This window comes from Lathyrus oleraceus, chromosome 2 (assembly GCF_024323335.1).
Source record: "Lathyrus oleraceus cultivar Zhongwan6 chromosome 2, CAAS_Psat_ZW6_1.0, whole genome shotgun sequence".
In the NCBI taxonomy this organism is placed as follows: domain Eukaryota; kingdom Viridiplantae; phylum Streptophyta; class Magnoliopsida; order Fabales; family Fabaceae; genus Lathyrus; species Lathyrus oleraceus.
Genome location: NC_066580.1, coordinates 447,497,398 through 447,569,486, shown reverse-complemented (window position 1 = coordinate 447,569,486; position 72,089 = coordinate 447,497,398). Strand labels below are relative to the sequence as shown.

At 34.3% G+C, this 72,089-nt stretch overlaps 1 protein-coding gene, 1 long non-coding RNA gene and 1 other non-coding gene across 3 annotated transcripts; all 3 read right to left on the bottom strand.

The window, feature by feature from the left end:
• Window positions 1-5,189: 5,189 nt before the first annotated feature.
• On the bottom strand, window positions 5,190-10,993 carry LOC127120235 (uncharacterized). Its single transcript, XM_051050647.1, has 8 exons — window positions 10,578-10,993; window positions 10,374-10,469; window positions 9,959-10,069; window positions 9,083-9,392; window positions 8,712-8,802; window positions 7,211-7,553; window positions 6,539-6,687; window positions 5,190-6,112 (listed from the first exon to the last, which is right to left on the bottom strand). The coding sequence occupies exons 1-8, from the start codon at window positions 10,854-10,856 to the stop codon at window positions 5,605-5,607; spliced, it is 1,887 nt and encodes a 628-aa protein (XP_050906604.1). The 5' UTR covers window positions 10,857-10,993; the 3' UTR covers window positions 5,190-5,604.
• A 15,638-nt stretch (window positions 10,994-26,631) lies between these two features.
• On the bottom strand, window positions 26,632-26,738 carry LOC127125020 (small nucleolar RNA R71). Its single transcript, XR_007804486.1, has one exon. It is a non-coding gene; the product is annotated as a small nucleolar RNA R71 (small nucleolar RNA).
• An 18,302-nt stretch (window positions 26,739-45,040) lies between these two features.
• On the bottom strand, window positions 45,041-45,574 carry LOC127121521 (uncharacterized). The gene is made up of 2 exons (XR_007803477.1): window positions 45,294-45,574; window positions 45,041-45,197 (listed from the first exon to the last, which is right to left on the bottom strand). It is a non-coding gene; the product is annotated as an uncharacterized LOC127121521 (long non-coding RNA).
• Window positions 45,575-72,089: the final 26,515 nt, after the last annotated feature.

The window sequence follows — 72,089 nt, the reverse complement described above, 5'->3', positions numbered from 1 at the left end:
AGTCTTTTTTAGAATTCAAAACATGATTAGTATTTCATCGATTTAATTTATGCTAATTGTTTAACTATTCAATCATAACGAGAATTAAAGTTTGTTTCGTAATTTCTATTTTCAAAGGATAAGATGTTTGCTGTGAAAGTAGAAATGCCGAGATACCGTTTACACGTCGAAAGGATGAAAATTGTATCCACGTGGGAATTCGAACGATAGGTTCTGACGGCCACGCGAAAGCAGATCAGAGTTGATTGAGAGAATGCATAAGTTTCTGTTTTTTGATATTTTTATTTTTAAAAAGAAAAGAAAAATCTTGCTACGAAAATAGAAGCCCCGAGATATCGTTTACGCGCCGAAAGGGTAGTAATGGAATTCGACCTTGATATTCAAACTTTTAACTTAAAAACAGCGAAAGCATCTGTAAATTAATCTAGAAACTATTTTCACCATGTTAAAGAATTTTTAAACTTAATATTTACAATGTGAAAGCCAATATTTTGTGAATTTAAGATTCAGTAATACGCTCACGAAAGTAGGTGTTATCACTAATTTAATATTTTCTACAAATAATAAAGTTTTATTGTAATAAAGCACGGTGGTTTATCTCAATCTCTTTTTATTCCTTCTTTTTTTTTAAATAAAAAGACAATTAAATTTGGATAAAGTTTTGTTGTTATATATTGTGGAGTCTAGTGGGATCTATTTTAAATTTGAGATTAATTACTATACACTATTATGGTAATTCATCACCATCATATATTTGTATTATTTTATAATAAATAATTAAAATAAAAGTCAAACTTTTTCCAATATTCAACGTCTATGATAGATTAATTAATTGTGTAAAATCATTTTACACTGTCTGTCTATTTCAATTAAACTCTTTAAAAAATTTAATAAATTATATGGATATTTGAAAAATATAGATTATTTATTTAAATCATTTAAAAGTATAATATAATGTAAATAAAATCCAGTGGGATTCATTTAAAAAATCTAAGTGAGTATGATGAATGTGAATGCTCTTAAATATTTGTCAAGATTATTTATAACTTCTATCAAAATAATGCTAATAGAATTTACAATGGCCTTGAGGTGTATTTTAAGAATAAAATCTTTAAATCTTATATTTATTTATTTTTTGAAAGTCACTCACTGTGTAATAAAATCTTTAAATCTTATATTTATTTTTTCAGAAAACCAAAATCATATCAAGTTATTTTTATTTCTATATTGTCAAACTTCAACACCCAAAAAGTGAAGAAAGACCCCTTTACGTGCTCTTCTCAATAAACTCTAAAAAATAATCATTCATTATATAGATTTTACATTTTTCTCAATTGAAATTTGAATATTAATTTATCACAATAATATTCAAGCTCATTCTAACTAGAGTTTGGTATAAAAACCTCATTATTTATAATGAGCCTAAGCTTACTTCTTGAGTTATAAAAGAACACTAGTTTTAAATATAACATCTCCTCTAACTCAAAATAAATGTTACATTTATAAAAAAATATTTGTTTTAAAATAAATATTGTTTTTATTTTCTGATATTTTTTTAATTTTAAAATAAAATTTATAAAGCGTCAAGCAAATTTGATTATCCCGTTTGTTAGTTAAAGCGATCAATTCCTGAACTAGACGTAGTAGTTTTAATTTAATTCCTCTTTGTATTTAGCAACAGTTTATAAATAAAATGTGTTAAGTTTGTTTGTGTCAAAAAAAAATTGATCTCTCAATTATATCCTTAATTAATATTCATAATTTACTTAATGATAATTAAAATATAAAAATAATTAATAAAAATGATTTAGTAAAATTATTATTTTCTCTTTTATTTATCACATTTTCTTAATCTTAATCTTAGAGGTAGTAATCCTTCCAGTTCTTTTTAATTATTTTTTTTACTTTTTACATAATAAATATTCATTATCTCAATTATCTCAATTAAATTTTTTTCTCTTTTATTAATATTATAGGTAATTTTAACAAAACTATAATCAATACTACTTTGAACTTTAAAAACGACAATTAAAAAAATATGATTAATAGTTATTTTCCTCTGTCATTTTTCGAAAAATTCTCATGTAAAAAAAGTTTGAATTCTCTCTCTATCATTTAAAGATTCTCCTATGGTGTCCCTTCATCGGACAAAGTTATCAAAAAAGTTGATGTGGCAGCGATATTTTTTCATTTTTCAATTAAAGTTTTTTCTACCATAAAAATTACAAACTCACCCTAAACTACCTAATTTATCCTAATTTTATTTCTTCACACAATTAAATTTAAAATATAACTCACCCTCTTCTTCTTGGTCGTGTCCACTACACATCCTTCCCTGCCATTTTCGTCTTCTTTTTCGTTCTTCTTCGTAGTGTTCTTGCACCGTTCTCTTTTGTCTTCTACATCCTCCTTATTTACGAATGCAAAATGCAAAAGATAGAAAGTTTCATGTCAAGCATGTCTTGAAATGGACGAATCAATTCCATTTGTGGACATAATCTTTCCATGAAAATGTTTGTTTCAAAGTCTAAGACGAATCCTCTGAGAAAATACTTGAAGTGTAAGTATTGGACTAAAATGAAGATTGTCAATTATTTTATCGGGATGGTAAATATTTTGGTCAATCTGAAAGAGAAACAACTCTAAATGAAAGAGAAATCATACACCAATTAACGAAATTTGGGAAGGATTTTGGAAAAAAGATTGGAACTCAACTTTGTTTAAAAAAATGAATGAGGTGAAGAAAAATGTTGAGAGCAAGAAGAAGAAGAATTTTGTAATAGTTGTAGTTATTTTTTGGATTTTTTTCCGGCTAGTTTTAGAAACATGTATAAGAAATTGATGTAACAAGTTTGATGTGGATTGGAAATGAATATTTATGTGTATCGTTATCGTAATCTGTTGTGAATGAATGGAAAGCTAGTGTTTTTGGTTTAAACTTTGGCATAAATATGTTTTGACATAATTTGGACATATAAATTTGGACAGAATTGTCAACGTAACTCTGTCATTTTAAAAATTAATTCCATTACATAACATTAAACATTAATTTCATTACATGTTAATCTAAAATGATCATAAATTGCACAATACATGTTCATCCAAAATGTGCATATATTATGCATTATAAAGATTTCCAAAAATAACACATATTATGAATAACATAAATGTTCTTAAATTACATTACAAATTATGACTGAAAATTAAACATTGGTGTTCTTAAATTACAATACATAGATGTTCCAAAAGTAGCATAAATTAAGCATTACTAAATCATTCCCCTAGAAATTTCATCCCATCACTTCATTTTTTTTATTAGAAACATGAGAATCATCAATTTCCAATGGTGCATCTGAAGTTAGGGCTGTGCATGGATACCATTTAATATGAATTTTTCTATTTTTATGGTTATGGTTTATGAACCAAACCACTTCTCACAAAAATCAATTTAAAATTTTGAATCGGTTCCGAACCGGTTTAAAATCGATTTTAAATGAGTTTTGATTTTAATTAAAATTACTTAATTTAACTTAAATTTTATTTTCTTTAAATTAATATTAATTTTTAAATTTAAAAACATAAACAAATTTTATGAGGTTTTAAAATATTTTTTTTTTAAATTTAAAAAACATAAAAAATAAATAATTTTTATAAAAAAAAATAACAAATATTCAGAAAAAAGAAAATATATATATATATATATAAAAAATTGAAAATAATAAAATTATATTCTGAAAATGAAAAAAAATTGAAAATAAAAAAATCTTAAAAAATAAATTATACTAAAAAATAAAAATAACTGAAAAAAATTTATTTAAAAAAATTCTGAAAATCGAAAATAAAAAAAATTCTAAAAATAAAAAATAATTTCTTTTCTGAAATTATAAAAAATTATTATTATTATTTTAAAATTTATTTTTTTTCTAAAACTAAAAGTTTTTTTATTCTGAAAATTTGAAAAAATAACCTTTTTGAAAATTAAAAAAATTATCAAAAAAATTATTTTAAAAAAATCTAAATTTTTTTACTGAAAAAAATACAAAATATTTTTGATAAAAAGTAATTTTTTTATTTAGAAGAAAATAATAATTTTAGTTTAAAAAAAAATATCTAATATAATTTTTTCAAAAAGAAAATTCCGAATATAATATTTTTCGTGAAAAAAAAAATCTGAATTTTATTTTTAAAATATTTTTTTTATAAAATTTAAAAAAAACTTAAAATATAAAATTAATTTATAATATGATAAAACATAAAAATAGATAAATATAAAAATTTAATATATAGTAAAATTTGGATAGTCAATAACAATAATTTTTTTTACTGAAAAAAATACAAAATATTTTTGATAAAAAGTAATTTTTTTATTTAGAAGAAAATAATAATTTTATTTTAAAAAAAAATATCTAATATAATTTTTTCAAAAAGAAAATTCCGAATATAATATTTTTCGTGAAAAGAAAAAAAATCTAAATTTTATTTTTAAAATATTTTTTTTATAAAATTTAAAAAAAACTTAAAATATAAAATTAATTTATAATATGATAAAACATATAAAATAGATAAATATAAAAATTTAATATATAGTAAAATTTGGATAGTCAATAACAATAATTTTTTTTATAATGGATAACGGTTTATATTTGGATAACAAAATAGATACCCAAATTTTTATTTTAATATTTGGTTTGATTTTTTTTTTTTTGCACACCTCTATCTGATCTTTGACCCACTTTAGTTAGACCTTGTTTATTTTTTTTCAAGATTTTTCTTCTTTTTTAAGTGGTTTGTTCTTCTTGACTTTTTCTTGTGTCTTTTCTTCTTTTTAAGTGGTTTGTTTTTCTCGACTTTTTCTTGTGTCTTCTCATTTCTTCTCAGCTTGTTTAGCAATAGGCGTTGGATTACACATTTGAGTGGATGTCAGGATGACCTAAATGTCACGGGAGAAAATAACTACTAACCCAAAAAAAAAAGATTAAAAAAAACTAGACTTTAAAAAGAATGGAGCAATTACTTAAAGGAAAATTTATTTACATATTGTTCCAATGATTTAGCATTAAAAATAATGTGTTCCAGAAAAACATACTAGTACTAATTGTTTAGATTAACGCTAACATTAATCAATGCAAGATAAAGTCAACTCAAAATTTTCGTAACCGAAGAAAAATGTGTTAAATTGGCAAACAAAATATTCTAACGAAAAGTAAACAATTTTATTCAACAGATCGATTCCTATAAGTTGTTATTGGAATTTAACAAAACTCAAATTCAAAACAAAAATGCAAATTTAAGTTACAACTGAGCATATTTTATAAATTTAATTTAATAGACACAGGGTAAATTGACTTCTACAAACTCAAGACCTGCCATCATGATCCATATAGCTCGAAGACAGGTTTTGCTGCAATGCTACTCCCACTCCTAGTAACTAAAATCTAAAACATAGCATAAATTTAGCTTAGCAAACGCATCTGGAAGATGTTTTAAAAAGAATATGCTTCATGGGCCTGAAATAATGGCACAGCACAGGTAACAAGACGGAGAATGTATCCAGAAGAAAACTCCCAGAGCTGGTATTAAGCAGGAACGAGTTGTTACATTTGATCATGCAGGGAGGCCGCCTTCAGCTGCTAGTTTTAATCGCTGATGATGTTCTACCACCTTGTAATCTACAAGTTCTTTAAACAGCTGAGAATCCAAGGCGCAGTCAGGGCGCCCATAGACAGCAGCTTGGACGCTGGCCATTAGTTTGGCTATCTCACGGCCAGAAAATCCTTCTGTTTTCTTTGCAGCCTCTTTCAGCACATCTTCAGATAAATCATTTATGGTTATCTTCTGGGGCTGCTTCTTCAAAAATAAGCCCCCCTTGGAGTCGTTACTTTCATCACATAGATACTTGTTCAAATAGAGCTGCAATAACTTGAAACGTTCCTCCTCTCCTGGAAGCGGGAATTCAATTACTTCATCAATACGATCAGTAATTGCACTATCAAGATCTCCTGGTCTGTTTGTGGCAAGGACAAGTACTATGTCTCTAGACTGATCACCAGTTCTGAAAAGCAATGCATTTAGGGCACTTCGTTGAGCTTCACTCATATATGAGCTGTTACGCCTGCATTGAATAGAATATGATCATTAAAACTTTTAATACAACAAGATAATATTATAATTATTATACAACTTACAATACCACTAGTTTATTGTTAAGGAGAAAATATTATTTAATCCCTTCAGGTTACATATATCAGGGGTATAAACATACACACACTAACAAAATCCACATATTCATTTTAATCTCTCAAATAAGTGAAGTTGAAAATACTTTGGGCTTTTGAATACCAAAATTTATCATAAATCCAACCTAAACAATTATAAGTTGTAAAAGCATTAAGATATTCCATGCAGATATTAATAATTTGATATTTAGATTTCTCATATTTGGATAAACTACACAGACCAAATAATTTTAAAGTTGTGCTTCTCCAGAGCAATTCTTAAAGGTAGTATTCAATATGCATTTTAATTCTGCAAAACTTACTCGCAAAGGAAAGCATCTGCCTCGTCAATAAAAAGCAATAGGCCTCTTTTAGATTTCTTGGCCCAATCAAATATCTCATGAATTTTGGTAACAGCCTGTGGGCCCAGAGGTGCAACATCTCCTCCAGTCATCATTGCATAATCCAAACCCTTCACATAAGAAAAATTGAAATAATCAAAGATAGTTAAAGACAAGTTTTACCTCAAATTTCTACAAATAAATGAACCGTGAAATAATGAATTTAGTGCCTCACTTTTAAGGGAAAAGTGAGTAGTTATAGTCATTGATTAGAAAATCAAATGGTACTTCATAGTTTATCTACAAGGATATGGCAACAATCTCCATCACTAATTATACTATTAATGTCTATAATTTATAGTTTTCTGCTCTAAAATGACTTCTTCACTAAAAAATAGTCAAGTTCTAAAACAATACACTAAAGTCTATGACTTATTAGTAGAAATGGATAAATCAAACCCATTTAAAGAAAGCAGTGTTAATATAAAACAGAAATTGATCATCAAAGTAATTAAGTTATAAATCTATTTGTTCAAATATCACATATTTTACAACCAGGATACTATGCCAACTTGTCAGTACAAACTCAACAGATCATACAAAAGTAATAACAAGTAAAACATGTAAATCAGCACAGAATAACTAATATCATACCGATTTTCTAGCTATTTCTCTTGCAACCATGGTTTTACCAGTCCCAGGAGGACCATAAAAAAGCATGTTACGAAATGGTGCCTGATGGGCCTTCGTATTTGATGTTGCCCGTGCTAGATGTACTATTCTTCTCTGCAATGATGGATGCAAGATTACATTTCCAAGACCATTTTGACTCCCAACAGGCTTCTCTGCCCTGGCCAAGGTACTATAATTTAAAACTTTATTTTTGGCTTGAGATATGATCCTTGATCCTGGAAACTTTGCCATGGATGACTCTCGGATCAATGATGGCTGCCCCAAAATCCGATTAATATAGCCCCATGTAACTTTTGCACCTTCTCTGTAGCAATAGAAAGTAGGAAAAAATATTTAGATATTATTTACTAGGAAAAGAAAGATGAAAGTTTACTTTAATGCAGCGGGTTTTTTTCATAATAAAAAAGTTTTAAAGTAGTCTATTGATTGAAAAGGGAGGAGGAAGGGTCATAGCATGCTCTCAGAATTTGAGTTGGCCTAACTCATCCCTACAAAACCGGCTTTCAGGGTGAGGATTGACCTCACTTATCAACACAACATGAACCATATCTCTAAGCAATGTGGGACTAAATTCACTCCTTCAAAGCCAACACAATGAAGGTGTTGGGGGCTGCAATGAGGCAAGCCAAAGTGTCGCAATTAAAGCGACTAGGGGCGGACCGCAATTAAGGCGGAAAGTCCAACACACACCCTCGCGCTTGGGCCTCAATGAGCCCGAAGCATGGATGATGCAGGAAGCCCAACAATGGATCTAGGATAGGCTCTAATACCATCTCAGAATTTGGGTTGGCCTAACTCATCTCTATAAAACACGACTTGTAGGGTGAGGATTGCCTTCACTTATAAACACAACACAGACCATATCTCTAAGCAATATGGGACTAAATCCACCCCTTCAAAGCCAACACAATGAAGGTGTTGGGGGCTGCAATGAGGCAAGCCAAAGTGTCGCAATTAAGGCGACTAGGGACGGACCGCAATTAAGGCAGAAAGTCCAACACATGCAAAACCAGATTTCATTTGTACTTTGATATTTTAAACTTAATACGGAGTCTGGGAATTGAATGGCTAAGTAGTAGCAAGCAACCACTGTAGTGACATAAGATAGAAACTACTATCTGTTTATTTTACTAATACTCCGTGATTCCCCATTTCTGGTGGCCATAGACATTGTAGATGTTACTGTTGTGTCCCAATATATTTGCTAGTATTTAACAGCGCCATAAAAACACTTATGCATCTAGATTATGTATTCTCGATACAACTATTTTGCATGCAGGCAGGCCAACTACTACCACAAAAGAAATTTAACTAATAAAATTCACGGACATGATCATGTAAATTAACATAACAGTAGTGTTTGGCAGAAGGTAAACACAACTTACAGCCAACACACTTTCAAATACAGTGATGATGTTACTAAGTTCAAAATGAAATGCACCAAGAAAAAAAACATGTGTACCTTGTTGTATATACTCCTGCAGCTAATGCAGTTGCTCCTCCAACAGTCATAATCAGTTTGTCCCTATCGGTCAATAAGACCCTTAGACCACCTGCATTAAGTAGAGAGATAACAGTTATATCGACAAATAGGTAATCTAATATGACTTCCAAATAAAAGGGCATGCAGCCGTCATCTACTCAGTGAAAATAGTTGATACAAAACAAGGTTAGAAGCACATAGTTGATTTATGAGAAGAAATCATGAAAGCCAACAACATTTTAACTTTGTAAGTATGTAACAGCTAACAACGCCTAGGCAACATATATATGATCCTCATGAAGAAGCCATAAATAGATTTTGCAGAGTTATGATTTCATCAGATGTCATACCTTCAATATGACTAAAAGTAGCATTAATTGCAGCAAGCCATTTATCTCTTTCCCCATGCATTCGATCTATAAGCATTCTCCTGTTATGATCCTCAGTCAATTTTGCTTCATGGGCTCGGGCTTCAGCCTCTGCCATTTTCTTAACTCTGATGGTTTCTCTTTCTATTTCAGCTCGCTCTCTCTCAGTCTGACGCTTCTGAGATTGAATCTGTTCTTCAGTAGCCTGTCTTGCTTGCTCCTTTCTTACAGAAGAATCCTCTTGCATCTTGACCAACTCAACATTATGTTGCCGTTGATTTTCATGATCTGTCTGCAAATGGAATATTATCGATAAGGATAGCTATTATATATTAAAGATTATAGTCTTACAAAATTTCAAAACTGGAGAAGCTTAATTTACACGGCACTGAACACTCAAAGATTTACCCAGTTAGATTACTTAATGAAATTTTCACCTTAAAATCTATTACTAGTGTTTTGAACACACAAAAGAAAGGGGAAAAAGTTTTAAGGAATTCTAAAGGAAAAGATTAACCTTAAATCCTATTACTAAGTTCATACGTTTCTAAAACAAAAAATTTAAGTTTGTTTGTTTCTATAACTCAAATTTCAAACAAAATAAAAACATACTAAGTGCCTAGAACCAAAAGAGCAAAAAGAGAAATGAAAAAAGAAGTTAGAAACCGTATGAAAAGATCAAGCTCGGCATGATTTTGTATATGTACTTCCTAACTACATCCAACACCACTAAAACTATTATGACTTTTTGCATGGAATAACAAATTCTAAATTTTAAGGTTAATTAAATGTTAGAACTCTTTAAAAATTCACATATACTTAATAAAAAGAGTAAATTGCTGTTCATTCAGTCTGCACCTGCATTCTTTTCCTTGCCAATTCATCTTCAAATCGCAACACCTGAGCCTGCCTCTGGTTCTGCTCTTGTATTAGATTGCGTTGTTCTTCAGCCATTTTACGCAGCCTGTCCTGCAAACCAAAGATTGCGTTGGCACAATAAAACAAGATTTAAGAGCTAACCAAAATTATATTCTCTATAAATTTCCGATACCATTGGATCAATGTCAATTTGTTATTGTCCTTGTGGACTAACATGAGAACGAACAGGGAAATCGAAATGGAAAATTTTTACAAACTTGTCGGTGAGAACTACACTCCTCCCCATTGAATCACTGGTTGATTTCAAACGAAGCTTTAAACATGACTATAACAGATCTTAATTGTAATTTTGAAATCAAAGTTTAGAAACAATATTTTACAAACGATCACTTACAATATCTCCTTGAGACTGAATAAGTTCATAATAAACTTTTTCAGCATCTAGCTCAGCTAGTCGAGTTGTTTCCTGTTCGCGCATTAAATCAAACACCTGAAAAACAAAAGCAAAACCTATCACAAAACTAAATAACAATCCTTCTCGAAGAAATAATTGAATTCTAAAGAAAAAAATGCAGATAAATTCCAGAAAACTAAAAACCTGTTTACGGTAGGGTGAATTATTAATTTTACGGAGAGCTTCGGCAGCTATTTCTAACGATTCAGGATTAAAACCCGAGTTGTTAGGTTCCTCAGGCGACGAAGATTCCGACTTAGTGTCAGATGATTGGTCCTTCGGTGAAGGTGAATTGGAAGGTGAAGAAGAGAAAAAAGGGAATCGGAAGAAAGATTCGGAGTAAGCAGGATCGGAGCGAGTGGTCATTGAAGCCACTGCAGCTGCTGTTACGGCGACGCATGAGGTTAATTTAGCGGCGGACATGGTTGGGGAGTTAGAATGCGGTTTGGAAATGGATTGTGAAGTAGTTATGTGGTTGCTCAGAGCATGGCGCGAGGTAAAACCCTCGGTTAGGGTTTAAACTGAGGTGGAAGAGAAAGAAGTAGTGTAGTTGCGTGGAGAGCAATTATTTGTTTTTCTTTTTGGGGGTGTAGAACGTGGAGAGCAGGCAACTGCGGTGGGCTCTTGGCCCATTGGATCCTTTTGTTGGAAAGATGTATGATAACTTCTCACCCCCTCAATTATGATAATTCACATAGTGTGCTATTATCTTTATGTACTTATAAAATAAAATTGGGATCAAAAATTTGGAATGAATTATGAGAAATTTCGTTCCTAATTTTTACTTTAAATTGTCCATAAACAATTTGGGAATTATAAAAATACGCGGATGCGTCGGATACAACGGTGAGGGTAACAAGTTCAAACCTATGAATTTTACTTTTCACACTAATGAAAGATACTTTTTGAAATGGTTAAAATATGATTCAAATTTTGAATTTTGAGTGTGTTTTTAAGGCATTTAGATTCTACAACATAAACTTGATGGATTCATGAACAAACATAACAATCATATACATCCAATTAAATTATATAAAATTCATTGTATTGTATGTCAAACACCAACAATAGATTATAAATAATTAAAAATATCAATTAAATACACCAAGATCATGTATCACATAAGTTAGTTATTTTTCCATTGCTCTCAATCATATACCGCACAATATTATCAAAAGTTCTAGGACGAATAATGTTTTAACAAATAATATAAACAAATTTGATTAAGGTAATATCTAACTCAATCCGATTAAAGAATTATTTTGACTAAATATTATGAACATGGTTATCTGATGATCGTCATTTTGGTGAAATAAATATGTCCATCATCGTCGATTAATTGGCGGTGATACTTAACATCGACCCCATTATTGTGTCATTGTGGTGGAGTGCTAAAGGTCTAAGGATTTGTGATCAATCAACATTAGGGTCAAACTTCAAGGGCAATGCACTTTACCTTTTCTCTTATCTTTTTGTTATCAACTATTGTAACATGAGTAGCTAATTACATTAGGTCGAACATTTTTAGATGAATTGTCTATAAACTTATTTGATGAATGTAATTTAGTGAGTATTGTTTTTTATGATTCTAAGTCTTTTTATCATTTAATAAAGAATTTGTTTAATGTATTTATTAATGGATACATGAATAAATTGATTCCAAATTATGCATGAGTATCATTTATTTGTCAATTGTGAATTCACTTAAGAAATTAGGGGTTACATTTAAATAAGAGAGTTACACACCAAAAAAATTGAGCATAATTATTTTATTAAATTAATCCTAATAATTAGGAAAGCAATCCAATAGGCAAACAAAGTTACCAAACAAGGTTAGTAAAAGGATTCTAAAAAGGCCTAATCGTCTTTATCAATATATTTTCTCAAATATGTAGTTCTCTAGTTAAGTCATATGATATGCGTACCTCTTAATTGTTACAATTTACTTTTAATCAAACCAAAAAAATCTAACATTGTCTTTAGGAAATAACAGAATCCACGTGGAGATGAATTATATATATATTATCACTTGACAACCTTTTGGTTCATTTGGCAAAATATTAATCAAGTTTTTGTCGTCGTTGTCGGAGATTGTTGAACTATTGCAACAAGACAATTCGTTAATTTTACTTGTTTTTAAATTTTTAGTTTATTTTATGTGTATTTTAAATGTTCGGAGCTAATGAAATATTTTTTGTATTTTTATGCGAAAATATCGGATTCATAAAACGAGTCTGAGTACTCGCCACAATATTTTTGTGCATTTAGAAAGACACTAAAGACTCCAAAGCCACTTAAATGTACTCTATGAGATTTTGATAGAAGAATGACTCAGAGTAAGGTCGCACATATGTTCCAACTGTAGGATCCAATGTCGTTTTACATTACAAATTATGTGTTTGCAGATTTGAGTGATACACAATATAATGCATAATCAATGTTAGATACATGGGAACAATTGAGTAGACTTTACAAAACTTGTTCGTTTTATTATCTAGTGGGAGTGAAAGAAGACTAGAAAAAGTTATTATTGTTTGCGTACATACTAGCACGAAGAGAGAAAGAATGTTCAGATGTTTTTCCAAGTGATACTGTATGTACTTTGGAAGAGTTAGAAGAACATTTTCTAAAGTGGTTATATCCGGTGAGTAAGTTTGTAGACAAAATGACATAAATAAATAAAAAACTTTGGGCAATGCGATATTGAATCTCTCCACAATGCTTGAAAGAGGTTCTAATAAATGTTAAAAATATGCTCATCACGTGATCTTGACATAATGACATATGTATAATATTTCACACAATGACTGAAAGGTAACATTCAAATGCTCATTTATGCTTTTATAATATTTCATCACGTGATCTTGACATAATGACATATGTATAATATTTCTCTAAAGCATTTTCATGATTCTTCAAAAGGTATCTTGTGTCATATAAATAATAGTAAGTTTCATATTCAAAATTATCTTTTTTAGTATCAATTTTTTGACATGACTTTCAAAACACTTACAAACTCTTATGCATAAACTTTTACATTAAAGTGTAAAGTTCTTGAGCACTTAGAGTGTATTATATTGAAAGGGAAGAAGTTTGTTGGGATTTTGTTATGTTATCAAAATTCACTTGTATTCAAATCCATCCAATATCTTTGTATTGTTACCTGTTTTCTAAGTTTGTGGAAACAAGTGTGTTAGAGAGAAAGTAGGTTTATTTCTCTTGTGTTGTAAAATCAGAAGATGGTGTGCCTTTGTGATTGTGTTAGAAAGTTAAGAGAGTCTAGTGGATTGACTGTAACATTTCTAACATAGTGAAATATCTCACAGGGTCTGAGGGGGACTAGACGTACCCTTAATTAGAAAGGGGAACTGGTATATATCCTGGTTTTCATTACTCTCAACATTTATTTTTCTACATTTAACTTTTCTAGTTCATCAAAAAGTTCAAGAAAAATAAGAACATGCGAATTGTTGTCTAAAAGTCGAGAAAATCCCGATAAACTTAATTCACCCCCTCTTAGGTTGCATTCTAAACTTACACAATACCAAAAATGTCATTTGAAATAATAATCACGAAAAATTAGTCATCATCTAAAGAGTCATCATCCAACGTAAAGGATGATGAAGCTTTATCTAGTAAAATATTTGAATAAGTTTCATCCAGTAGAATCTTGTAGGGTCAACTTAAAAAAAAACATTTAGAGATTCATCATCACACGAAGAAGGTGAAATATCAAGAGACTTATGAAAATTTGTCTTCAACAATATCTAGAATAGTTCGTCCGAAAATTTGCAAAAAGCTTCTTCCAGAAGAATAACAAAATAAAAATATGGAAATTCAAATATACAATTCAAATATAATAACCTTAAAATGCTCATAAACTTTTTGCAATAATATGGAAATTTAAGCACAAAAAGTTTTAAGGTTTTTGACGGAAAAAAACTCTTAAACAAATTTGAAATTATTGTTTAAATTTGAGTGAAAGAGGTAAATTGAAATCTGAATTTAAATTCCTTTAAATACATTGCAAGATGCCTCTTGAATGAGTGATAATTTTTGGAAAAATATTCATGATCAATAACAATGGTTTGGAAAAGGTTTCATGAGCATTTGGAATAAATATGTATCCTACTAGTTTAGATTTTTCCTAAAAATCATAAGTGCAACCTATTACACAATTATGCAAATCGGTTACAATGTGTCCAACGATCATAAAAGTGAAATAGAACCAAAATATTATTCTATGAAATTCACGGTGATTCAGATTGTAGTTGTTTGAAAATGCCATAATTTATAGAAAAAAAGTTTTTTCAATATTTGTTTGATGTAACTGATTGCCTAAATATGCTAATCGATTACACTACTTATAAATTTTAATTTTTCCTTTTGAAAAGTCATTTTTTGAATGAGAATGCAATCAAAATGATTGGAAAATCTTTATATAAGTTGAGATGAAGTTTCTTGAGCATCAAAAGATTATATATACATATGAATTTCCATTAAATCACCTTGACCAATCATCCAATCATTTGATTTTCAAAGCTTACACAATCTTGAAAATTGAATCTAATCTTTTGCTTTTTTTTATCTTTCTTCAATGATAATCTTTTTTCTTCATCAAAACCAAGCTAAGAAGGATGAACACCTATTCTTCATAATCTCCCCATTTTTTATGATGACAAAATATATTGATGGGAAGTTTTTGCTTGATACTTGATTTCTCCCTCTATCTTGTATATATATCCTCTTTCTTTTGCAATTTATACTATGATATTTTTGATATTATGAAAAACAACAAAAACAACAATCTCACAATAATATAATGGAAATGAGTATAATAATACAATGGAAATGATATATTATATATAAGGATATTTATCTTCTTCACAATACTAGCATATGAAGTCAAAATTGTTATCAATATTGATACTTGTTCCAAAAATCTTTTATTCAATGAAACTTTTAGTACCACCATATCATATGGTCTTGTATCTTGAAAGATCAATCTTGATTTGAGAGTACTAACATATGATCTTCAAGTACCTATAAAACAATTGATAGTACTTTCTAGGTACCTAATTCTCTTTGGATCCTCTTGGGTTAGATCCCTTCCTCGGCCATGCATGCTCACCATAAGGAATACCATAATTTTTTATATAGCAAGTACTAGGAGTATGACCTTTTGTATTGCAATGAAAACAGGTAGGTCTAAAAATATGATTCCTTTTATAGACATAAGAATTATTTCTATCATAAGACATTTTATGATGATTTACAATATTTACTTTCTTTAATTCCTTATTATTGATTTTTTTTAATAGTCTTTACAAAGATAGTTTGACTTGTACTAAGTTTATCAAAATTAGAAAAGGCAAATCCACATTTATTACTTAAATATCTTAGAATACTTAACACATTTTCTAAACCAATTTAACAATTTTCATATTTCTTGATCACTTAGTTTAATTCAACAACTAGCCAAATATTGTTATAAATCGTGTATTTATATGTTTAAATTTTTTTTAGCTATTATCATAATTTTTATATTACTATTAAATATTATATATACCCAAAGATTATAAAATATTACCAGGGTCGGCTCTGTGCAATAATCAAAACACAAAAACAACTTAGAAAATATGAAATAAAAAAGATATTAAAAAACACTATAATTTTGTATACATAAGACATTAATTTTCATAATCAAATAACATTTTCTTCTTATCATCATCATTCCATGATCCTCTTACTTTTACTTGCTTTACGTTGTTAATGGTCGTTGTAGGAATGAATGGACAATTTTCAACAGCATCCTATATATCTTATTTTTGTGCTTCTTAACCATCTTACATGCAAATCTTCCAAAAATCAGAGAGTTCACCAACAAAACATTGAAGATTGTTGGTATTGTCACCATTTCTAAAAACAGGATTATCGAAAGACATTTTTACCTGGATCTGAAGCAAGTTACCGTAACCCGCTCGGATGTCAATTGTAAGTATAAGAGTGCTATCTAAGAGGGGGTGAATAATATTTTAAGAATTTTTTGGTTATTTTAGAGATGTTCCCATATTCTTATTTTTTTTCGGAAATATGTTGATGAACTTATAAAGTAAAGTGAAAATTTTAGATGCAGAAAAGTAAAGTACATAACGATGTATACTAGTTCCCCTTATCAACCAAGGGTACATCTAGTCCCCCATACCCCGTGAGATATTTTTTTATTGTTAAATATTTGTACAAGACTCACATCAAGATTTTTCCTACAATCTTCTAACAACAACAAAGAAGTACACCACTTACTTGATTTCACAAAAACACCAACAACAATGGTGGACTTTGAATCACCCTGGTTCAAAAGACCTTTTTCAATTATCACCAACACTATGATGATTATAAGATAAACAATAAAGCACACCACTTTTTATTTACAACACTTAGAAAGCATACCACTTTCTATTACAAAACAAGTCATCACACATTTGGTGATCAAATACAAGTCTTGAACAAATATGAATACAAAGTTGTTCTTGAATTAACTCGAATACAAAAAAATTATATTCTCTTCCAATGTACAATTTAAATATAATAACCTTAAAATTCATATAAACTTGTTGCAATGATATGATAATTTTTGCAAAAAAATGTTCCAAGGTTTTGGATGGAGAAAAAGTCTTAAACAAATTTGAATTGTTGTTTAAAATTGAGTGAAAGAGGTAAGTTGAAATCTGAATTTTAATTCCTTTAAATACATTGCAATACGTCTCTTGAATGAGTGGAAATGCTTAGAAAATTGTTCATGATTAATAACAATAGTTTGGAAAAAGTTTCATGAGCATTTGGAATGAAAAGGTGCCATACTAGTTCATATTTTTTCAAAAAATCATTAGTGTAACTGGTTACACAATTATGCAAATCGGTTATATTGTGCCCAACAATCAAAAAACTGAAATAAAACCAAAATAGTATTCTATAAAAATTATGGCGGTTCAGGTTGTGGCCGTTAAAAAATGCCATATTTGTTTAGAAAATTAGCTTTTCCCAATATTTGCTTGATGCAACCGATTGCCTAAATATGCTAACTGATTACACTACTTATAAATTTAAACTTTTCCTTTTGAAAAGTTATTTTTTGAATGAGCATGCAATAAGAATGATTGGGAAATCTTTAGAGAAGTTGAGATGAAGTTTCTTGAGCATCTAAAGATTATAAAAACATATTAATTGCCATTAAAGTACCTTGACTAGTCATCCAATCTTTTTATTTCTAAAGCTTAAAAAATATTGACAATTGAATTCAATTTTTTTCTTCTTTGATCTTTTTTCAATAATAAGTTTTTGTCTTCATCAAAATCAAGCTAAGAAGTTTGATCACCAAGTTCGTGGTTAAAGGTGGGATCTTTTTAGATGATGAAACCTCATGTTCAGTTTCTGGGAAAATTGATGCAAAATCTTTATGTTTGATCAAGGTTCGATTTGGTGATGGGGGCTTAGAGGATGATCTGATTGAAGGAGGTGACGATAAATATAATCAAAGAGCATCTTATGAAGGAATGATGACCCTTTTAGCGATCTCCCAAGATACTTCTCAGGTTGTTCAAGAGTTGACCATTAATGTTGCATTAATAAAGAAGCAATGATGATAGTAACAATTAGTATATCTCTTTAATCTTGTTTATTTATCGTTTTTAGTGTGTTTATTCCCATTAATTTTCTGCTTTATTGTACTATGAATCTATTTTAGTTAAATTGATAATAAGTATTTTATATCCTTCCTTATTTGAAATTCTTGATCTATGTGCTTGAATTTGTTTCTCTATATGTTTATTATTTTTGTCTTTTTTATAATGCCAATGAGAGAGAAGTATGCTCTCAGGGGAAATATGGTATATTATCTATTAAGACATATAGCCTTTGTAAGGTTTCCTTTTTGAGAATTAGGTTTCAGTATTTGTAAATCTCATAATCGATAAACTTTGTGGCTTAATTGGTTAGCTCATTTAAAAGCCCATGAATATTTTTTGTTTTTTGAGCTAATTTGTTTCTCCTATATATAAAGGGTTTCTCCTCACTTCCAAAGTAATTTAGAAAACGTATTTATATATACTTTCTCACTTTCCACTCTCTCATTTTCATTTATTTATTTTACACTAAATTGTCTTAATGCTTGAGGGAAAATATTAATGAGACTTTTTTGTTTGTTCATGTGTTGGGGTTATTTTTTTAATTTTCTCAAGAGGACTTTGTCTCTTGTGTAGTATCTCTTGTGAGAAGTCATTGTTATGTTCCTGAACTAAACTAGTAAAAGCTCTTATTTGATTTGTGAGATTAGTCATTCAAAATCTTTGTTTGGTTTGTGAGTTAGATTCGTGTAAAAACTTTAGTTTGGTTCATGAGATTATTTATTAAAATATTTGCTTGGTTTCTGAGCTCAGTATGGTCTAAAAGCTTTATCTTGTTCCAAGATTGTTCTGGTGTAAAATCTTGTGTGTGGTTTAGAGGATATTCTTTGAAATATTATTGTTTGGTTGTAAGAAGGTTCCTGAGCATAACTTATGAAAAGCTCACATCTAATATAGTGAAAACTCTCAAGAATATTATTTTGGGGACAAGAGTAGGTGAAGTGGTTAGGTTAAACCTGTATAAATCATAGTGCAATTCTCTCAATCATTATGTTTTATATTTCCGCTATTTACTCTGATTTTCATTTATTTATTTATCCCTACCTATTCTTTGTTTGTTTTACAAAAAAATTCTAAATATTTTCATTTATCAAATAGTTTTTAATTGAACATCATTTTTCAAACCTGCACAATTCACTCCATCTCTTGTGTTTGGAGTCACTTGTCCAATAAAATGAAGCTACCACGGGAATTAAAAGACTATGGTAGTTTAAATATTCCATGCACTATTGAAAAACTAAATATTGAAGGATCTCTTTGTGATTTGAAAGCTAACATCAATTTGATGCCACACTACACATTGACAAAATTGAGAAGAGAATAAAAACTAACCAATGTGACTTCGACACTAGAAGACATGTCAATCATATACCATTATGGTGTGATGGAAGACATGTTAGTAAAAGTTGATAACCTTGTATTTTCGGTTGATTCGTCCTTCTTGATATGGATGAAAATGTCGAGGTTTCCCTTATCACTGATAGACCCTTATTATTAACTTGTAAAGAAAATATTGATAGGAAGACATCTAAGCTCATGCTTTTGTTTATAATACGAGAATGCTATTTTCAAGGTTTATGAGTCTTGCATCAACATGATAAGAAACTTTATCATTACAACATTTATGTGCTTTAACAAGAAAGGTGCCATTAAGAATCACCAAATCCACAAACTCAAAGTTTGACGCTTGATTGTTACAATATTTGCGTGCTTTAATAATAAAGGTGTCATCAAGAATCACCAAATCCACCAACTCAAAGTTAGTCGGCCATCCATAATGTTGGTCTTAACCAAAATAAGAAAGAATGTAGAAGAATTCATGTGGAACATCTATGGTCAAGAAAAAAGGTAGGTTGATAGGTGATATAGGTCACAATTCAAGAGAACCACAAAATAACTTATGAAGCTAAATCAAGTCGGGCCATCTTGAATCAAGCTATCGTGTCTCATTATGTTGAAGAATAAAGCTAGGAAATACATGTCTTTGATTATTAAAGACAAAGTTACTATAAACGCAAGTGTGAAGTATCCTTTCTAACTTTGGTGATGAGGTATCGAGCTAATGATGTTAAAAAAATGTTGAATAAAAGGTAACTCATAGTTTTTATTTTATTATTTAAATTTTATTTTTGTTTTTAGTTATATTTAACTTTAAATAATAGGTAAAATGTTTTCATTATAACGGTATGAAAGAAAGACTTAGACTGTGAGTGAAAAAAAAAAGAATTATGAGCCTTTCTCATCCTTCTCGTCCCTAGAAAAATTAGAGCACACATGCCATATGGTATGGCGCGATTTGGCGTAATACCTTCAAACACAATGCATTTGGCACAATTTTATCATTGTTATTTCCTTCTCATTTATTTATGTAATTTTATTTTAATTTTATTATTAGAAGGTAGTTGATTGGGCAATGTTCTTGTTAAACACTACTTGGAGAAACTTCCCTAAAGTGATCCAAGTGAAGTCACAATCGTCCTATTTTGCTAGGAGGTATTAGTTGTCATCTTCCTCTTTGGGAAGTCTCCTTTTTATACTTGTAACCTCATCAATGTCCCTTAAAGGGATGCCTCTTCATATCCCATGTTAAAATTATATATGATAACATCCGCCGTTTCCATTGAGTAACACCTCTTCCTTAATTTATGTAACTCCCATGCAATCATGGAGATGTTTCATAACCATCCTCTATGATTATTTATGTTACTTCATGTCACCCTTCTAGATATCGGATCCGACTTTTTCACATACCAAAGCTACTACGTGGTAGAATCTAACTTGCTCACATCTCAATATCTCCTTGACTGGGGTCCGATCTGCCTAGGGTTTATGATATCGGGTGTGTTTGACCTTTTGTACTCAAACTACATAAGCTCGGTCTTCGGGAATTCCGGGATTTACATACGCCCCCCAATCACGAGGTCTAATAAGATTCAAGTGTTCAGACAAGATAATCTTGGAATTCCTTCTTCCCTGACCCAATCACCTATTTCTGCAAGTTACTGTGTGTCAACAATTTTAATCATGACAAATTTTTATCTTTACTTATCATGATGGTTTTTTTTATGGGAACCCCAAATTTTCATCATTGTTTTTGTTGATACAACTTTTTAACCTTTGCAAACTTATTCCAATAAAAGGATTATTTTTTCATCTGTTTATTCACTCAAGCAATTGACCTTTCTTCCAAGCATTGCTGACGAGTTTCATTTTGGCTTCCTCAATCAATCGTTATCTATGCAAGCTCAAGCCCCGTGTATTATTTTCCTTTTCTCTCTTTTTTTATTCCTTGTTATGGTTATATACGAGATTGTGATGACTTGAGAGAGTTAACGACTTCCCTTAATGCTAATGAGAGAAATAAAATCTGGAATGAATGCATGATAGAGTGTGAGGGTCATATGAGTCGAACGAAGTTTGACAAGATTATTAAGGAAGTTTATAGTGAGGTCATTTCACCCAGTAGTAAAACTGACTCAAAGTCTTCATTGTCAAGTTCTGTGGATACTCTAATGGGGACAACATGATCTTTGATTGATAATTTGGTTTTAAGTTATGACCATAACGTCATCGATGATAACTATATTTCAAAGCTTCGCTCTAATAATCCATTCTCCTCCACTGGGAACGAGGAGGATGTTGTGTTAGAACCCTATATGGTTGGCGAGAGAGTCTGCATTACTCGGCGAAAAGGAGTGTCTGCAGAGTATTTTTATTTTACTCAGGGGTAATCGAGGACTTTAAAGTTTGTATCCCCTTTTCTGATTTTGAATTCGACCTTCTTAAAACCCTAAATATTTCCCCTTCTCAGTTTCGTCCAAATGTTTGGGGTTTTATCAAAGCTTTTGAGTTCGTTTGTGATGTGTTGGATATAACTTCCACCTCAGGTTTGTTTTTCTCGTTCTTTGAACTGAAGGCAGCGAATAAAGGAGGTTGGATCTTCCTCAGCAGAATTCTAGTGAAGAGCTTCCTTCAGGCTTATACTACCAACTATAAGGGTTTCAAGGGTAAGTTCCTTAGAGTGAAGAGTGGGGAAAGGTGTCCCCAAGTTATGTATGCTTTAGATGGGAACTACTGTTTTCCGATTTATTGGTCAGATAGCCCATTGTCGATTTCCGGCTTTGATTATGATGATTTGAATGCTCTGGAAATCCGAGCTTTATCCATTTTGGATGCTTTCTGGGAAGTGAAAGTTAAGGACTTGCTACATATGGCTGACGACCCTGAACAAATTTTTAAATTCATGGGTAATGCTTATATATGCTCTTTATTGTTTTTTGATAACCTTATTATTTTATTTTTCCTGATTGTTACTTTGTTATTTTCATTCCACATAACATGAGAAACCTCAAACTTTATTAACAAAAGAAGTTGATAAATGAAGTAAGAGCGAGGCGTGGAGAGCAGTCTGCCTTTAAAAGTGACTTGTCGGGTATTCAGACTCGAACTCTTAAAAGGAAGAAGATGGAAGTTGTCAAAGCAGTCCCTATTGTATTTGAGCCTTATCCTACCCCCTTTCTTATTTTTGATGAGTCAAATCTGAGTTCTCCAAAGAGGATGAAGACCTTGATGAGCGATAATGTGAGTCAGGCCGACTTAACAATTACTACTCTGATGCATGATTCAGGAAGTAGTCACCAATCTAAATCATCCATTGAATTTAAGTTCTGGTCCAATAGTTTTAACAGCTTGATATATCTTTATGATCATCTGAATGCGACTGAGGACGTCGAAAAGGTGAAGTCTATAGGTGCTCAATAGTTGACCTAAAACCTCGAGGCCTACTTGATGAGATGCGCAGTCAAGACTCAGGGTCTGTTTGAAGTCGGTGATGCTTATAACCAAAACGAGGTTCATCTTACTAAAGACATGATCTAGTTGAATGATGACTTAAATTTCCAGACCGGTAAGGTGGAGGAGTTGAATAAACAACTATCATAGATGAAGAAGCAGAAAAAGACCTCGATCGAAGATGACGAAGCAAAAGGAGGTTGCTGAGTCCAAGTGCTCGGAGATGGAAGAAACCAATGCAAGTTTGATCCAAGAACCAAAGTAAACTCGATCTCTTAATGAGACATTGAAGAAGTCTTTGTAATATGCCTAGGTTGACTTGCTCCCAGATGGCGATGAATCTTTTAAGAGAGCAGAAGCACAAGCTTTATGCATCATGCCTGACCAGGATGTGTCAAAGATGGAATTTTTAAGACTGTGGTGGAAGGCCAATTAGTAGACATAGAGGAAGCTCCACCTTGAGAATAGGTTTTGAAGTATGTGGCAATCAACAACTCGACCCCCGAGACTCAGGAAGATGAGCAACATGATGTTTAAGTTTGTTTATGTATGTTGTTAGCCATCAATGATGATGTTCCTTTTGTAAATTTTTGAACAATTTCTTTCCTTTATGGAACGTGTTTAAGCCCCTCAAGGGGTCTCTTTTGAGTATGCTAATATTATTTTGTTATCCCATGTCTTATGTTTTTCATTGGTATGTTTCAGATGTTTTGCTTTTAAGTCGTACCAGTTTACTCATTTTTTAACAACTTAATCACTTGTCTTTAATAATTTAGACTTTGTGATACAATAATTTAATCAAATTAGCCGCTTATTATAGACTCCTCGGACCTTTGATTTGATCCTTATGTTTAATAACCCGACATGGGATTTTTATGACCGGTTTGGCTAAACCAAATGATTTATTACCATAATCTGGACATAAATCTTTATTTATCTGGATGATTATTTAAGCCGTAACCTACATAAAGATTTTACTACCTGGCTAGAGGTTTACTATTTACATAGCCGATTTCATTAAGGTCAGAGGTTTTATTAACTTAACTCGGCTAGAGGTTTCTCATTTACTTGGCCGATTTCATTAAGTTTAGAGGTTTTATTAACTTAACCCGACCATAGGTTTCTCATTTATTTACCCGATTTAATTAAGGTCCGAAGTTTTATTAACTTAAACCGGCCAGAGGCTTCTCACTTACTTAGCCGATTTCATTAAGGTTAGAGGTTTTATTAACTTAACCCGATCAAAGGTTTCTCATTTACTTAGCCGATTTCATTAAGGTCAAATGTTTTATTAACTTAACCCGACTAAGGTTTCTCATTTATATAACCGATTTCTTTAAAGTCATCGATGATATTTATGATGTTAATTGATAACATGAAATAATATCACATTTTTGGACTCGATTTAATTAAATTATATTATTGTTAGTTTCAATTTATTTCATATTATTCGATATTACGTGGTATTTTCCCTTCTATTTGTCTCAGGTAACTTATTTGAAGCATAAGTGAAAAAGGAAGAAAAGGGGGGGTGAAAAAGAGGATGAAAGCAAATTCCACTAAAGCCCAACCCACAATTACAAGCCAGGAGCGCTGAAGCTGTGACGACCGTCACACAAGGTGTGACGAGCTTCACGCCCTGCTACTTTGTGTTACGAGCGTAACACATGGTGTGACGAACGTCACACCCCACTCCTATATTTTTGGCTTTTGACGCGTAACAAAGGCACGTTGAAGCTATTCTTCCGCTTGACTCGTTGAAACGTGAAGCTTACTTACTGAAGGCATTTTGGGAAAACGGTTACAAAAGGGACTAATATAAATAGAACCAAAGATCCAACCCTGAAGCTCTCACTTCCCTTTCCGCCGTGCAAGCATTTACAACACTAATTTTCTACAGCTTTCTATTATTAGCAATTTTTATTTCCTTTTCTTTTCCAGTCAATTTTCAGAGCACTTAATTAATTTTTCACATAATAGTTTCTACACCGGAAACTATTGTGTATCTTTTACTGGATCTAACCTTACGTTAGATCATAGTATTTTTATCCCTTTGCTTTTATTTTCCTGTCCGATTGAAGAGTGCAAGAACAAATCCAACCGGTCTGTGGTGGAGTGTTCAAGATTCCTATTAATTATTCAGGTTCTTTAATTTATTGTTTTAATTTATATATGCTCTGCATTGCTGTTTATTTATATTGTTTGTCTGATATGGTTTTATTTAAGCATGATAATTGTTTAGACCTGTTTAGCATGTCCGACTAATTAATTTAGATATCGGTATGTAAAGTAAGCAGAATGAAGGAATCAAAACTAAGTTGGTATAATTGTATTTAAAAATAAAGTCACTCTTTTTATGGTCTCAATTTACAGAGTTAATATCAAGGTTTTTGTACGAGAGTAAAAGACATAAAGAAGTTAAAATCAATAGAACGACGGTTTGAGTTTTTAACTGGACAGTGTAAATTGGACATTAATTCTAAATCAGGGCGAAAGCAATTTTTAGAGTTAATTAAATTCTAATCTTTTTCAAAAAGTATTTTTAAAGGTTAAATGTGAGGACGAGAGTTAAGCATTTAAGTTTAATTATATAATCTAAGTCAATAGAGCGAGAGTTTGAGACGAGGGTGTTTAAACGGTTATTATTTTAATGAAAAGAGTTTCTATAGATTCTGTTGTTTTCAAAAAGTGATTTTGGACTTAACTAATAAGTGACAACTACGTTAATATAAAGTCATAGTCTATTCAACAGAGCGAGAGTTTGAGATAAGACTTTTAATCAATAGTGTCTACTGAAAAGATTTATTTTAAAACCAAGAAACCAACGAAGATTTGATTCCCTAATTACGACGAACTACATACCGATATCCGCTTAATTGATATTTAAATTAGATCCAATTTTAGTTTTACTTCTCCCCCAAATCATCAAAGTATCATCCGCCTTAGCTTTACGAAGTAACCTTAGAAAACGGTATATCGATTCATAAGTCCCTGTGGGATCGATATCTTTTAAAACTACGCGATAAGACTGTGCACTTGCAGTTAGTACCCCAATAGACTTATAAAGTCGCGATCAAGTTTTTGGCGCCGTTGCCGGGGACTTTTATTTAGTCGATATCGTAACCCTTCTGTTACGCTGTAGAGACTAAGACAATTTTTATTTCTTTCTTTCGTTGATTTGTATGCCACACACTCGCTCACAAGGCGAGCCGTTTTACTTACGAATCAACGACGTTGAACTATATCTCCGAGTCTTACGACGAATTCGGGAATATCATGCTGCAAACAATCTTCCTCCTATCGAAGTGCCCGACCTCAAAAATCTTCTTCCTTCGCCGATACCCGAGATGGCAGAACCAGCTCGTGCTCTTCGAGATTACGCCGCTCCATCGCAAGATGAGCCACATTCGAGTATTGCTCCACCCGCAATCGAAGCAAACAACTTCGAACTTAAACCTTCGCTGTTACAAGCAGTGCAACAGAATGAATTCTCTGGAAATCCTACCGAGGATCCAAACCTTCATTTATCCGTATTTGTCCAATACGTTGATACTGTTAAAGCTAATGGTGTCACTTCAGAGGCGATTCGACTTTGTCTTTTTCCCTTCTCGTTAAGAGATAAAGCTAGAAGATGGCTTCAGTCTCTTCCTTCCAACTCAGTCACCACATGGAATGAGTTGAAGAAAGTCTTTCTTGCCCGATATTTTCCTCCAAGCAAAAAAGCTATGTTGAGAGCCCAGATAAATGGATTTAAACAGAAAGATAACGAGTCTCTTTTCGAAGCATGGGAAAGATACAAAGACATGATGAGACTTTGTCCACACCATGGTTTAGAGGACTGGTTAGTAATTCATACCTTCTATAATGGTCTCTTATACAACACAAGGTTAACAATAGACGCCTCCGCAGGTGGTGCGCTTATGGATAAACCTTATACCGATGCTTATCAACTTATCGAGAGCATGGCCCAAAACCATTATCAGTGGGGAAGCGACCGAACAATGGTAGAAAAACCTCAAACGAAAATTGGCATGTACGAGATAAGTAACCTTGATCATGTTAATGCAAAAGTGGATGCTTTGGCCCAGAAAATTGAAAGTTTAAATGTATCACCTCTAGCCACCGTGGTTGCCGCAACTCAAAATTACGAAGTCTGTGGAATCCAAGGTCACACTCCTGCAGATTGTCAACTCCTAACAGGAATCCAAGCAGAGCAAGTGAATTATGCTCAAGGAAATCCCTACTCGCATACCTATAACTCAAACTGGAAGAACCATCCTAATTTTTCATATAAGAGCAATAATGCTTTATACGCACCAGGACAATCTCCCAGTCATGCCCCAGCTATACCCCCTGGATATCAAAAGCCGACCCCATCTACACCTAACAATAATGTTCCTAGAAAATCCAACTTGGAAATCATGATGGAGAACTTCATAGCTTCTCAACAGCAAACCAATAAAGATTTCTTAAACCAGAATGTACACACTAGCGAACAAATTAAACAACTAGCAAGTAAAGTAGATGCCCTGGCTACCCATAACAAAATGCTGGAAACACAAATATCACAAGTAGCTCAACAACAAGCGCCTACTGCTGCCCCAACTGGTACATTTCCTGGACAGCCCCAACCTAACCCGAAAAGCCACGCTCATGCAATCATATTGAGAAGTGGAACAGAGGTAGAAGGACCGTCTGATCCAAGAATTGAAAACCAAAACTCTAAAAAGTCAACTGAGGAAGAAAATAAACCTAAGGAAAAGGAAGAGAGTAATAAGGAAACCATAGAAAAGAAAGAACCTTATGTACCTCCACCACCTTATAAACCACCTATCCCTTACCCTCAAAGGCTTATTAAAACCAAAGATGCAGGCCAATTTAAAAAATTTATTGACTTACTGAAACAATTAAACGTCACAATTCCTTTTACAGAAGTTATTACGCAGATGCCCTCATATGCTAAGTTCTTAAAAGAAATTCTTTCTAATAAAAGGAAACTTGAAGATAGCGAAACCGTTACACTCACTGCTGAATGCAGCGCTATAATCCAGAATATGCCTCCTAAACTTAAAGATCCTGGTAGTTTCTCTATACCCTGTCACATAGGAAAATTTGTCATAGACAAAGCTCTATGCGATTTAGGAGCAGGTATCAGTGTTATGCCTTTATCCATATGCAAGAAACTGGAAATGGGAGAATTAAGACCAACTAAAATGTCTGTGCAATTAGCAGATCGTTCCGTTAGATATCCTGTAGGAATTCTTGAAAACGTTCCCGTGCGCATAGGTCAATTCTACATTCCAACCGATTTCATAATTATGGACATAAGAGAAGATGAAGTTACACCCATTATATTGGGAAGACCATTCTTAGCAACCACCGGTGCGATCATAGACGTAAAACGAGGACGACTCACTTTCGAAGTAGGAGAAGAGAAAATTGAGTTCATTCTTTCCCAATTTTTGAAAGCACCTGCAATAGATGACACATGTTACTTCATGGATATCATCTATGAATGCATAAAAGAAACAGAGTTAGAAAATGACAAATTGTCTGACTATCGTGTAGAAGACAGACTTAACCAATGTTTAGCAATGACATCGGATCCTACGCAATGCCTTAAGAAACCAAACCTCGACCTGAAAACACTTCCCAAAAATCTGAGATATGAATTCCTAGACTTAGAACTTGAACGACCAGTGATAGTTAATGCAGACCTAGGAAAACTCGAAACCGAAAAACTCCTACATATCTTAAGAAAATATCCAACCGCACTAGGATACAACATCACCGATCTTAAAGGAATAAGTCCTTTTATTTGTATGCACCGCATCATGCTAGAAGAAGACTGTAAAACTTCTAGGGAACATCAGAGGAGACTAAACCCGATCCTGAGTGAGGTAGTGAAAAAGGAAGTAACAAAGTTATTAGAGGCAGGTATCATATATCCTATATCTGATAGCAAATGGGTTAGTCCTGTACACGTAGTACCAAAGAAAGGAGGTATAACAGTTATTGAAAATGAAAAAGGAGAAACTATAATCAAATGAATTGAATCGGGATGGAGAATGTGCATTGACTATAGGAAACTAAACAAAGCAACCCGAAAAGATCATTTCCCTTTACCATTCATTGACCAGATGTTAGAACGATTAGCAAAACATTCTCATTTCTGCTATCTAGACGGGTACTCAGGCTTCTTTCAAATACCAATTCATCCTGATGACCAAGAAAAGACAACATTCACATGTCCTTTTGGTACCTTCGCTTATCGACGAATGCTGTTCGGCTTGTGCAATGCTCCTGCAACCTTCCAAAGGTGCATGATGGCAATATTCGCCGATTTTCTCAAAAACATCATGGAAGTATTTATGGATGATTTTTCCGTATGCGGACAAAGCTTTGAAGAATGTCTTGAAAACCTAGAAAGAGTTCTAGAACGATGTGTAAAAGTAAACCTAGTACTTAATTGGGAAAAATGTCACTTTATGGTACAAGAAGGAATTATTTTAGGACACATCATATCAAATAGAGGAATTGAAGTAGACAAAGCCAAAATAGAAGTAATCGAAAACCTTCAACCTCCGAAAACTGTGAGAGAAGTACGAAGCTTCTTAGGACATGCCGGTTTTTACCGACGATTCATTAAAGATTTCTCTAAAATAACTAAACCTTTAACCGGATTATTGATGAAAGATGCTGAATTCATCTTCGACAATAAATGTTTAGAAGCATTTCAAACGCTTAAATAAGCATTGATCTCCGCGCCCATAATGCAGGCTCCGGATTGGAATGAACCATTCGAAATAATGTGTGACGCAAGTGACTACGCCGTAGGCGCTGTTTTAGGACAACGAAAGGATAAAAAGCTTCACGTCATATATTACGCAAGTAGAACCCTAGACGAAGCACAAATGAATTACGCCACGATCGAGAAAGAACTTTTAGTAGTGGTGTTTGCACTAGATAAATTTCGTTCTTACTTGGTCGGAGCTAAAATAATCGTTCACACTGACCACGCCGCCATTAAGTACCTCTTAACAAAGAAGGACGCTAAACCTAGACTCCTAAGGTGGATTTTGTTGCTACAAACGTAGTAGCAGATCACCTCTCTAGACTTGAAAACCTGGAACCGAAAAGAACATCGATCAACGATGATTTCTCGTACGATAAACTTATAGCTACTTTGGAAGAAAATAAAGCTGATAAATAGGTAGAGACCACCTTAGTTATATGTGTTACACCATGGTACGCTGATCTCGTCAATTATTTAGCTGCCGGAATAGTTCCACCTAATTTATCTTACCAACAAAAGAAACGATTCTTCCATGACATAAAACATTATTACTGGGATGACCCTTTACTTTTCAAAAGAGACCCCGATGGTATTTTCCGTCGGTGTATACCTGAAGAAGAGATAGAAAATATAATCTAACACTGTCACTCCGCTCCTTATGGTGGACATGCAAGTACATCCAAGACCTGCTCTAAAATCCTACAAGCCGGTCTTTATTGGCCAAACATATGGAAGGATGTGCATGCGGCTATCAAGAAATGTGATAGATGTCAACGCATAGGAAACATATCTAGACGTGACGAGATGCCACAAAAGGGCATTTTGGAAGTAGAGATTTTCGACGTGCGGGGAATAGATTTCATGGGACCTTTTCCACCTTCTTTCGGTAACAAGTACATACTCGTAGCGGTTGGCTACGTATCATAATGGATTGAAGCTATAGCTTCTCCAACAAACGACACACGAGTAGTAACTAGACTCTTTAAGAATATAATTTTCCCAAGATTTGGTGTCCCAAGAATAGTAGTCAGTGATGGTGGATCGCATTTCATATCTAAGGTACTCGAAAAACTACTGTTTAAGTATGGTGTAAGACATAGAGTAGCGACACCTTACCATCCTCAAACCAGTGGACAAGTGGAAGTGTCTAATAGAGAAATTAAACAAATATTAGAAAAAACAGTCGCCACCTCAAGGAAAGACTGGTCATCAAAACTATCCGAAGCTTTATGGGCATATCGAACCGTTTACAAAACTCTCATAGGGACAACCCCATTTAAGCTTATTTATGGAAAATCTTGCCACCTCCCGGTAGAATTAGAACATAAGGCCTACTGGGCTATTAAAAATCTAAATTTAAACTATAAGGCCGCTGGTGAAAAGCGAATTCTTGACATAAATGAATTAGAGGAACTTCGACAAGACGCCTACGAAAATGCCAGAATCTACAAAGAAAGAACGAAAAAATGGCATGATAAACGTATATCAAGAAAAATCTTCAAACAAGGCGATATAGTCCTTTTGTTCAACTCTAGACTTAAGTTATTCCCAGGAAAACTACGTTCTAGATGGTCAGGCCCTTTCCAAGTCACCAATGTCTTTCCCAGTGGAGCGGTGGAAATTAAAGGAAAATCCATTGAACCATTTATCGTAAACGGGCAGCGTCTAAAATATTATCATTATGCAGAGAACAATGAAGATTCGCAAGTCCTGCACTTAGACGTAATGCCTCCAGAATTTATAGATTATATTTGATGGTTTTTATGTCGAGCTTGCGACATTAAACAAAGCGCTTCGTGGGAGACAACCCACAAATATTTTTTTATTTTTATTTCTTCTTTGATTATTCTTTTAAATTTTATTTAGTATTCATTCTTCATTTATTTTAATTTATAAAAAATTTCTTCTTTTCTTCTTTCGGCATTTGGCCAAATCTTGACTAAAACTCTTGTTTTTCTTTTCTCTAGCTAACACTAACCTGATGGGACAAATTGATTGTATGGGTATCAAATTCAGAGGGAAAGCTCAGAAACAAAAGTTTGAGGAACTAGCAGAGAGAGAGATGCTACCTAGCTTGTATGCTGATGATTGGTCAATGACTGCCCTTGGACTAAGAGAAAGTGTCATGTATTTGCTGAGTCAAATAGGGTGGGAAACCACTCCTATTCGAAGACAATTTGTCACTTACCGGAGACTAACGCTAGAATTCCTTAGCTCCCTGATCTATCTACCCAGTCATGGAAAAGGAATAAGCAGAGGTTTCATTCAGTTCAGAATGTTCAACATGGAGTATCAGTTTAACATTCAAGACTTTACTAACCTTTTAGGTTTCCCTACCTCTTTTGATACATTCACAGTGAGCCAAGAAGACCTTTTTGAATATAGAGAACTTGAACATTTTTGGGGAAGTTTGACTGGAAATGACGACCCCGAGGAACATGAGTTTCTTTCTGGAAACATACATAACCCGACCTTTCGTTATTTCCATAAGATCCTGACCCACACCCTTTTTGGGAAGAAGTCAAATACTACTACAGTATCACGTGATGAACTCTTCATCATATTTTGTGCTTCCCAAAACAGTCCAGTGAATGGTGCCACTTTTATGTTGGCAAACTTTGACCTCCTTATCCAAGATGAACGAGCACCGATTCAAATAGGCGGATTGATAACCATGATTGGTAATGCTATCGGATTACGTCAACCTATGCTTGACCTAAGCCCTTTTTGTGGCATTGCGACTATGAGTATACCCTTCCTTTTCAACATTATGTTTATAGCAAACCTTGGGCCTGAAGAGTTCAAACTAATAGTTGACAACCAAGTTCTTCGCCTATTCACCTTGCCTAGTCCGAGGACTAGTGTTCATAACCGCAATAACTGGCTCTACAACCTGAACGGAATACCTTCTCCTGCTAGATCTACTGAATCCATCCAGGACTATGAGATTCGTGACGACCAGATTCCTCATGCTGAGTCTGACCCTCAGACACCATCTGGTTATTATGATATTGACCCTCCACCTCAACCTATCCCGACCGAAGAGTCGGCAATACCCGATCTTAGACATCATATGCCCGAAGCTAATTATAACACCACCATTCAAGCTTTGATGTCAGAACAAGACACCCTCAGAGAAGAGTTAGCTAATATGGGACAAGAATTTCTGGGATACATGAGCAGTATGACAAATCAATTCCACGAGTTGCTAAACCGTGTTAACTCCTTCGCTCCTCCGGCCAGAGATCCTGCAAGTGGCTAGAAGTTGTTTTTCTTAGTTACTTAGTTTTAGTTTAGGCTATTTATTAGTTTTGTTTCACATTATTTTTAATATTAGTATTTGTTTTTCTTTCACATGTTTGCTTTTGTCTTCCAATGTTACATTATTTTATGAAGCTATTGCATTATTAGTTTATTTTATTTTGATCTATGCAATTTCTATAATTACAAGTAATGATATCCACTATATGCTAATAATTACTATGCCTGTTAAAGAAATACATATATTATGGTAGTAGAATAGCATGCAAGGCAATTTAAAAGCATTACAATAGCAAAATAAAATAAGCATAAGCAAAACAAAATAACAAAAATAAAATATAATAATAAAAACAAATTATGAAGCACCCATGCAAGCTGACTGTGTGACGAGCGTCACACACGCCATCACGGTCGTCACACCAAGTGCCTGTGACGCCCGTAACACCCCTGTCACGAGCGTGACACCTTCAGACTAGGTGAACGTTAGTAACCGTTAAGGACACGACCGTTACACCACCCCACTTTTTACCTTCCCCATTCACTTACCCATTTACTCACATTAAACCACATTTATTTATTTTTCACCCACTCCCTTTCCAACTTCAAAAACTTTTCCTATAAATACCCACCATACCTTTTTTTCTACATCATTCCAACAAACCACTCTATCAAAATCCTTTTTCATCCCTTCTCCTCCTTTCAACCCACTTATTAGTATGGCGGGAAACCAACAATTCGGAAATATCATCTTCCCGATCCGAAGATGATAATTATCAAAGGGAGCAGTTCGAACGTTTCCAACAGCGAGGTGTCATATCTACCAGGTATCCTGATTTAAATTGTTTACAAGAATTAGGATTACTTCAAGGTATACAATGGATGCTCTGCCTTGCTGATTTAACCTTTCTATGCACACACAATCAACCTACCTATCCATCTCTCACCTTAGAATTTTTAAGTTCTTATTCGTACAACACTCCTACCGGTGAAGACGAGTACTTAACCGGCACCGCAACCTTCCACATGTTCAACACCGAATACTCACTATCCCAGAACCAATTGAGTGCCATGCTACACTTCCCTGTAGGAGACCAAGTCCACCCAAGAATCCCTCCGAACTCCCAGTGGCACATAAACGCCTTCGATCTCTTTAGAAAAATATCCGGTGTGGAAACCAACAACTGGGATGTACTACTTGCTTCGCATATACATAACCCAACCATCCGGTATTTTATCCGCATCCTGCAAAACACAGTTTTTGGAAGACCGAACAACAGCAAAGTCAACGCCAAGGAATTATTCTTCCTCCACTGCGTCTTTGAAATGGATACAAAGATGTCACCAACCCCAACCGCTTCATCTACGATCTGAATGCTCCCGAAGCTACCGAGCCTACACACGCAAACCCGCCTCCAGACGAGTTTGAAGAAATGGAGCAAGGTGATCAAGGTCCTGAGCAACAATCAATCCCGCTCAACCCTTCCGATAATGCTACATCCTCCCGACGCCGTCGAAGAAGAAGGCCAGCAACTAATGAAGACATCATGGACGCTATTGAACATCAAACCCAACGGCTTGATGCCATGCAAGTGCATAACAACGAAGTAATGCAACTAATGCGCCAGATGCAACAACAACAGGAAGCGAGGAATGCAATAACCGACCAGCGGTTCACTGAGTTGCTCAGCAGGTTTGACGACTTAGGAGTACGTCAACGATCACCAGGTCCAAGAACAAGAGGCGGCAGGCAGCATTGACTTTAGTTTCTTTTTCTTTTTCTATTTCTTTTGTTTTCTTTGAAACATTGGGGACAATGTTTCATTTAAGTGTGGGGGGGGGGGGGGGGGGAACCTTGTTCTTTCAACCTTCCCTTTTCAAGTATGTTATTTTCCCTTTCATTGTTATTTCCCTTTCTTATTATGAAAAATAAATAAATTATTATAATATATATTTATTTTAAGTTAAGTCCCTAGTGTGAAAAATTCTTATTATCTATTCCCCTCAATTTTCTTGAGCCATAACAAAAATTCAACACACTCAGTAAATATAAAGGTTGCTTATTTTATCAAACTTGAGTGAAATCAAGACAAAATTATTACCATACCAACGCTCTAAACAAACCTCAAGATGTTAGATCAGAAAAGTACCTATTATATCAATCCCTTGAACTTTTAGTTTTATAGTAACCCCGAGTAGTTTATACAAGAAGTCAGCACCATCTTAATAGCAAACTACGTGGAAAGCCGATGAATATAAGTGAATGAATCCCAAAATAACAAAATATATATATATATATATATATATATATATATATATATATATATATATATATATATATATATATATATATCAGGAAATGCACTAATTAAGTTAGGTGATCCTTACCAGATCATTTAATCTAAAGGTTGCAGATCATACAAAAGCATAGTACGAAAGATCCATTATGAGTTGGTTCAGCAGGTATCTGGTGCTGAACTTGGTAGGGCGGACTACGGTCCGATCCCCCACAATCTGCAATGGACTAAATAACGAAGTTATCCAACTTATGTACCAGAACTTCAAGCTAAAAAGGGGATCAGAATCACTCACCGGTTACTCCACTATATGCGCGAAAAGATAAATGGCTTAATGTGATTTCGCTAGAATGAAAACGAGTGAAATAAGAGTAAAGGAACTAGGATAGCTATAATAGCATTACTCGAACTGGTTTGCATAAGGTGGGGTTATATGAGGTTGTGACGGTAGTTGTTGATGTCAAGATTAAACTCAAGTTACTTCTAAACAAGGTTTACATGCAACCTAGTAAGAATTGATGTGTGTTTTGAAATTTCATTTGGCCAAATTTTTAAAATGATTTCTATACTGTATCTTGCTTGAGGACAAGCAAAGGTCTAAGTATGGGGGAGTTTGATAACATGAAATAATATCACATTTTTGGACTCGATTTAATTAAATTATATTATTATTTGTTTCAATTTATTTCATATTATTCGATATTACGTGGTATTTTCCCTTCTATTTGTCTCAGGTAACTTATTTGAAGCATAAGTGAAAAAGAAAGAAAATGGGGGGTGAAAAAGAGGATGAAAGCAAATTCCACTAAAGCCCAACCCACAATTACAAGCCAGGGGCGCTGAAGCTGTGACGACCGCCACACAAGGTGTGACGAGCGTCACGCCCTGCTACTTTGTGTTACGAGCGTAACACATGGTGTGACGAACGTCACACCCCACTCCTATATTTTTGGCTTTTGACGCGTAACAGAGGCACGTTGAAGCTATTCTTCCGCTTGACTTGTTGAAACGTGAAGCTTACTTACTGAAGGCATTTTGGGAAAACGGTTACAAAAGGGACTAATATAATAGAATCAAAGATCCAACCCTGAAGCTCTCGCTTCCCTTTCCGCCGTGCAAGCATTTACAGCACTAATTTTCTACAGCTTTCTATTATTAGCAATTTTTATTTCCTTTTCTTTTCCAGTCAATTTTCAGAGCACTTAATTAATTTTTCACACAATAGTTTCTACACCGGAAACTATTGTGTATCTTTTACTGGATCTAACCTTACGTTAGATCATAGTATTTTTATCCCTTTGCTTTTATTTTCCTGTCCGATTGAAGAGTGCAAGAACAAATCCAACCGGTCTGTGGTGGAGTGTTCAAGATTCCTATTAATTATTCAGGTTCTTTAATTTATTGTTTTAATTTATATATGCTCTGCATTGCTGTTTATTTATATTGTTTGCCTGATATGGTTTTATTTAAGCATGATAATTGTTTAGACCTGTTTAGCATGTCCGGCTAATTAATTTAGATATCGGTATGTAAAGTAAGCAGAATGAAGGAATCAAAACTAAGTTGGTATAATTGTATTTAAAAATAAAGTCACTCTTTTTATGGTCTCAATTTACAGAGTTAATACCAAGGTTTTTGTATGAGAGTAAAAGACATAAAGAAGTTAAAATCAATAGAACGACGGTTTGAGTTTTTAACTGGACAGTGTAAATTGGACATTAATTCTAAATCAGGGCGAAAGCAATTTTTAGAGTTAATTAAATTCTAATCTTTTTCAAAAAGTATTTTTAAAAGTTAAATGTGAGGACGAGAGTTAAGCATTTAAGTTTAATTATATAATCTAAGTCAATAGAGCGAGAGTTTGAGACGAGGGTGTTTAAACGGTTATTATTTTAATGAAAAGAGTTTCTATAGATTCTGTTGTTTTCAAAAAGTGATTTTGGACTTAACTAATAAGTGACAACTACGTTAATATAAAGTCATAGTCTATTCAAAAGAGTGAGAGTTTGAGATAAAACTTTTAATCAATAGTGTCTACTGAAAAGATTTATTTTAAAACCAAGAAACCAACGAAGATTTGATTCCCTAATTACGACGAACTACATACCGATATCCGCTTAATTGATATTTAAATTAGATCCAATTTTAGTTTTACTTCTCCCCCAAATCATCAAAGTATCATCCGCCTTAGCTTTACGAAGTAACCTTAGAAAACGGTATATTGATTCATAAGTCCCTGTGGGATCGATATCTTTTAAAACTACACGATAAGACTGTGCACTTGCAGTTAGTACCCCAATAGACTTATAAAGTCGCGATCATTCATCGCTACTGAGACAAGCTTAACTTTTCTATGAAAGTAACACACAATCATATGAATTGAGGGTGTCTCATTAAAAACCCTTGCCTTTACAAGGGAAAAGAGAGTTATCCATAATTTTTATTCAAATAATATTATTATATAATTTTTAATTGTAATAAAACCTAAGGTTGGAAACATTCCAATTCCTCGACATTTCTAATCCTTCTAAGTTCTCGAGCTCGTAAGCTCCAATGTTTAGTTTATGCTTGATCTGGTAAGGTCCCTCCCAATTTGGGGAAAGCTTTCCCTTCTTCTACATGTCTGTAATCCTTTTCAGAACCAAGTCTCCCTCTTGAAAACTTCTTGGTCGAACTCTGGTGTTGAACCTTCTAACCATCCTCGACATTGTTGCACATTCTCTCACGTGTGTTATCCTTCTGATTTCTTCTATGAAGTCATCTGAGTTATTTAGCCCTTCCTTGTTAAGATCCTCATCAAAGTTTAATCGCCTCCAGGTAAAAGAATTAACCTCTACAGGTATCATTTCATCATCCCTATAAACCATTTGAAAATGTGTATCCTTAGTAGTTGAATGAGCATTAGTGTGATATGACCATAAGATTTCATGCAAGTACTCGACCCAAAGCCCATTAGCTTCATCCAACTTCTTCTTCATTCCTGATAAGATGATCCTATTTGCTGCTTATGTCTGGCCATTAGCATAAGGATGCTCATCCGACACAAACATGTTATGAATGCCAAGGTGCCTGCAAACTTTTATAACAATGGAGCTCACAAATTGCGTGCCATTATCGGGATACAACCTCGACTTCCACCCATTTGGTGAAATAGTCAACTACCACTATGAGAAACTTTAATTTCCCAGCAGCCAAAGGAAAGGCACCGAGGATGTCTTCCCCTCATTGATAGAAAGGATAAGGGGATATTACCGAATGTAACAACTCCACAAGAGAATGTTTGAAGGGAGCGTAAATCTGAGATTTCTCACAATGATTTACAAACTGTTCATAATCGTGTAACATACTTAGCCAATAGTACCCGATCTTGAGTATTTTTCTAGACAAAGCTCTTTCTCCAATATGGCTTCGGCATACTACTTCATGTACTTCCTTTATTATGAGTCATACTTCTACTTTGGTGACACATCTCACCATCAGGGAAGATCTACCCATCTTGTATAACTGATCAGATACCATGAGGTATCAAGAGGATATCCTTTTGATGTGTCACACCTCAGTCTCTTCATCTAGTAACTTATCATGTGTTAAATATTGAATTATAGGTGTCATCCAACCCTTTGCATTTTCCAATACCATTACCTTCTCAACTTCTATGCTCGGAGCTTCTAAATTTTCTTGGATACTGTCCTGTTTAGCCTCGGGCCCTTAGTGCTGGCTAATCAGGCTAACATATCGGCTATGGTATTTTCCTCCCGGGGAATATATGTTACCTCAAATTTGTAAAGCCTTTGGCTAATTTTAGCAGGTACTTGAGCGATAGTGTATCCTTTGTCTGAAAGTATACCTTGATTTGACTAGCTACCAATTATGAGTCGCTTCTAACCAACAAATGAGAAACTCTGATTTCCTTGGCTAACTTCAAACTAGCAATCACCGTTTCGTACTCTGCTTTATTGTTAATGGATTGAAACTAAAGCAAAGAGATTGCTATAGTATCAACTCCCTTAGTCCTTATAGAACTATTTCTGCTACACTATCTTTGAGGTTAGACGAACTGTCCACTGATATGATCCATTGGTCCGGTATCTCCTCTAGGATGGGTGAGCTCAATTCTATTAAGAAATCTGCCAATACTTGTGACTTGATGTTATTTCTAGGCGCATATATGATATCATACTCAAATAATTCTATCTCCCATGCTACCATTATGCCTTCCAGGTCCGATTTCTTCAAGATCCATTTTATGGGGTAATTTGTCTTGACTATTATAGGATGACCATGGAAGTACTACCTGAGTTTCTTGGTGGTAACCACTACTGCCAAAGCTAGTCGTTCAATCTCCTTATAACAAATTTATGCTCCTTTGAGGACATTGCTAACAAAATAGACATGTCTTTCATCTCCATCATTATATTGAACCAATACCAAGCTAATTGCCTTCTCGGATACTTCTAAATACAAGATGAGAGGTGACTTTTCTTACGCACGGACCAAGGTCGGTGGGGCAGATAAGAACTTATTCAACTCCCTAAATGCCCTCTCACATTCTTCTGTCCATACGAATTCTGCTGACTTCTTTATAGTTGTGAAGAAGTGTATGGACTTGTCACCTGCACAAGAAATAAATCGGGATAAGGCAGCTAGCCTCCTGATTAGTTATTGATCTTCTTTTATAGGCGTCGGGCTTGTCATATTAATGATTGTCTGGTGCTTGTCTAAGTTTTCTTATATTCCCTGATGTGTCAGCATAAATCCTAGAATTTACCGACCTGTACCCCGAAGGTTCATTTTCCGGGATTAAGTCTCATGTCAAACTTCCTTATTAATTCAAAAGTTTCCTTCAGGTCATCTACATGTTTTACTTCTTCTTGTGTCTTGACAAACTTGTTGTCCATATAAACTTCAAGATCTCTTCCAATATGCAACGAGAACACCATATCCATCAACCTTTGATACGTAGCCCCTGCATTTTTGAGACCAAAAGGCATTACTTCGTAATAATAGTTGTTCATGTCGGTCATAAATGTCATTTTGGGAGCATCAGCCGGGTTCATCTGTACTTGATTGTAACATGAGTAGGAATTCATGAAGCCGGGCAAACAAAATCCTAACGCGACATCAATCAATATATTAATATGTGGTAATGGATAGGGATCCTTTAGGAAAGCTTTGTTGAGATCGGTGAAGTCTACACACATACGCCATTTTCCCGATTTCTTCTTTACCATGACAACATTGGACAACCAGGTAGGATATTTTATCTCCTATATGAACCCAAATTTCAAAAGCTTTCCAACCTCTTTCATGACCACGTTCCTTTTTTCTTTCTATTCTTTTTCTTCCTTTAGGCGATAACTTTTAACGACAGATCGAGTGAGATCTGATGACATACCACCTTCAGATCAATTCCAGGCACGTCTAATGGTTTCCATGCAAAGAGATCGAGTTGTCTCCTTACATCTTGACGATCTCTACTTGCTCTTCTTGGAATAGCCCCCAACCTATTTGTATGACTTAAAAGTCTTCATCACCTATTTGTACCTTTTTTGAATCTCCAATTGGAGTCAAGCTATCGTTCGCTGGGTCTTCGAGGATCAAGGTCCGCAAAGTTTACCTTTATAGTGCTCTCTGTCATAGGATGCTCCTACAAAGTCTTCTTTTTCAACTTTAAACTATATTTATAACATTTCCTAGCTAATCCTTAATCACCTTTAATTGTTATTACCTATCCTCATTTTAGGGGATACTTCATGGTTAAATAAAGGATGTATAATACCGCTTCTAGAGCATTGAAAGTCGGTCTTCTGATGATGAGGTTGTATGGTGATGATTCATTCAGAATCATGTATCTCACCCTGAAGCCTTTTGTATTGCTCCCGCTTCCAAAGATGGTCATGATAGGTAAGTGTCCCAGTACCTGAACTTATTCCTCGAAGAAACCGACTAGGGTGCCCTTGAAAGGTAACAACTTGGATGTATCCATGTTCATACCTTTGAAAGCATCTCAATATAATATGTTAGTTGAACTACCCGAATTGATCAACACCCTCTTGATGCTCAAATCATGAATTTGTACCTTTATGACCATCGAGACATTCTAGTGCGCTAGTACCCCTTCTGAGTCTTGTCTTGAAAAACCAATGATAACAGGTCTTCCTTCTCTTTTAGATAATGGGTTATGTGACATATGCATTACTAATAAGACATATCTTTTCTGGCCGAGTTTGTTTTTCCTCCACCAGCAAAACCTCCCAAGATGGTATTGAGTGTGTGTTGAGCGATTCGAGTCTCACGTACTTTCTTAGTGTTCTTTCCCTTTTTCGTAGAAGTATTCTCTGAGTCTGGCTCTCTCCTGGATGGACTCGTCTTTCCTACTTATCCCTCTTTTTCCATATATGATAGTAGCCGACCTCTTTGGATTAGAGTCTCGATTTCTCTTTTTAAGTGATGACAATATTTAGTATGATGGCCTCTCATACAATGGTAGGCACACCATGCTCTTTCATCCTTTCCTAGAACAACATTGACCCTCTTGGGACGAGTAGGTTCAGGTATCAACTTGAGATGATACACTTTCCTTAAAATGTCAGCACATTTTACATTGAGAAGGGTGAAATTCTCGTAGAAGTTGTCGTAGGGCCTCCGGGAAGGTTTTTTTGTTAACCTTTCCCGCGAGTCGTGCTTGTGTCTAGATTTCATTTTTTATTTAGCATCTCGAGATCTTTTCTCCATGTTACTCTCCTCCCCTTTGACATAACATTATGCTCTTCTCATGACCTCCTCCATGCTAGTGATCGGCTTCTGCGCCAATGACTCGTTAAAGTGATCGTCTTTCAAACCATTTTGGAAAGCTCATTCGAACATCTCTTGATTTGGATAAGAGGCTTTTATGGTTTCTTTATTGAATCACACCATATATTCTCTGAGAGACTTGGAGGGCCCCTTGAGAACATTGAACAAACTGGTGGTAGTTACCTTTTTATGCTTACTGGCGAAGAAATGTTGTACCATTTTTTAGTCAAGTATTGATAATTAATAACTGATAGTCTAGATAGACTTATGTACCAACATAGCGCTACATCTTTGAATGTTCCTGCCATGAGTTTGAATTTCAAGGAGTCAGAATCCCCGACTATTGACATCTAATTGTTGATTGATATTATGTGTTCCTGAGGATCACTTTTGCCATCGAAGGATGACAAAGGTGATGGTTTGAAATTGTCTGGGACTTGGTCACCCAAATTGCTTCTAATAGAGTTTAAGGATCAGGGAGTTCTTCCTCTTCCTCCCCTTCATTGGTTCTTTATGACTACTGTAATGTGTAAACACTTTTTTGTAGATACTCATTATATTGGCACAAGTTTTCTAGAATTGTTAGGAGTTGTGCCGCGTCTGGAGGAGTCAAGGATTCACTCCTGCTAGGAGATGATCCACACATTGCTTTGTTGTGATAAAATGTACGGTTTTTGTGAGTCCTAGGAAATTTTTACCGAGGCCCCACGATGGACGTCAAATGTTCTTGCTAAACACTATTTGGAGAAACTTCTCTGAAGCGAGTCAAGTGAAGTCACAATCATCCTATTTTATTAGGAGATATTAGTTGTCATTTTCCTCTTTGGAAAGTCTTCTTTTTATACTTGTCATCTCATCAATGACCCTTAAAGGGATGCCTATTCATATCCTATGTTAAAGTGATCTATGATAATGTCCGCCGTCTCCCATGAGTAACACCTCTTCCTTAATTTCTGTAACTCCCATGCAATCATGGAGATGTTCGTGACCATCCTCTATGACTGTTCATGTCACCCTTCTAGAGATCGGATTCGACTTGTTCACCTACCAGAGCCACTACTGATCGAATCCGACTTGCTTAAATCTCATAACAATATCTCCTTGACTGGGGTCCGACCTGCTTAGGATTTATGTCATCCGACATGTTTTCCCTTTTGTACTCGACCTACATAAGCTCGGTCTTTGGGATTTTTGAGATATACCAGTAGTAATGACACCTCTAATTTATTATACTAATTACTTATTTTTATAAATTTCACATTATTTTTGATAATCGGATAATCAAATTGTAAATTATATATATATATATATATATATATATATATATATATATATATATATATATATATATATAAATAAGATTGCATAGAGAAATGAAAATTCAATATAAGATATTTAAGAATTTGGAAGAGGCTTAAACTTCATATGATAATCGGCTAAACTTCCATATATCTAAGCTAAGCTGATGAAATTAGGACTCAAATATTTTAATGTTTACTTTTCTTTGTTTATGAGTTTATTCATGCAATATGTATTTTTTAGAACTTGTGACTTTTTTTATAAGTTAATTGTCATGGTTTACACACACTGAGACAAAGTTTTATGGATACTTTGAACCTTTATAAATATCATGTGTAATATAATTATTCTTTGCTAGCCTCATTGAGTCATATCCTGGTTCTTTGATTTAAAAGCAATATTATAATATTATCCATATTTATTTAGAATCAGGTAATAGTTTCAATATATAGTTTTTGCAAAAGATCTAAACTTGTGTTTTTTTTAACTAAAAACGACATTGATTCAAATGGATAGAATATATTAAATAGTATAAATTCAAAATCAATATAGATTTAAAAGAATGAATATTCGAACAAGTTCACATCACACACGATAATAGAATATAACGATAAAATATCTTTAATAATAACAAAATCTACAAATATAATGAAATTGAAATGCTCGAAATACTCATGTCTCAGAGTTCGCAGCATTGACGATGTCAAAGTCATTGATTGAATATGCACTGAATCGAAACTAATCGATTGATTTGAATCGAACAAACACTTCATCAAGACGGAAAAATAAAATAACGCTGCAATAATACGACGACCAACACAACGTCGTACTAAGACGATGAAAACACAAAGAAGAAAATTAAAAATATATGTGAAATCACTTCATTGAATGAAAAGAAAAGAAAAAAGAATTTAAAGAGGTGATTTTGGATATAAAAAATTGATCATAAAACCATCCCTCTTTAATGTTCAAAATTTGACCCTAAAATCATTCCTCTTTAATGTTCAAAATTTATTTAAACTTGGGGTTGATCACGAATATAAATGTTTTAATTTTTGGATGGTGGTCTTACTTCAATGAAAATAGTGAAACTTGACAAAATACTAAAAAGAAAGATGAAAAAATGAAAGAAAAATGTATCCATCGGAAAAATGATGAATAATAATCAAATGCATGTTTTTGAAAATGAAAACAAAAATTATATTTAATAGGTAATTGTTATACACTCATTCATGTCCATTATTATTGGCCTTAGTGCATGAATATAAACGGTGGATGATCAAAATATCAATATGTCACACTTAATTTTTCTAATACATCTTTTTGCCCCAATATTATTGGGCTTGATGCTCGTATATAAATGATTGATAACACAAATTGATAAGTCTACAATAAATCTATTGTTTAATAATACTTAACGATGGTTTTAACCACAAAAATTTCCAAACTATTCTTTTTTTAAATAATCATTTTGATTTTTTTCCTTTTATTAATATTACATATATGTTTTATTTTTTTATATAAAAATATTAAATGAAAAGACAAATAAAATAACATATAAATTTAAAATTATATATTATACTAATTTAGACATACAGAAACTCTGGAACAAAGATTCTATGAGACTATGAGACAGAGGATATGTTCTTTTAATAGGACAATCTCCGCATAGTTCCGCAAATGGATGCGAATTAACAACAATTTTATTTCACTTGGGTGATATATACATGACAACACAACCTATAAATAACTTTGTTTACAAGAAAAGCGAATTCCTTTCCGAATCACTTTTGGATACACATAAGATGTTGAGTCTGCAAATCATAGATTCTTAAGAATCATGAACCTGAGAAGCCATGAAAACCATACTATTAGTAGAAGAAATAAATTGTAACAAAGTGGCGATTCAAGTCAGAAGAAAAACATGTTAAGAATGTGATACCTTTATAAGGAAAAGGAACTTCACCACGCTCAATGCGCCTGATATCTTCTTTGAGTACTTCATAATGCCTTTTAACATCCTCAACGGATTTTCCGACCACTTTAGCGACATTGTGCCACTTGTCAGGTGTGTCCCTGTCATATATAGCAAGTGCCTCTTCAAATAATTTGTTTTGTCTTGCAGTCCAAGATGCCATTTGAACAAGATGAGAAAAGGAGAGGATGGTTTGGGTTTGGTTTCCTTGAGAAGAAAAGATTAGACTTTCTCTATATTTGATTGTAGAATGGTATGGGAAATAGATGAATATATAGAAGGAAAAGTATATAGTGTTAATTAGTGGGGTGTCGAATATATATCTTCCCAAAAATGACAAAGATATTATGACTGCATCTTTTGGAGAAAAAGATTAAAATGGCAAGTTGAAGAAGAGAATCAAGATCATTGGGTACACTTGTTTTAATTAAGAAAAGATACTCCATTGTGTCATTGCAACTTGAAGTTTCTGTTTCTGTTGCTAGTTATTGGAATTACGTACTGTGTCAAAAATTATATGAATAGCAGCAACCGGAGATTGCAACGAATCCATATTAAATTCTAATCTTAGTATTACAGTATATAAGTGCATACTACGTTCAAGATTTTCTACTGCATAATTGGATGGAGTTAGGTTTAAGTATCACGATTTACTCATATATATATATATATATATATATATATATATATATATATATATATATATATATATATATATATATATATATATATATATATATATATATATATATATATATATATATATATATATATATATAATATATCATAATCAAATGAGTCAAATTTAATAACATAATACCTACGATAACTCTTCACCCCATCTGTGTATATCAAAATCCACCGTTGGATTAAAAACTATTATCATATAGATCACACTTATAAATTTTTATATCAATAAAAAATCAATTGATATGCTAAAGAGAATGATAAAAATTAACAGTTTTCATGGAGTTTTGTAAGAGTTAATGTTTATGCATCTCGTGACATGTCAAACAATTTTTAATTGATGTTAAATTTTATAAACATGATCTATATGATAATAACTTTCAATTCAACAATATATTTTGTTATACGAACATTGAGTGAAGAGTTATCGGAAGTGTCATGTTACTAAGTTTGACACCTTAATGTCATTTGATTATGACTATATATATATATATATATATATATATATATATATATATATATATATATATATATATATATATATAGTCATAATCAAATGACATTAAGGTGTCAAACTTAGTAACATGACATCTCCAAAAATTCTTTACCGCATATATGCATAACAAAATTCATCATTTAATTGAAAGATATTATCATATAGATCATCTCTATAAAACTTAATATCAATCGAAAATCATTTGATATGTTAAAGAGAAAGATCAAAATTAATAGTTTTGTTAAAGTTTTGTAAGACGTTAATCTTTATGCATTTTATAGACATAAAAGTAAATCATACACAAAGTAAATCATATACCTTTGAAATTTTCATAAGTGAACACTCATAACATATATCAGACACAAAGTAAATCCTATACCTTTAAAAAATAAACAGGCAAAAGAAAGAACTTCCTTACAAAGCAAATTTTGCAAAAATATTATCTCACCGTACGAATGACGGAGCATGCACATGCATTCCACAAGAAACTCTCGAACAAAAGTTGGAGTAAATGCAAAACGTGTCATACAACCTTTAGACAACAACGATCTTACCATTTTTCTCTTTGATAAAGTACTTGAAAGTATGATTAACAATGTATCCAAAAAGATTGTTGATTTGATGATCATTGGAGGTTCTCTAAGTCAAAGATAAAGCATCCACTGTAGCAGAACTTTCAACCTTCTCCTTTTCACAATCGTTATCTTCTTCCTTATCACGTTTCACCACTTTAGGCTCATCAATTCCTTTTTTGGTTTCATTGAGAATGTCTTGTGAAGATATACCTATATCATGAAAAGAAACACCTATCCCGACATTTCTAGAATAAAACATTAATAATAATCAACACACTTTTACCAATTAAAGAACACTAGAAGTTGATTCCTTTTGGTCACACAACCCTTCTTCCTTGCCACAAAGTCAACGAAATAGGGAGATGTAACACGTCACATGTCTTGAGTATCCACAAACAAGATCTCATACTCTCTTCATAGATCCAAGATATTTATCCTATAAAATCAACAAGTGCTAGATACCCAATCTTCATTGGATCCTTCGGGGTGAGTGAAAACAAGGTTGCATTTGGGCAACCATTGAAAGGCTCCTTTAGGAACTAAAAATTTCCTAAATTTTCATTTTTCAATGGTATGAACTTTTTTGCAACAATAGAGACAAGACAAGTTATGATGAGATGTGTCTTTTCTATTAGACTCCTTTTTAACAAATTTGTGTTTCTTATATGAATGGTTCAAAGACCTTCCATACTTAGACAAATCAATAGCATAAGCAATCTTTGGTTGTAAGGCTTTGTCTAACTTGACTTGAAGAACATTTATCTCTTTTTTCCAATTATGACAAGATTCACAATCAAACCTATAAGGTTTTTCATCCTCATTCTTGTCACTATGAATATCTATCATAGATCTCTTAATAGCTTCCAACTTCCTTTAAGATTCTAACACATTAACTTCTAAGTGTAAAACTACTTTTTCATGTGAAGTTAATTTGTTAAAAGCATTTAAGGCCTCTCTATGGAGATTTTTAAAGGAATTTTGTAATTGAGAATAAGATAAATCACTAGTAAGCTCAAGTTTAGAAGGAATTAATTGTTTCTTCTTCCTTCCATTTTCCATAAGACAAATCCGGACCGATTCTACACTTGAAGTGGAGCTTTCATCGCTTGAAGAATCACTTGCACTCTCACAAGCTACACAAAATCTTCTAAATTTATCAGACTTCTTTTGATGCCCCCTTTCTTTGTCTTTCATAATCATGGGACGTTCTGGTCTATAGTGACAAATTTCACCATAATTATAACAAGAACTTCTAAATTTACCTTTTCTAATCTCACCATCTTTCGAAGACTTGGACTCCTTTCTAAATTTGGATAAGTTTCCTTCGGAGTGTTTGACTTTATTCTTCCGAATATATCTTTGGTATCTGTTGACAAATAGCCCAACATCATCATCATCATCGGAGTTCTTGTCATCCCTTTCTTCACACTCACAAGACTCATTCTTTGAGGACTTGAAACTAGAAGTCTTTAGAGCAATGGAATTCTTCACATCCTCCTTGTATTTACCTTTCTCTTTCTTCATATTCTTTTCATACTCTTTTTCATATTTTTCCAAGAAAGTGAGTTCTTGCTCATGTTCTTCCAATTTACCAAACAAAGTAGTAAAATCAAGTGCTTTATGATCATTCGCCTCTTTGATAGCAGTGACCTTGGGTTGCCATTCCCTATTAATACATCTTAAAACCTTGTTAGTAGCAATAGAATTGGAGATATGATTACCTAAAGCACTCAATCTATTAATAAGATGTGTGAATCTCTTTTGCATGTCGGCAATGGTTTCACCATCCTTCATACAAAAGAGTTCAAACTCTTGGTTTAATGTGTTGATTCTAGCTTGTTTGACCTCATTAGTTCCCTCATAGGAAACTTCTAATGCATCCCACATAGCTTTGGTGGTTTCACAATGAGAAACACGATAATACTCATCAACACCTAAAACGGATATGAGAATATTTTGTGCTTTCCAATCATTTGACCACAACTTTCTATCATTGTCATTCCATTGACCTTCCGATTTTGGCAGGATGATGCCTTCACCATTGGTCATTGTAATTTTTTTAGGACCATTGATGATGATGTCCCATACACTCTTATCAACGGAGTTGATATGGATACACATACAAGCTTTCCAATAGCCATAATTTTCGCCGATGAAAATAGGTGCTCTATTATATGCCCCTTTAGGTTTGGTAGCCATTATCTAATGAGCAGTTCTTAAGATCGAAAATCATCGGAGCTCGTGATACCACTTGTTAGGCGATAAGCCTAGATATAGAGAGAGAGAGAGGGGGGGGGGGGGTTGAATAGATCCCAAGTTTAAAATTTATTCTAAAATTTGATTTAGAAAAATTTATGACACAGAAGCAAGTTTCAAATATTTCCTAGATCAAAAATCGTCTAACCAAACCTACTATTGAATAGCTCAGATATGCGTAAAGGTGTCCATGGTATGATAATAATCCACAAGTTGATTAACAACACTTTAAACAACAAATTGAATACTCCACTATAGTAAAAGTCTATCTCCAATGATAACAACACATAAAAAAACTAGTTGAAAAAATTTGTCGAACACTTATTGTGCGATCAACAAAGTTTGGATATTAGTATAGTGGTTGTAGTTCTTAGAAATCCAATCACTACCAAATGGTATGTGATTACTACAACAACACAAATTTAACAAATGATTCAAAAGTTATTATCCAAACAATATTGATCAAGAGATCAAAGTAATCAATAATTTGTGAACCGAAAAATAATATATATATATATATATATATATATATATATATATATATATATATATATATATATATATATATATATATATATATATATAGATAGAGAGAGAGAGAGAGAGAGAGAGAGAGAGAGAGAGAGAGAGAGTACACAAGGATTTGTTTAGGAAGTTCCCCAATCGACTTCACTATGTGTACGTCTTTCCTCAATTCTAACACAAATTGAGATATTATTATAATAAATCTTACTTTGTAAATGTATGTATACATGAGATGAGAGATCAAATCCTACAAAACCTAAGTTTGTTCTTGACTCTAGCACCTTCAAAAACCTTGATCAAAGATTGATCAAGTCACCAATAATGCCGCTTCAATTTATCTGTTGTTGCTACTTCCTTATACGACCTCCTTGTCTTAAGACTTTCAACCGGCTGAATTAATCCCAAGATTACACTTGTTGAACCCAATATTTGTCAACACGATCCACCGTTTCACACTACTCTCTTGCACGATGCACCTAGTCCCAAGGCTTTCACTCGATTGGATCCGAATTGCACAATCTTGTCCAAAAACTTCAAACCCTAAAGATCTTGAAGGAAAACCCCAACTCAGCTTTCTTATTTGAATCCCTTAAAGATCTCAACCCAATATTCTCAGTACAACAAACCTAATTAGACGTTGTCAATCCTAATCTAGATGACACCCTATCAAAAAATAATTATGTGTAGTTTGATTATGTCTATGCATAGATTAAATAGAAGATGATGAGATGCTTTGAAATCCTAGATTCATGTAGGTTTTACTCACTCTAGAAACCTTACTAGAGAATGATGCATGTATGAAGTATTTATATGCATGGGTGAATTGAGGCAAAAAGGAAAGCAAATAACTTGGAGAAAATATGATTTTTTCAAAAAATTTATCGTATAGGTCGACCTGTAAGATCTATGCGTCGACCTGTCAAGGTCATGCATCGACCTATTCAAGGTCATGAGTCGACCTATTCAAGGTCATGCAGACCTGTAACAACTATGTGTTTCCTATGTGTCAACCCGAGGAGTCAGCACATGAAACAAAAGCTACAAACTTTAATATTGTAGCATACACGTCGACCTATATAATGCATGTGTCGACCTATATGAGTGAAAATGTTTCTATAGATCGATCTGTAGACAACATGTGTCAACCTATAGACAACATGTGTCAACCTATAAATAACATGTGTCAACCTATAATGCAAATTTTCACAAAAAATTGGTTTTCATGCATTTTTCACAAAAAAAATATTTTTCATGCATTTTTGATGCATGAGACCTTTTCCAAGTTATTTCCAAATTCTTTTATGCTTCCTAATTCTAAGATGCACATAGAGAATCAGATGATATTGTCTAATATACATTAATGCTAAAATAGCCTAGTTTTGACATCATACAAAATACATCTAAATGAAGTTGCACTCACATGAAAGACAAAAGAGAAAATAAAACCAAAGAAAAGAGAAAGCAGAGTTGTTACATAAGTTTCAAATGTGGATTGACAATGTAAGAAGAAGAGTAATATTCAACAATCTTTTACTCAATCACCAAATACCTCAACAAGTAAGGTTTGAGCCAAATAGTTCAACTATTTATGTTCTTTCTTGTTATGATTGTTCATTTACTAAAATTTTCTCTATTTCTGAATTGTTGTTTGTCTGTTTGATTACACTCTGAGACAAGTTGCTTATTTTTAACTTTGAACCTTTCTTAGGTTACACTTAAAAACTATTATTCATTGCTAAACCATGTTAAGCCCAAGTCATATATTCTTGTGACTTAGCTACATATTTATTCTATTGATCTGAAAGATAAACCTTTCCACCTTCTCCTTGGAGTTCGGCAGATTGTTATTTTTCTAGTTCATGCAAAAAGCTAAGTTTGGGTTTGCTTCTAGAATGAGTAACGATTTAAGTTTGGGGTAGGGGTACTAGAATCCTAGAATAAAAAAATAATGATAAAAAATAAAAATAGAAGAATGAGTTGAATATAGAAAAAGTATTTATAATGTTCAAATTTAGAGTTTCTGGAAAAAAAGTGCTAAAAGGAAAAAAAAATATTCGGAATTCTAGTACCCATCAATTAAAAAAGAAGAATATGTAAAGATTGTGTGAAAGTATGAAGTTAGAAGATACTTAACTCCAAGATATTAAACCTACTAGCAAAAAATATCTGACATTGACATAAGTTAGGTTACAACCTTTGAAAGACCTCAAAATGTGTTTTCGAATAGAAAATAACAATTTTTTAGAAATCTTGCAAATTCATATGTTTGATATCAATTATATGTGAATGAGTGCTTGCCATATTATTTAAAATAAGAGTGAATAGTGGGATTTAGAGAAAAGTTTAGTATATAGAAAGTTGAAGAAAAGCTCTTTGGATTATGCTTGATTGAAGCAAAGAATGAAATTGATAACTTTTGTAAGATTGATGTTTGTCATTGGTTTGGTAAGTACAAAGTGAAAGAGAAAAGCGATCCAAAATGCAGCGGAATTTAAAAAAAAATCTTCTTTAGTGATCCTTACGAATGTGCATGATCAGTGATAGAATGGTTACCTCTTGTGGCGATTGAAACCTTTGATGCAGATCTACGAAGCGATCACGAACCGTTGAATGGTGACAACGCCTCTACTCAGTCCACACAAATGGATTCCTCCAATCTCAGTGTGCTACGAATGAAGGCTTTGAGTGAGAGTGTGAGAGAGAAACGAAATTGCAACTATACAAATGCTTCTGCACAAGGGTTCTATTTATAGAATCACTTGTGTGGGTTGCAAGCTAAAAATCCCACTTAAGTGTATGTGGCCCATATCTTATAATATGCCAAAATCACTTAAGCGCGTGGTACCTTACCATATTTCGTATTCTACTTAAGTACACTGTACCTTACGATGTTCTACAATTCACTTATGTGCACCGTACCTTAGGGTGTTTCTTAGTTACTCTATCTCTCATCAATCCGTCCTTTTGTGTGTGACCCTGTAGGTTTTCGCGGCATTGACAATTATATTAAATCACATATTTAACATAATAAATAGTGAGCGGTATCTAGCAACACATCGCTGCTACCTAAGACACGAAAATGTCATGTGATATGACAAATCCTCTTGTGATAATACTTATATGTACAATTACCCTTTTGCCCTTATGTATATATTGAACAAGGCATAGACCGTGTCATCCTTGTCCAGTTCAAAATTGGACCCATAGACATTTATTCTGTTACGCAGGATTGGCAAATTCAATCTAGGTCACTCATGTCCCTCAGCATGCTTCGTGGAGTACCCATCAACTATCTTTATGGTCATCCAGTTACGGACAATGTTTGATCAGCAATAAGGCACTCGACTCTACATCTAGGGTACATAGTGGTTTCCGGTCAAAGGGTGGTATACACCATTATCACCATGAGAATAACTTATGAAACTTAGCATAACATTTTATATAGTATTCTCATAGCGGGTCAATACAGTATAAATATTACTCTCAATATTCATACTTATGTTTAAGACTTGATAACTCCTTATCCATGATCCATGAGATGTGATCATCAGTCTATATACATAATAGTCTTAATGCTTTAATGTTATCCCACTTCACAACAAAGCTCGACTACGAATACTTTAAGAATAATGTCCTTATGTTTAATGCGATCTCATGATTAAGTTACACTTGATACATTAAACGGACTAACTATTCTAGGGACTTTATTAAACAAACATAATAAAAAAAACCTTTTTATTATTAATAAATAATTCGATACAAGTACCAAAAGTATTGGCCTCTAGGGCTCGCACCAACAATCTCCCACTATCACTAGAGCCAATCAGGCATACCCCTAATGCCCATAGATCTAGTATGGCCATCATGCTTCTGCTGCGCAAGAGGCTTTGTCAGTGGGTCAGCAATACTGTCAAGTGTAGGTACTCTGTATATCTTCACATCTCCTCTATCTATTATCTCTCGAATGAGGTGATAACGCCTAAGTATGTGTTTGGATCGTTGGTGAGATCTAGGCTCCTTAGCTTGTGCGATAGCACCATTGTTATCACAATAGAGACCAACGGGATCCACAATGCTAGGAACTATGCCAAGTTCACTAATGAACTTTTTGATCCAAACAACTTCCTTTGCTGCACTTGAGGCAACAATATACTCGGCCTCAGTTGTAGAATCAGCAACTGTATCTTGCTTTGAACTTTTCCAGCTCACAGCGCCACCGTTTAAGCAAAACACATAACCAGATTGTGATCTAAAGTCATCCTTATCTGTCTGGAAGCTAGCATCGGTATATCCAATTATAGCAATCTCTTCCAGAACTCCATATATCAAGAATGAGTCCTTAGTCCTTCTCAAATACTTAATGATATTCTTGACAACTACCCAATGAGCATCATTGGGATCAGATTGGTACCTACTCGTTGAACTTAAAGCATACGAGACATCTGGTCGAGTACATTGTAAGAACAAAAACTGTTCTACAACAGATTCCTTGATTTTGATGATAACAAAGGATGAAACCAAAAATGGCACCCTAACGAAAAGTTTCTAAGTGTGCAGGGTTCTAAAGAAAGAAGGAAGAAATCTGATGATGTCATCAGATACAAAACCAGATCAGATACAAATCATCAAATGATCAGAAGCATCTGAAGTGAAAACAAGTTCAAGAAAGTCTAACTCTGAGCAAAACAACAAGTATCAGAAGCATCTGAACAAGAAGTAGCTCTAGAAGTTCTGACTTTGAACAACGCTATCTCTAAGCTCCAGAAGTTATCAGCGCTATCTGAAGAAACTATCTGAACTCACAAGAGATTAAACATCAGAAGCAAGATTCCAAGACTCTCCAGAAACACAAATACTCTGAGCATGGAATTGCTAATCATGAAAGAGTAACGTTAAAGTCAAGTAAAGATTTGCAAATGGTTTTCCTAATTAAGAAAGAGACGTTAATCTCCAATTTCAATAAAGAAGATACTACTTGTGGTAAGTAGTCATTTCAAGGAGAAAAAGTTATCCTGCAGAAGCTGTTTATGTTATGGCGTAAATTCATCTTATTACTCATCAGTTTCTACTACTACCTCATTGATCTATATAAAGGATTGCAAATCAACATTCAGTAACTACTACACAAACAAGGAAAAATCATACTGAAACATCAACACAAGAAAACCTTCTTGCTCTCTAAATCTTCACGAAGCTTTTGCTTATAACGTGAATCACTTTGTTCATACTATTGTAATATTTGCTTTCTTAGAAGCACTCTAGATTACATAAATCTTTCATTTATTGTTTGTTGATTTCCTCAAGTGACTCTGTGTAGTCTGTATACTTGAGAGGGCTAAGAGATTTTTATCTTAGACGTTGTTTGTAATCTTTCAAGATTAGTGGATTAAGTCCTTGTTGAAGGCGAAATCACCTTGGCCGGGTGGACTGGAGTAGCTTTGTGTTATAAGCGAACCAGTATAAAATCCTTGTGTGATTTTCATTTTGAAAAGCGCTTATTTTTCAAAACAATTCAAACCCCCCCTTTCTTGTTTTTCTCACCTTCAATTGGTATCAGAGCTCCGGCTCTGTTATTGATTTTCTAATCAAACACTTAACCGTGTAGAGAGATCCAGTACGAGAAAAACAATGGCCCACTCAAATGAAAGAGATTCTTACAATGCTAAGCCTCCTGTTTTTGATGGAGAGAAATTTGATTACTGGAAAGATAGAATCGAAAGTTTCTTTCTGGGTTATGATGCTGACCTCTGGGACATTGTCACAGATGGATATACACCTCCAGTCTTGGAAAATGGAGCTGAAGTTCCCAGAAACAAGATGTCAGAAGATCAGAAACGTATCTTCAAAAATCATCACAAGGCCAGAACAATACTTCTAAATGCTATATCATACAACGAATATGAAAAGATCACCAACAGAGAGACAGCCAAAGATATACTTGACTCTCTGAAGATGACCCATGAAGGAAACTCCCAAGTCAAGGAGACGAAGGCTCTGGCGCTTATCCAGAAATATGAAGCCTTCAAAATGGAAGATGATGAAGCTATAAAGGCTATGTTTTCCAGATTTCAAACTCTTATTGCAGGTCTTAAAGTGCTAGACAAAGGATACACAACTGCAGATCATGTTAAGAAGATAGTCAGAAGTCTGCCAAAGAAATGGAGACCTATGGTTACTGCTCTGAAGCTGTCAAAGGATCTGAACAATATCAGCCTTGAAGAACTTGTTAGTTCTCTCAGAAGTCATGAGATAGAACTAGAGGAGGATGAACCTCAGAAAAGGAACAAGTCCGTAGCGCTAAAGTCCAGATCTGAAAGACGGAAACCTGACAGAACCAAAGCTCTCCAGGCAGAAACTGAAGATACTGACGACTCTGAACCTGAAGACTCTGATGATGAAGAAGAGTTGTCCCTACTAACCAGAAGAGTTAAGCAACTCTGGAAAAAGAGGAACAACAACTTCAGAAGACCAAGACCCAGAGGGGATCGATCAGAGTCAACTTCAAAAGGTAAAGCTAACAAAGATATTACCTGTTATGAATGTAAAGAAACAGGTCATTACAGGAATGAATGCCCTAAGCTAAAGAAGGACAACCCTAGAAAAGAAAGCTTCAAGAAAAACATCTTCAGAACAAAGAAAGGACTGTTGGCTACCTGGGATGACAGTGAATCTGGATCATCAGAATCTGACTCTGATGAACAGGCCAACGTAGCACTTATGGCTACCACATCCAGCAGCTCAGACGAAGAATCTGAAGAGGTATTTTCTGAACTTTCTCGATCTGACTTAGAATCATGTTTGTCAGAAACTCTTACCTCTTATCAGAAATTAAAACAAAAGTTTAAAAACATTAAAGGCTGTCTTAAAACAAAATTTGAAGAATGTAATGAACTTGAGATAACAATTCTAGCACATGAAGATACAATCAGATCTTTAACGTTAGAAAGAGATGGAGCAAAAACAAAAAGCTCAGAATTAGAAGAAGCGTTGTCTCAAGCACCACAAACTTCAAATAAAATTATTTATAAATATGAAGAAGCCTTTCAAGAATTTCTGAAGAATGGGATAGATAGGAGTATTATGGCATCCATGATTTATGGAGTAAGTCAGAACAATAAAAGGGAAATTGGGTATGATCCTAAGGAAGATAAAACTTCTACAAGTGATCAAATTAAATCTCCTTTTTCATATCACTACACACACACACAAGAACACAAATTTAAAAATGCTAGAAGACCCAAAGTTATAAGAAACTCTGGGAAAACTAATCTAAAAGGACCCAAGAGATTCTGGGTACCGAAAGATAAGATTATCTATGTTGCAGATATCCTATGCAGCAAAGTTCAGACACCAGTCATGGTACCTGGACTCTGGATGCTCGCGACACATGACGGGAAGAAAGTCTATGTTCCAAAGTCTGGAACTTAAAGACGCTAGATTTGTAGGCTTCGGAGGAGATCAGAAAGGAAGGATCAGAGGCTCCGGAACTATTGGTAATGGTACTCTTCCCTCTATATCTAATGTTCTTTATGTAGAAGGATTAATGCATAACTTGTTATCCATAAGTCAATTAAGTGATAACGGTTATGATGTAATCTTCAATCAAAAAACATGTAAAGCCATTAATCAGAACGATGGCTCTGTCCTTTTCACAGGCAAGAGGAAAAACAACATTTACAAAATAAATCTTTCTGATTTAAAAGATCAAAATGTTAAATGTCTAATGTCAGTTCACGAAGAGCAATGGGTATGGCATAGACGCTTGGGACACATTAGCATGAGGAAACTTTCTCAGCTAACTAAACTCGAGTTAGTCAGAGGCCTACCTAAACTGAAGTTTTCTTCAGATGCTCTGTGTGAAGCTTGTCAGAAAGGAAAATTTTCAAAAACATCTTTTAAAAAGAAAAATGTTGTTTCTACCTCTAAGCCTCTGGAACTTCTTCACATTGACTTATTTGGTCCTGTGAAAACAACATCAGTTAATGGAAAGAAGTATGGACTAGTCATTGTTGATGATTACAGTCGCTGGACATGGGTAAAATTCCTAAAGCACAAGAGTGAGTCTCACTCTGTATTCACAAGTTTCTGTTCCAAAGTGCAAAAAGAATTTGACTCTAAAATTATTAGAGTCAGAAGTGATCATGGTGGAGAATTTGAAAACAAAGATTTTGAAGAATTATTTGATTCTAATGGAATATCCCATGATTTCTCCTGCCCTAGAACTCCACAACAAAATGGAGTTGTAGAGAGGAAGAATAGGACACTCCAAGAGATGGCCAGAACCATGATCAATGAAACAAATGTAGCAAAGCACTTTTGGGCAGAAGCTGTAAATACAGCGTGTTATATTCAGAATAGAATCTCTATAAGACCTATTCTGGAAAAGACTCCCTATGAACTGTGTAAAGGAAGAAAACCAAACATTTCATATTTTCATCCTTTTGGATGTTCTTGTTTTATATTAAATACTAAAGAACATCTGAACAAGTTTGATTCCAAAGCACAGAAAGGTATTATGTTAGGATACTCAGAACGCTCTAAAGGCTATAGAGTATACAACACAGAAACCAAAATTGTGGAAGAATCAATTCATGTCAGATTTGATGATAAGCTTGACCCTGAAAAGTCAAAGCTAGTTGAAAAGTTTGCAGATTTGGAAATCACTCTTGTAGAATCTGATAAAACTCCAGAAGCAACTGTCACTCAAAACTCTGAAGAAAATAAATCTCCAGAAATCCCAAAGAAAGTCAAAAGTCGTATCAATGTATCTGAAGATTTGATTCTGGGAAACAAGGACGAACCTGTCAGCACCAGATCTACCTTCAGGACTTCTGAAGATACCACTCTGGGACTAGTGTCTCTGATTGAGCCTACGTCTTGTGATGAAGCACTTCAGGATAACGACTGGGTGGCAGCTATGCAAGAAGAATTGGATCAATTCTCAAAGAATGATGTCTGGGATCTAGTTCTTAAACCCAGAGGCACTCATGTCATTGGAACCAGATGGGTTTTCAGAAACAAGCTGAACGAGAAAGGAGAAGTTGTCAGAAACAAAGCTCGACTGGTAGCTCAAGGTTACAGTCAACAAGAAGGTATTGACTATAATGAAACCTTTGCTCCAGTCGCGAGGTTAGAATCTATTCGTCTTCTTGTATCTTTTGCTATTAATCATTCTATTAAATTATATCAAATGGATGTCAAGAGTGCATTTCTTAATGGTTATATTTCAGAAGAAGTGTATGTCAATCAACCTCCAGGTTTTGAAAATTCAAACTTTCCAGAACATGTTTTTAAACTTAAGAAATCCTTATATGGACTTAAACAAGCTCCCAGAGCTTGGTATGAACGTTTAAGTAGTTTTCTTCTGGAACAAAATTTTATCAGAGGGAAAGTTGATTCTACACTCTTCTGTAAAAACCTCAATAATGATCTCATGATATGCCAGATTTATGTTGATGATATTATTTTTGGTTCTGCTAACATCTCTGTTTGCCAAGAATTTTCTAAGTTAATGCAGGCAGAATTTGAAATGAGCTTAATGCAAGAACTAAAGTTCTTTCTGGGAATTCAAATTAATCAAACTCCAGAAGTCACGTACGTTCATCAAAGCAAGTACATTAAAGACGTTCTGAAGAAGTTTGACATGACTGAATGCAACTCTGCAAAAACTCCCATGCACCCAACTTGCATTCTAGAAAAGGAAGAGGTAAGCAACAAGGTTTGTCAGAAGCTCTATCGATGTATGATAGGCTCTCTTCTCTATCTGACTGCTACTCGTCCTGATATTCTCTTTAGCGTCTGTCTATGTGCCAGATTCCAATCAGATCCTAGAGAATCTCATTTAACAGCAGTTAAGAGAATTCTTAAGTATCTGAAAGGAACTCCTAACCTGGGCCTGATGTATAAGAAAACATCAGAGTATAGACTTTCTGGTTACTGTGATGCAGATTATGCAGGAGATAGATTAGAACGAAAAAGCACATCTGGAAATTGCCAGCTTCTGGGAAACAATCTAATCTCCTGGGCTAGCAAAAGACAGTCAATAATTGCTCTATCAACTGCAGAAGCAGAATACATCTCAGCATCACTGTGCACAACTCAGATGCTCTGGATGAAGCATCAGCTAGAAGATCTACAAATCTTTGAGAGTAACATTCCTATCTTTTGTGATAATACTGCTGCTATTTGTTTAAGTAAGAATCCCATTCTACATTCCAGAGCCAAACACATTGAAATAAAACATCATTTTATCAGAGACTATGTTCAGAAAGGGATAGTAACATTGAAGTTTATTGATACAGAACATCAATGGGAAGATATCTTTACTAAGCCTCTAGCTGAAGATAGATTTCTTTTTATCTTAGAAAATCTGAACATTAAAAATTGCCCTGAATGAAGTATGGCTCTGAAAAAGTAAAATGAGACTCTGATGTAAACAAATGTACTTCTGCCTCTGACTCTGATACTTCTACCAGTTAAGAAGATATCTGAGTTAGAAATCTCCAGGAATCAATCTTTTGGTATTCCTGAAGATCAGATACATCAACACGTGGAGCACTAAGCGTCTAACCCTAGAACTTCTAGACAGCTGTCAAAAGAAATTCAAAGGTCAGAACGTTTGAAATCTCCTAGAGCAGTGTGCGTACTGTTGGGATTAGACATTCATTAATTAGCTGTAATCATTTTCCCCCCCAAGCGTGCTATTTTGATTCTTGTGCTAACGCTGAAATGTGTGTCATTTTGCATGTGTTTTACTTAGAGTATATAAACATTTTTCTCACATTTCACACACTCATCACTCTCACTCACTCTAAAACCCTAAACCCTCTCTGAAGCATTCTCTGCAAGTTCTTCATCTTCATCAATCTTCATCTTCTCCTTCACCATGGACGCTCAACAACAACAAGTCTTTAACTTCTCTCAAGAAATGGAATCAAGTTCTACTGCTCAAACCTCAAGCATTCCAACACCAACGGTTACAGGCGTCACTATCACCCCTATTTACAAAGAACCCCACGTTCTTGACCGTGAACGTCATATCAACCTTTCAATCCCTTTTGAAGGATTGGATGTGTTGTGTGAATCGTTAGTTGATTTCGACAACTTAAGAAGAAATGGCGTTGATCTAACTGGAGAACTTCGTCAACAAGGGTGGGAAAACTATTTCCAAAGGCTTTATGGTCCTATTTACCCACTTCTCGTCAAGGAGTTCTGGAGGTTTGCAGATGCAGATGACCACTTCATTGTCTCATATGTTCTGGGAGTAAAGATTGTTATTACTGAAGGGTCAATTGCCTCCTTGCTGAACATGGAGAGAGCTGGAGGTAAAAGGATTTACAACATCCCTCCTAGGTCAAAGCGCATCACTGAAGTAATCAACCCAACAATCTTCAAACCCAACGTTGAAGGAAATCCTTCAAAGAACAAAGAGCTGCACCAGAACCTCAGAGTGTGGCTGAAGATTATTCTGGGAACCATTCACCACCGTCCTGCCTCTAACTCCTCTGACTACATCAATGCAGACCAGAAATGCATTCTGTACTGCATTCAGAAGGGTGTAAAGATCTGCCTCCCTGCTCTCCTTTTCAGATATCTGAGAGATTCCGTCAGAGAAACCAGAAACAACATGAAGCCCAGATCCTACATCCCTCTGGGAAGATTGCTATCTGACGTCTTCATTGAGAATGGATTGGTAGATCATCTGGAAAAGACCAAGCTGATGGATGATCTGGCAATAGATGTGGGGAAGCCTCTGAACGCCAGGAATCTCAAGAGTATGGGAATTATCAAGAAAATTCAAGTCAAACCAACTCTGGATACATCCTGGGATTGTTTAAAAGACCAGAGGAAGATGCCTCATGGCCTGGCCAGGTTCTTCAAGAATGAACCCAGAGATGCTGTTGCTATTTATCTTAATCGTCTGCTGGATGAAGGTGTTGACATCTCTGATTTCAGCCTCGACGACTGTCTGGATTTTGAAGAAGACTTCGTCAGATACAAGAGAGGTCTTTCTGAAAAGAAGGTAGCATCTCAGGCAAAGAAGGCAAGACTTGAAGAAGCTTCTGGAAGCAGATCTTCAGCTCCTCTGAATATATCTACTGGTACGTCTGTTCCTTTTGTTACCACTAATCCTCTGATGGCTTCTTCTAACCCTCTCTCTTCACAACCTATTTTTACTACCTCTGAAATCCCACCTTCAACCACCAGAACCTCCCAACCTTCACCAGTTCTAAATGTAGCCCGTACATTCATACCTCCCTCTGAACCTAAACAAACCTACCAAAGCACTTCCTCTTCATCATCCTCACAACCAGAATCACCCCCATATGTTTCCATCTCTTCTGACCCAGAATATCCTGACCCTGACTCCCCAACCATAGCCACAATTTATGCTCATAAACTTGCTTCACAACAACAAACACAAACACAATCTGAAGCAACTTCACCTCCACCACAACAAACAACCACCATACCTTCTGAAACTCAACCCTCTGAACCCCACACCTCTGATATCACCCCACCAAACATCTCCGCTGCACCTGAAGCTGAAACTGAACCCTTAGATTTAAACCCTCTTTACGCTTCACCCCAAACATCTGAACCTCAACCAGAAGCAGAATCTGAACCCCAACCTGAATCAGAATCTGAACCTCACACTTTAAATCTCAGCCCTCCAAACTCTCCACCTCATACCTCTGAACCAGAACCTGAACCTGAACTTTCTACACCTACCCTTGAGGAAGCCATCATGCAGGTAGCAGAAGCTTCAGTACAAAAGGTCAAGTCTCTGACCACTAACTCTAGAATCAGTGATGATCCTAAATCTGTAAGGACACACTGGAACAGAGTCATTGGCTGGATGACCTCTGAGTCTTTTAGGCTGAAGAGTATCTCTGAACAAGTCAGAAATGGCTACATCAGAGATGCTGAGGCAAGACTCCAGGAGAGACTTGCCAGAGAGGCTGAAGCCAGAAGGCTAGAGGAAGAGAGAATTGCAAGAGAAGCAGAAGAAGCAAGAAGGCTAGAAGAAGAAAGGCTTGCAAAGGAAGCTGAAATCCTAAGGCAAAAGGAAGCTGAAGCTAAAGCTCTGGCGGATGCAGAAGCCCAAGCTGCTGCTGAAGCTGAAGCCCAGCAGGCTCTGACTCTGGGAGAGTCCTCTTCTGTGATCCCTATGGTTCTTCAGACTCTGAAAGAACTCAAGCAAGATCAGAATGAACTCCGGGCCAGAATGGACAAGCAAGATACTGTCAACGACAACATCCAGAATATGCTTGCAATGTTGCTTCAGAGAATGCCTCCGCCTCCGAACCCTTAGGCACTTAGGATTTTTATTTATTTTGCTTGCCTGTTGTTTCTTTTTTCTTTGCCTTCTCTGGATCTGATGTTTTCTTATTTCTTGTTGCCTTTGTGCTTCTATTTTAATATAAGTTTTTCTCTTTACTTCTTTATTTTTTTTACTATGTCTTTTTGATTCTGACAAAAAGGGGGAGAAGTCATTAACAGCTCTGATGAAAATATTGTCTAATACCTTAAGCATTCTGCAACATATTTCTCTTAAAATAAAATTATCTAACTTGAACTTAAGAAATTGCAGAAAGTTTCAGAAACCTCTTTACGTAAGAAACTCTGGTAAGAACTTCTGAACTCCCTAGCACTATCTCAGGGGGAGCTTCTGTCTATCTGGTCTAATATTATTCATGTTTCATCTGCTAATTAAGGTTGTTTTGTCATCATCAAAAAGGGGGAGATTGTAAGAACAAAAACTGTTCTACAACAGATTCCTTGATTTTGATGATAACAAAGGATGAAACCAAAAATGGCACCCTAACGAAAAGTTTCTAAGTGTGCAGGGTTCTAAAGAAAGAAGGAAGAAATCTGATGATGTCATCAGATACAAAACCAGATCAGATACAAATCATCAAATGATCAGAAGCATCTGAAGTGAAAACAAGTTCAAGAAAGTCTAACTCTGAGCAAAACAACAAGTATCAGAAGCATCTGAACAAGAAGTAGCTCTAGAAGTTCTGACTCTGAACAACGCTATCTCTAAGCTCCAGAAGTTATCAGCGCTATCTGAAGAAACTATCTGAACTCACAAGAGATTAAACATCAGAAGCAAGATTCCAAGACTCTCCAGAAACACAAATACTCTGAGCATGGAATTGCTAATCATGAAAGAGTAACGTTAAAGTCAAGTAAAGATTTGCAAATGGTTTTCCTAATTAAGAAAGAGACGTTAATCTCCAATTTCAATAAAGAAGATACTACTTGTGGTAAGTAGTCATTTCAAGGAGAAAAAGTTATCCTGCAGAAGTTGTTTATGTTATGGCGTAAATTCATCTTATTACTCATCAGTTTCTACTACTACCTCATTGATCTATATAAAGGATTGCAAATCAACATTCAGTAACTACTACACAAACAAGGAAAAATCATACTGAAACATCAACACAAGAAAACCTTCTTGCTCTCTAAATCTTCACGAAGCTTTTGCTTATAACGTGAATCACTTTGTTCATACTATTGTAATATTTGCTTTCTTAGAAGCACTCTAGATTACATAAATCTTTCATTTATTGTTTGTTGATTTCCTCAAGTGACTCTGTGTAGTCTGTATACTTGAGAGGGCTAAGAGATTTTTATCTTAGACGTTGTTTGTAATCTTTCAAGATTAGTGGATTAAGTCCTTGTTGAAGGCGAAATCACCTTGGCCGGGTGGACTGGAGTAGCTTTGTGTTATAAGCGAACCAGTATAAAATCCTTGTGTGATTTTCATTTTGAAAAGCGCTTATTTTTTAAAACAATTCAAACCCCCCCTTTCTTGTTTTTCTCACCTTCATACATAACATGGCATACATGATAAATCCTATTGCATATGCATATGGAATCTTATTCATGCGATCCCTTTCTTCCTTAGTTGAAGGGGATTGTGTTTTTGATAGACGCAAGCCATGTTGCATAGGTATGAATCCTTTATTGGAATCATGCATACTAAAGCGTCTCAACACTTTATCTATGTATGTACTTTGACTTAGGCCAAGCAGGTTTTATGATCTATCTCTATAGATCCTGATTCCTAATATATAGGCTGCTTCACCTAGGTCCTTCATAGAAAAGCATTTCCCCAACCAAGACTTTACTTGTTGCAGGGTAGGAACATCGTTTCCAATGAGTAATATGTCATCTACATATAATACCAGGAAAAAATCATGCTCCCACTAACCTTCTTGTAGACACAAGGCTCATCTTCGTTCTTGATGAATCCATATTGTTTTACTGTTTCATCAAAACGAAGATTCCAGCTTCTGGAAGCTTACTTCAATCCATAGATTGATCTTTGTAACTTATATATCTTTTGGGCTTCTTCTGGTATGTCAAATCCTTCAGGCTGTGTCATGTACACATCCTCAAGAAGATTCCCATTAAGGAAAGCAGTTTTGACATCCATCTACCATATTTCATAATCCAAACAGAATTAAGCATTGCAACTGGTGAAAAGGTTTCATCATAGTCAACCCCATGAATTTGTTTATATCCTTTTGCAACCAGTCTTGCCTTATAGGTATATACCTTACCATCCATGTCAGTCTTCTTTTTGAAGACCCATTTGCATCCTATAGGGTTAACTCCTACAAGAGTTCTCTAAACAAGAAACGAAAATAATATTCCTGCTAATTGCAGGTACATAATAATAGTTCTCTAACTGAATTATTAAACCACTAGGTAAAGTCAATACATAAGTTCCTACGGCTAAAGCAACAACCTTTGCTCTATTGCCAACTCATAGGTCAACTTCACCTTTTGCCAAATCTCTACTCCTTTTTAGCCTTTGCACATTGGTACAAATGTGATAACCGCATCATGTATCTAATACCCATGATGCAGAAGTAGATAAATTAATTTTAATAACAAAAATACTTGAAGTTGAAGTCTCTACTCCATTCTTCTTATCTTCCAGGTACTTTGGGCAGTTTCTCTTTCAGTGTCCGGTCTTACCGCAATGGAAGCAAGTGCCTTCCTTTGCTATGCCTCCACTAGGCTTCAAAGCAGGAGTAATGGGTTTGGGTTTGGCAACTTCCTTACCTTTCCCTTTATCACCCTGCTTAGTGGGTCTTTTGTTTTATCTCTTTCCATTTCCGATCATCAGAATGGACTTCCCTTTTGACTTTAAATTCTGCTCAGCAGTTCTTAACATGGCTAGCAGTTCAGGAAGAGATTTGTCCATATCATTCATATTGAAATTAAGGATAAATTGACTGAATCTATCTGGCAACGATTGCAAGATCAAATCAGTCGCAAGTTCCTTTCTTAGGGGAAAACCCAACCTCTCAAGATTCTCCACACACCTAATCATCTTGAGCACATGGGGACCTACAGGGGCTCCCGCAGCTAACTTTCCTTGAAAAAGGGCTTTTGAAACTTCAAACCTTTCATGCCTTGCTTGCTCTTGATAGAGCATCTTCAGGTGTTCAATCATATTGAACACTGCCATGTTCTCATGTTGTTTTTTAACTCTGAGTTCATAGTAGCTAGCATGAGGCAAGCAATTTCATTGGCATCATCAAAATGCTTCTTATAAGCATCTCTTTCTGCCTTAGGTGCAGAACTAGGAGGTTCCTCTTCAGGAACAGGTTTCTCCAAGACATACAACTTTCTATCATGTTTGAGGATAATCCTCAGATTTCGTGCCAATCCAGAAAATTTGTCCCAGACAATTTTTCCTTATCAAGGATTGATCGTAAAATGTTGTTAGAGGTGTTTGTTGTCATGGTAATCTACATGAAAATAATGAAAATATAAGTATCAATAACATATTTAATTAGGCCTTTAATTAAATATACTCTCACTATTTTACTCAAAACAAATGACCCTCACCATTTGATTCGGAAAATCCCGTTGGAAGATTTTCTAGTGGGTCGAGATCCACATTTCACTTTGTTTTAAGTCCGCGTAGGTGGATTACACAAAACTAGGTTATTTAGGTAGGAACTCATTCCAATTGTATCTAATATAACTCTAAAATATTTTAGTTGAGTGAATAACTCCTTATTCCAATCCATCACATGGATCATTCCAACTCTTGCTTCTAACCATATATAATCTTATTATAATTTATTTAGTTAAGTTTGACCCATTGTTTTAGCAATTGGATATTACAATTATCCCATCGCACCTTACTAATATAGAATATGCACCTCGCGTAGGCGAAACCTACATTATTCGATACTAGTCTTGATGAGTGCTAAAACTTGGAAAGCATAAACTTAATATTTAATTTGAGGGAATTTGCAATTATTCTGATCTCACCGGCTTATTTATCATATAAATCGTCTCTCACATGCATCAACATACATTCACATGCATCAACATACATAATGAAATAGTTATGGCCCCTAGCACAATTGTTCTCCCAAGCCAATGAGAGAACCTAAGCTAACCTAATAACAATCTAAGCTTCTCCAAGCAAGATCTTCAAGGTTGTCCTCCTTAGATATTGTATTCTTCTCTTTCTTCATAACATTACATTACATAAAAGAAACTCGTTTTATATATGAGGGAGTGAGATGAGAAAAGAAGTTACATTAAGAGATTAAAAGAGAGGCACGACATGCAAGTTGTATTTTAAAATCCCAAAACAAAATAAAGGAAAACTAAGGCCATAACCGATCACCACAAGACAATAATAATAAACACATTATTATTATTAATTTAAATTCTGTTAATTAATTAAAACCAAATTAAATTTCAGCGACCGATCACACTACGCAGAGTTAGCCGGGGGTTCCGCTGCCCGGTCAGCGAACGGGGTCAAGATGGCAGCGCACCCTGCGGGGTTGTAGGGGCAGCGGCCCGACGCAAAATTTTAATGAACAATTCATTTGAAATCGACATCGGTTTTCGCATCAACACTTGATACTTTAAAGCACAACTCTTGCGCAATCACAACCCTAATCACATAACTCTTTGACAACACAACCCTTGTGCCGTCATGAACCCTAATGCACCAATTTCAGAGTGTCAAACACACCTCGATTGTTAATTCAGTATGATTGATCAACACGTCATTTCTTCACCATACTAATGTTGGATCAAGAAGCAAATGACCATTGATCGCTCAAAAGAAAACAACCATTAAGTGTTTGAATGAACGAAACAGAAACCGTATATCATATATACCGTATTTTCCATAAGGATTACTTATATCATATATATAACTTGATCGATCTCAATTGTGTAACCTATGGACGATCAATGTATCACTGCTTCACCATACTAACGTCGGATTCCGAAGCATAGTCAACTTCAATCATCTAAATCGTACACACATGATTCCAAATTTAATTACTCGTTTATTCTTTGATTCATTATGTCTCTTAATCATATTAATACAGAAAATATAGAAAATAAACAGCTATCAGATGCATGGTTTCGTAAGTGGCTCTGATACCACTGAAGGAGAAGAGCGATCCAAAACGCAGCGGAATTTTAAAAAAAATTCTCCTTTAGTGATCCTTACAAATGGGCATGATCAGTGATATAACCGTTACCTCTTGTGGCGATTGAAAGCTTTGATGCAGATCTACGGAGCGATCACGAACGTTGAATGGTGACAACTCCTCCACTCAGTCCACACGAACGGATTCCTTCAATCTCAGTGTGCTATGAATGAAGGCTTTGAGTGTGTGTGTGTGTGTGTGTGTGTGTGTGTGTGTGAGAGAGAGAGAGAGAGAGAGAGAGAGAGATGGAGAGAGAGAGAGAGAGAAACATAATTGCAACTGCACAAATGCTTCTGCACAAGGGTTCTATTTATAGAACCACTTGTGTGGGCTGCAAGCTAAAAAGCCCACTTAAGTGTATGTGGCCCATATCTTATAATATGCCAAAATCACTTAAGCGCGTGGTACCTTACCATATTTCGTATTCTACTTAAGTACACCGTACCTTACAATGTTCTACAATTCACTTAAGTTCGCCGTACCTTATGGTGTTCCTTAGTTACTCTATCTCTCATCAATCCGTCCTTTTGTGTGTGACCCTATAGGTTTTCGCGGCATTGACAATTATATTAAATCACGTATTTAACATAATAAATACTGAGCGGTATCTAGCAACACATCACTGCTACCCAAGACACGAAAATGTCATGTGATATGACAAATCCTTTTGTGATAATACTTATGTGTACACTTACCCTTTTCCCCTTATATCTATATTGAACACAAGGCATAGACCGTGTCATCCTTGTCCAGTTCAATATTGGGCCCGTAGACATTTATCCTGTTACGCAGGATGGACAAATTCCATCTAGGTCACTCATGTCCCTCAGCATGCTTCGTGGAGTACCCATCAACTGTCTTTATGGTCATCCAGTTATGGACAATGTTTGATCAGCAATAAGGTACTCGACTCTACATCTAGGGTACATAGTGGTTTCAGGTCAAAGGGTGGTATACACCATTATCACCATGAGAATAACTTATGACACTTAGCATAACATTCTATATAGTATTCTCATAGCGGGTCAATCCAGTATAAATATTACTCTCAATATTCATACTTATGTTTAAGACTTGATAACTCCTTATCCATGATCCATGAGATGTGACCATTAGTCTATATACATAATAGTCTTAATGCTTTAATATTATCCCACTTCACAACAAAGCTCGACTACTGATACTTTAAGAATAATGTCCTTATGTTTAATGGGATCTCATGATTAAGTCACACTTGATACATTAAACGGACTAGCTATTCTAGGGACTTTATTAAACAAACATAATAAAGAAAAAGCCTTTTATTATTAATAAATAATTCGATACAAGTACCAAAAGTTTTGGCCTCTAGGGCTTACACTAACACAAAGTTCAACAGAAGATCACAGATATGAATGAGTGTCTTGAGGATAATTAAAAATGTAAGTTTTAGGTTATGAAGATACCCGATCATCAGGTAATTTCTATAGGCATTTGCATAAGAATGACACAACCTTCTATCCACAATGTAGTGACCAAGCCAAATTATCCAATAGTGAAATGAAGAGAATTATAGAAAAATGGTGAATCATTTAAAGAAGGATTGGTCCAAACACCTCAATGATGCTTTATGGGTCTATGAGATTGCCTATAAAACGTCATTAGGAATGTTCTCATTCAAATTAGTTTATAAGAAAGCTTATTGATGACACATAGTCATCAAGTAATTTTTATAAGCATTTGCATAATTTTTAGTTATTTTTAACGATTTTGGTTAAGTTTGATTAGGAAATAGGAAGAAAATGAATAAATGAAAGAATTAAGCAAAAATATGAAAAGTGAAGAATTGTGAAGAAAAAGAACAATTTGACACTGGAATTTTTGTTTGGAGATTATGGTGAGATCTGCTTCATTTCACGATGTGATGAAAAGTCATTGCGACACAATCCATTTTTACATAACACATTATGGTGCGATGCAACCTTTTTCCTAACACATTTTGACTTCTATGAAAAAGGTAAACATAGAGGAAAAAGGGTTGGACGTTTTTGGTACATAATTTTGACTTTAAAGCAAGTTTTGAAGCTCCGGAACAAAGGTTTTCATCATCGTAATTCAAATTCTAACAGGAGATTCATGTATTGTTTCTTTCTTGCTTCAGATATGATTACTATTAATACGAGTAGCCAAATTTATATTAATTAGGGCTTGCTGTATGAACTTGTTAGGTCATATATCAGCATATAGTACTATCAACACTTTTGATTAATTCAACATTCTTATTTAGTTAATTTCTTATTCATTTCTTTATATGCGTTGACAAATTCATATATCAAACCTAGAATCATATCTCCTATTGACCTTACTATACGAGTCTGATATAAATTAACTGTTCAACTTAGTAATTGATTAGGGGATACGAGATTATAAGTTTTGACACTATCCATATGACCTAAGAAATGAGGGAGTTGTAGTGTAGAAGAATGAGTTATACACCAAAGAATTGAATATAACAACTAAATTAAATTGTTGTAATCGTTGAGAAATCAACTTAGGGGTAAATAGACACCAACATTAATAGTGACATATATAGGATTTGAAGCAAGGCTTAATCGCCTTTAATCTGATCAAGTTTTGAATAGTTACTTACACTTTTTTTTCATTAAAAACCAATCTTGCAACCCCCAAATTTCTACTTTGAATAACACCTGAATCATCTTGTTAAAGTAGCACAATCCCTATGAATAAGAACATATTTTTATTACTTCAATAACTTTTAGTACACTTGCTAAAAGTATATCACTTGTCATTTTCCTGTTGAGCAGAAAAATAGAGACTTTTAGCATACAAAAATTGAATTTCAATTTGTAAGTTATTGGGAATGCAATACTTCTACAACTTAATAAATTTGAGGAACATAAAATGTTCTTTTATGACAATATTGAGATTTATAATGCTTATCATTTTCCCATTGAGCAACAACATAGAGACTTTTAGCCTACAAAAATTTAATTATAATTTGTAAGTTGTTAGGAATCAAAGCCATCTCAAGTTATTAGAGGTCATGTGTAGGTTAACATCCTTTTATCTATGGTAAACAAAAAGGGGCTCTATTTAACTACAATTTTCCTCTGAGAAATATTTATGAGGCCCTTTTTAGCTAAAATTTAACCATTACAAATTTTGGGCTCCTATGCGGTTGCCCGCATGGCACACCCTCAAAGACGACCATGTTAGGACTGCATGAGTTCTACAAATTAATGAATTAGAAGTTTGATAATTTTGAGTAGATTGAGAGAAAGGGGTAGACAGAAGATGCCAACTCGTAAAAAATTCCTCTGCCCAAGATGAAATCTCTGATTCTGAAAATAATAGTGTTGTGTTCTTTGCAATAGTGACGCCATCAGACACTTCACTATCCCTTCTATTCTAAGACCTTTCATTATTAAAGAGTAATATATTTTATTCAAATGTTGAATACCTAGTCTTTACAAACGACATAGGTTATGTAATAACCGGGCAAAAGTGGATTTTTTTCCTAATACTTTGCACTGCTTAACACACAATTGGTTAATGAATTATATGTTGGACATGTAACTTCGTACACAAAAGAGGGTGAACTGTGTGTTTCAGAAGAAAAATACTTGGATTTGAAAAACTTTTAGGATTAAAATCAGAGTTTAAAACATTTTAGAAAAGTTTTACTAGGCAGTGGGAAATTAAAATGCAAAATTGTAAAGAGTTTAAA

What these genes read in the sequence shown, in the direction of transcription:
- LOC127120235 (XM_051050647.1), bottom strand. Translation starts at nt 10,856, where the DNA reads ATGTCCGCCGCTAAATTAACCTCATGCGTCGCCGTAACAGCAGCTGCA. An exon ending in TGGCAAGGAAAAGAATGCAG is followed by an intron (nt 9,393 to 9,958) that starts GTGCAGACTGAA and finishes TTCCATTTGCAG; the next exon opens with ACAGATCATGAAAATCAACG. An exon ending in GAGAAATAGCTAGAAAATCG is followed by an intron (nt 6,688 to 7,210) that starts GTATGATATTAG and finishes TCTTATGTGAAG; the next exon opens with GGTTTGGATTATGCAATGAT.